The 72,089-nt window shown below is 36.9% G+C and overlaps 1 pseudogene; it reads right to left on the minus strand.

Annotated features, from left to right (window-relative positions):
* Window positions 1-17,652: 17,652 nt before the first annotated feature.
* LOC110713204 lies at window positions 17,653-39,629 on the minus strand (annotated as a pseudogene).
* Between the last annotated feature and the right edge of the window lie 32,460 nt (window positions 39,630-72,089).

The raw sequence follows: 72,089 nt of genomic DNA on the forward strand, positions 1-72,089 counted from the left end.
CCCAAATAATATAACAATTTAAACTCAATTCAATCATAGTATATCTCAAATCTTACAAGACAATAATACTAATACCCAATTATAATTAAGTCACAACCAAAAAATAATACAAGTTACCCTATAACCTCAAAATGATACTCTATATTCGAATACAATGTCTGGACACAATTCTGATAATCCAAAAGTTTACATCAAATAAAGCCATATAAACTAAGCTGCCATGAGAATCATATATTTATCAACATAACTCCAATTCCACGAATTCACATATCATCAAATACACTTGCATAACAAAAAAAAAACCAAAAAAAAAAAAAAAACCAAAAAAAAACATGATAAACTTATTTATTTCAAAGTATTAGATTACAAATTTGCATACATGATTGTGGTATGATGACACAACAACCAAAAGATGCGTATGATTACCTTCGGAATAAAAGCAATTGGTTTGACCACATGATTATCAAAAGATAAATATTCTAAAGATTAATAGCAGGTTGTTGGTATAAACCCACGAACATACATAATGGAGTAAAGAGAAAGAATAAAAAGCTAGGAATTTTGTATCAAAACGATCCGACTGCATAATATTATACATCAAAAACTTATTAGGGTTAAAAGAGTTTATATACGCTTAAAAATAAAGAGTTAAATTTAAATAAAATAGGGTTTTAAACCTTTCCGAACACAAAAATAAAAATATGAGATTAAGAAAGTTTTTTAATAAAAAAATAAACTATTATTTTTATAAAATATATTACATATAATCGTAAAATATCCGGGTATTACAAACAGTTAGTCAAATAAACTCAAAAATCAAAGTATATAAACAGAGACGGCAAATTCCCATATGTGTGGTAAATCTATCCTTTGGGAACATGGTGCTTAGCCCGCAGGCGGAAAGGAATGCCTCATCCTTGAAAAAGTCCGGATGAGGTATCCAGTTCTTAGGGACAATTATTTGAGTCCCATCCCCCAGGGGCTCATTTGTGGTCTCAAAAAAGCCCAGCTCCATTATTTTCTTGTAAGCTTTAGACGAGATATGAGGCAGGGCACACTTCCTTCCCTGCTGGGCCGACTCCTTATTGTACCGGCGTAAGAACTAGTTGTGTCTCAGCGTGGGTGAGGAGATTGAATAAAACTTCTCCTTCCACCCGGTCCATTTGGACATTTTGTCCAAACTCATTAGATACTGTGGGAGGGAGGTCAATGTGTACAACGCCCCATACCCGCCTGGTACCCTGCTCATGTAATGCATATGAGTGAAGGCCGCAAAACTTGGTTCTAAATTCTGAAACTTGCAGGCGGCGATGTACCTCAGAATGTTGACCCAAGAGTTTGAGATGAGCTGCTAGACGCCCAGATCATACCCCTTCAAGATTTTCTTAATTCCCCTATGGAGAGGGAAGCGGAGACCGACTTTAATCACGACCTCATCGCAGATAAAATAGTTTTCAGTATTGTCTTTCCAAGCAAGCATCGCCTCCACAGGCCGACTCCTGGAAAAATTCAAAGTCACTCTACAAAAGAGCAATGTCTTTGGAGAGCATGATCGTGTGCACAAGATTCGGAGAATCTAGCCCTCTAGCCGGATGCTGGTAGTCAGCCGAAAAATTATCTTGACCAGAGCCAAACGCCTCTGATCCTTATCTATTGGCGGCCTCTTCTCCGCCTAACTCTTCCTCTTCTTAGCCTTGGGAGGAAGAGACATCCACACCTCCTAACTCCCTTAGTATAATATCACTTGGGGTGGAAGGAGCGCCACCCGGAGAACCACTTTGCCCATAAGACCTTGACAACCGTTTGACAACTGGTTCTTACGCTAGTACAATAAGGACGCCGCCTTCTCAGCTTGACAACCGTTTGTTTAACTCTAGCCATTGTGTCCTGCACAAACACAGAGACAGAGGAATTCAGGGGTGAGCAAAGTAGGTCCAATTGTCCAGAAAAGGCGGCACCCCGGTTCTAGATTCAGCTGTACTATGAGAACGGCTGAATGTCCTAGGCATTGCCGTGTGTGTTGATGGGAAGTCCATTTTTATTTTTGAAGTCTATGTATACAAACAGAAAATGTATGTATACAAACGGAAAAAGTGAAAAAAGCTGGAAGAGGGTATAGGTTGTTACCTTAGTCTGGACTTTTGATATCTGAAAACAGCCTCAGATGGAGACCGGATGTGTTCTCCTAGAACGCAAACGAAAGCTTCAAAAATATGATGCAAGCGGGAGCAGAGCCTCTGATCTCTCTCTAGAATCTCTTTTTCTCTCCTAAAAAGATCTCAAGTGAAAAATAGTGAGAGAAGGGGGGTAAAACCCTATTTATAGAGGGGTAAAACGGGGGCATCCCCGTCACACCCCAGAAGTTGAACAATCGTTTTTTACTGTTCACCACTTATAGGGGAATATGTGTCACAGGCGCCACGTGGCTTGCCACGTCATCCTTGTGAGGAGAAAATGTTTAGGGTAAAAATACCCTAGATGCGTGGACCAATCAGAGGGGCCCACGTGTCAAGCTTGGATAGGTCCACATGGACCAATCACTAGCTGACATGTGGCAGCCTTAAATATCAGCTAAATTGCGTCCTTCAAGGCCCAATTCCCAAGAACACCGCAAAATGGTGCAGCCCACCAAATCTAGGTCAGAGTGACCTAGGAGAGGGCACTTTTCCCAACGAACCTATAAATAGAGAGATATTCCCCCATTTTGGGGAGACATTCAATCATTTATTATAACCCACATTCTCTAAAATTAGAGAAAACCTGATCTCGAAATCCGAGAAGATCTCACCTCAATTTCCGCACCATTTTCTATTCTCCTTCAAGTACTAACTTAATCGTCGGAGGCGGACCTCCAACCATCCGGAGTCTCCGTTGTTTTGCAGGTACAGGCCGCGATCAACCAGTCTTCGATCCGTAACTCTCCCGAGGGATAAAATCAACCAAAACAAAGAAGAAAATCAAGTGATTAACCAAATAATAAAAAAACATTAAACAAAATCAAACAATCACCCAAGATCAAAGCTAGAATTAAACAAAAAGAGAAGAATTGGAAAAAAGAAATCTCACTAATTATCATTGATTAAGGGAAATCCAAGCTTAAATAGAGTATATTTGAAGTATAAATCAAGTATCCAAGTGTTTCTCTCTCTAATTTCACTGTCTAATTTTGGAAAATGTAAAAAGTGTACTAGAAAAACATAATCCCCAAAAAATGGCAAGGTCAATGATTTAAATAGAAAAGAAAAGGAGCTCGGGATTTGGCCTATGGTGCTCATGCGCCATGAGATCTGCGCGCACACACCACAAGATGTGTGACCCTCATCGCCGCACCAGCCCACGGTACACCATGCATCACTCGGTAGCTCTGCACCAGCACTTAGAGCCTTGCGCTGCTTGCGCACACATGCATGCAATTCCTATCATCGACGCTCTCACATGATGCTCACGAGGGGGCATCATATAAATCCTAATTTTAGCGGGTTCATGACCAAAAGATGCGATGAGAGCGTGGCACGAGAACGCTAAGACTTGAGAGGAGCATGCTTCTAAACTTGATCCTTAGGCATCCAAATGGTGTGAGGTCAAGTCTCGAGCATCCAAAAGACTGAGAGAATCTTATATAATAAATCTTGTGCCCCAAAGAAGAACTACAATAAAGGAAAGCAAAGCGAGTTGAGTAAAAAAGACGAAAATACCCTTTATCGCAAGAAATCATAAAATTAAGGAAACAAAGAAACTAAAAAACGTATGAACGAAAATATATAAACCATCATTTAAAAAGAAAAAAGCTATAAAAAGAGAGGAACAACAACCTAAAATGTTACCATATGAGTGCTATAAATGACACTATCGGGTGTGGGTTTATGGTGGCCAATTTTCCTCCTCTTCTTCGTAGAATGTGGTTCGAAGGTGTTCGTGCCCATCTAAGTAGCATTAGTGACGGTTCAATCCTAGCCCTTGCGCTTGAGGTTCTATATATTCTCTTAGAGTTCATAGTCACGCATGCATCAAAGGTATGAATTATATGATTCTTTATGTATTATGCTCTTAGATCTTGATTAGGTGATCAACAAATATTATTCATAAAATTCCGCAAAATAGTACCTAATTCCCTGTATTAGTATCAGTTAGCCTCTTGTATCTACGCATACTGATCATAATTATTTTATGTTCATAAAATAAAAATTCAAAAAAAGGGAGAATAATATAACAATGGGTTAATTGTTATTTTCAATGGTGATTTAACATGTAAAATCGTTAATTATGATTTAAATTGCTTAAATTAGCCTTAAAATTGGATCGAATTAAGCCCTAGATTTTCGAAAAATTCCTTGACTCTATGGTTTCTAATGTAGGGATCTCAATGTACCCAATGAAATCTCATACTATCTAAGGGTTTATAGATTCTAAATTTTTTTTACAATGGTCCAAAAAGGAGGCTAGCTCCCAACTTCCTCAAGACTACAATGAGAAAATTTAAACCACTTAACCAAACTAATATGAGAACTGCAGAGGGGACTGGGGTTACAAACACTATTTACTACTTGGCAATGCAGATAAGAGGGTTAAGAATATTCATCGCCAAAACTAAGTTGTTCCAAACTTGTTCCCTTGCATTTCTTGATCCTGCAAAAACAATGACTAGAATACAATCTACCTTTCTTGTTCTTCACCCTTGACCTAATTAGCCTTCCAATTTTTCCTTGACGTAGAAGAGAACATGAAGGTATATAGTGATTGGTGGAGAGGACTGCACATGGTCGGGTTAAACAATCATGGGGTCATCGTCGTTATAACCTAAGTATTCCACTTTATCAATATCAGTGGTAGTAAATTCTCTCGTAGGTAACTCGTTCCCCTCATCGATATTTGAACCCTCATTGTTGCTAGAAGTTAGGCTAGTAAGTATATGATCATATAACTTCTCAATGACAGTGATGTTGGGCTTAGGAACTCCAGTAACATGGCTAACCTCGGCGGAGTCCAGGGATCGCTTGGCCTTTTCCTTTTGGCCCATTCTGTTACAACACCTCTTTTTTAGACCCACCATCCTAATGGACGTGGTTAAGGTTTCAGGAACTTTGGGTTCCTTTTCCTTATGGGGTTCAGAATGCCTATCATAGATGGTTTTTACCTTCATTCATACAGTCATCCATGGAATAACATAATGTTTTAAGATACTCAAAGAATTCCCTTGACAAAGATCTGAATAAGACAAATTGAAAATCTTTAGCGATTGGTTACATCTTGATCTGTTGTGGAACATATGGAATTTCCTTGGTCTCTTGTCAGTAACATGTCTAGAACCTTGGTGGTTTGGAGAGCTACTAGTATCATTGTCCCCCTTTTTCAAAGGGGTAAGAACTAGAGGTGGCATGGGTCATGTCGGCCCGTGGGCGGCATGGGTTCAGCATGAGATAAGCCCGACACGGCATGATGACCGACGAGTGGGTCGTGGGCCATGCCGTGAACACGATTTCAAAAATTCGACATGAGCACGACACGAACCCACGAACGGCACAGTAGTTTGGCCCGCCGGCGGCACAACCCAACACGACCATAAAAATAACATAAATAATAATAAAGAACTATAATAAGAATAATAAAAAAACATAAACATAAATTAATAAAATTATTTAAATAGGAGTATATCAATTTTAAAGGTTATTAAAAAAAAGTATATTGATATTTTTTACAAATATAAATTAAAAAATATTATGAGCGGCCCGATGCCAGACACGGCACGGCACGCCAAGCACGTGGGCTGTGTCGTTTCGTGGGCTGGGGTATGCCAAATGATGGTCCAGCACGGCATGACACACTAAAATGTAGGCACGACAAGACACAACACGAGCCACCACCAGGCACAGCGAGGCACGGCCCGTGGCAGCCCGGCACGGCAGGCTGCCCACCTTTAGTAAGAACACTAGATTTAGTGATCTGGCTCTCTAACATCATCTGATTAGCAGCGTCCATGGTGGGTGTGGTCGTAATATCACTCTGAGCATTGCTACTTGGCAACCTGATAGAGGGATTTATGATCTTCCCCTTTTTGTTGAAGATGGTGAGTGTTGCCCTTGATGTTTTGATGATAACACAAGTAAAACAAGTGGACTAATGTATTTTGTCAGTCTTGTAGTCTATTCATAAGTTACAGGAATCACTCAAGGAAAAAAACACAAGGAGCTAAAAAGTCAAAGAGATCAGCTAAAGAGTTCCTGTGAAGGAACTAGAGCTTCGGAGCAAAAGCTAAGGAAAGAAGACTCGAAGCAGAGACGTCTTAGAGAAGCAAAAAGTCTGAAGTATTTTTCTATTTTAGATTTTATGTAAGTGAAAAATAATTTGGATTAATGCTAAGAGGAATGCGTTGGAAAAAGGATAAGTATTGACTTGCTAAAAAACAGGATAGTTTGTTTAAGAAAATCTTTTGTGATTTTATCTTTTAAGCTGATAATTTATTTTCGGAAAAATATATTTTTGCAAAACCAACTTCCTAAGCTTGCACAATTGATTGTTGATTTAGTCTTCTCCAGTCACGAACATGCTGTTTCCTTAAGGCTCAACGTGCCCTGATTTTTAGGACACGATTGAAAGTTTTGGAAGTGGTGTAGAGTAGTGGCGTTGATATGCAGCAGTGGTGGTGTGAGTGGTGGAAAGTGTGGCGTTTTCTCCAAGAAATATTTTCCTAAAAATATTGAAGTTATTTTCTTGATAACTTTATCTTGCTCAAATACTTTTATCTTTCTTTCTTGTTCATAAACGAGTCAAGATTCTTATTCCATTTAAGTGTTTTTCTTAATTACTTTCACTAGAGTTTATTATTGAGTTGTAATTTGGGAATTGGGAGTTTAAGTTAACTCTAAGAGAAGTTAGAAGAGAAAGAGAGAGAAGAGAATAGAGAAGAGAAGAGCAGCAAGTAGTGGGACTTGCTGCTGGGAACTTCAAGTTCATAGAGGAACTTGAAGATTGATTCTTTAGCTTGTAATAGGTTGTTTACCCTGTTATAGTGGAGAATCTTTCCTAAAATCCCAAGTGGTCGTGGTTTTTCCTCTTGTTAGGGCCAAGAGGTTTTCCACGTAAAATCTCTCTGTGTTCACTTTGAGTTCCTGTAGCTTAGTATTTTTCAATTCCGCAAAAAGTTAGCTCAATTCTCTTAAACTACAATTCACCCCCCTTATTGTAGTATTCCTCTAAAGCAACAATTGGTATCAGAGCCTAATCCTCTCGAAATCAGGACACCCTGAAGAGGAGAATCTTGGCACAAGATGAATACTCATGAAAAGCTTGAATAAGGGTACTCTACGCAACGACCTCCTATGTTTAATGGAAAATTCAATACATATTGGAAGAACAGAATGGAGATCTTCATCAAAGAAGAGAATTATTAGGTCTGGAGAGTAATCGAAGTAGGAGACTTCGAGGTAACCAAAACCAATGCTCAAAATGAGGTAATTCCTAAACCAATGTCTGAATATGAGAAAGAAGACTTTGATAAAATGGAAATCAATGCAATGGCTGTTAAACTGCTTCATTGTGGACTTGGACCACATGAACACAAACGTGTTATGGGGTGCAATAACGCAAAGGAAATTTGGGATCTCCTTCAAGTAACTCATGAAGGAACTAATGAAGTGAAACGTTCTAAAATCGATTTACTCATGTCTAAGTATGAACGTTTTGAGATGAAATCCAAAGAGTCTATCCAGGAGATGCTTACTAGATTCACTAACATTATTAATGAACTAGTTTCTCTTGGTAGAAAAATTCCTACTGATGAGCGGGTCAGAAAGGTGCTAAGAAGTCTTCCTCAAGACGAGCGTTGGAGAGCTAAGGTGACAGCCCTTCAGGAAACAAAGGACTTCACAACGTTCAACATTGAACAACTTTCTAGTTCCCTCATGACACATGAGCTTCATCTAGGAACCAGTAACAGTGAAGGAATCAAGAACAAAGGGATGACACTGAAAGCTAACCAGGAGGAATCATAAGTAGATGAAGAAGAAGCAGCAATGCTAGTTAGGAGATTCAAGAGGATGTTCAACCGGAACGGACAGAACTCCAGAAGTTTTCAAAAGAAGTCTTCTAACTCCAAACCAGACTATGGATGTCACAAGTGTGGGTCAACTGACCACTTCATCAGAGACTGTCCTCAATGGGATATTGAGAAGGGAAAAGTGAAGTTCAAAGAACAAGGAAAAGAGAAATACAAGACTCCTTTCTCAAAAACCGATGTCAAGAAAGCAATGATTGCTGCTTGGGGAGACTCTGAAAGTGAGGAAGATGAAGATCAACCTGAAGAGGAAATTGCCAATCTTTGCTTGATGGTGAAGTCAGATGACATGCGTGCATACCTCAAGGAACTGGAAAAGGAGGTAAGTGAAGGTAACTTTGATAATGCTAAACTTAGATCCCTATCCAAGGATGCTTTAATTGATCTTATTGTTGAAATGGAAACTAATCTGAGTGATGAATGCATGCAACAGAACGAATGTCAAAAGGTTATGCAAATCAGGAAAGATCATAGTGCTTGGCTGGAAACAGCAATAAATGACATTCAAACCAGATTTGGAGAGCTACATGACAAATATCTTCTTATGTCTGAAATGTTTAAAATGTTAAAAAGGAAAATGTCATGTTAAATGTCGAGCTTTCATAGTATAAACTTGTTAATGCTGATATTAGTTCTAGTAGTTCCTCTAATGATTCCATGCTAAAATTCAATGCTGATTTTGAAAAACTCAAGCTAGATCTTGAGAATTTAAAAAATGGCAAAGATAAATTGGAAAAGGAACTACAGGGTAGAAAGAATAGAAGAATTGATCCGAATGCTACTCCCAAATGGATCAAGGATGCTCAAGTCAAGAGAACTGAGGGACTTGGGTATGAGTCCAAAAGGAAAGGGAAACAGAAAAAAATATGTAGACCTACCTAGTAGCAAAGTTTGTACTTTATGTAGAAAAACAGGACATTTACAATTTTATTGTAGAAAGAAATTGGAACATGATAGAATAAATGTTAAGCAAGTATGGGTAAAGAAAACTGATATCGCATCAACATCAAAGGAACCCAAGGATTCTGGGGTTCCTAAAACTAACACTTAAGTTTTCTTGCAGGTCCTAGTGAAGGGGAACAACCTATGGTACCTCGATAGTGGTTGTTCAAAGCATATGAATGGAGACAAATCAAAATTTCTTTCACTAGAGACCTATCCAGGAGGAACTGTGACTTTCGGAGACAACAAGAAAGGAGAAATCATTGCAAAAGGCAAAATTGGAAAGTTAACCTCCCATGCAATAGAAAATGTGTTCCTGGTCGAGGGTTTGATGCACAATCTACTCAGCATATCACAATTGTGATAGAGGAAATTCGGTAAGCTTTACTTCTGATGAACGTCATATCTTCAATAACAGATCAGAGAAGGTTATTCTAAAAGGAACGAGAAGAGGAAATACTTATGTGGTTGACCTTGACTCAATATCAAAGAGTAGCCTTACATGCTTGAGTGTTATTGAAGATGACTCTCTACTTTGGCACAAACGCTTTGGACATGCTAGCTATGCTTTAATTGATAAACTCAGGTCAAAGGACTTGGTTGTAGGACTACCCTCTATCAAGTTCCTGAATGATAAAATCTGTGATGACTGTGTAAAAGGAAAGCATGTCCGAAGCTCCTTTAGATCTAAAAGGATGGTCAGTACCACTAAACCATTGGAATTAATTCATATAGATTTGTGTGGTCCCATGAGAGTCCAAAGTAGAAGTGGCAAGAAATATGTGTTAGTTATAGTTGATGATTATTCTAGATTTACTTGGGTGATTTTTCTAACAAGTAAAGATGAGACCTTTGATGAATTTGTAGCATTTGCCAAACATGTGCAGAAAACAAGTGGATTTTCTATAATCCATCTAAGATTTGACCATGGTACAGAGTTTGAAAATTCAAAATTTGATGAGTTTTGTAGGGAACAAGGTATGAACCATAATTTCTCTGCTCCTAGGACTCCTCAACAGAATGGAGTGGTTGAAAGGAAGAATCGAACACTGGAAGATATGGCAAGAACAATGTTGATAGCAAGCTCCTTGCCAAGGAACTTCTGGGCTGAAGCTGTCAACACAGCATGCTACATAATTAACAGAGTAACCATCAGAGCCATAACTAACAAGACTCCCTATGAACTGTTCAAAGGGAAGAAGCCAAATATCTCTCATCTCAGAGCTTTTAGATGCAAGTGTTTTGTTCACAATAATGGAAAAAGGAACTTGGGAAAGTTTGATGTGAGAAGTGAAGAGGCTATATTCCTTGGTTATGCCTCAAACTGAAAAGCTTATAGAGTTTACAATAAGAATTCTTTGTGTGTTGAAGAAAGCATTCATATCATATTTGATGAATCTAACTCTTTTATGAATGTACAGGAACATGATAACAATGATTTTGAAATTGGATTGATCAGAAACAGGGATGAAGAAGAAAATCCTAAGCAAACCAGAGAAGAGAAAAGAGATCCAAATGAAGAGATTGTGGAAAATCCTCAGGAAAACAATTAAGAAGCTCAAACAAATGAAGATCAGACCAATGAAGAGCAAATCCTCGAGGATCATGAAGCTGAAGAAGAAGATAGAAATGTGGAACAGGAAACGCCTCAAATTGGAGTTCCGGCAAGAGAATTCCAGCCTAAGTCCTTCAAATATCAAGGATCTCATCCCACCGATCTAATAATCAGTGATATAGGCAGAGGAACTCAGACCAGATCACAAATGAGGAACTTCTGCGCATTCAATGCATTTCTCTCCATTCTGGAACCTCGAAATCATCAGGAAGCCTTAGAAGATGCTGATTGGATTGTAGCCATGCAAGAGGAACTAAACGAGTTTGAAAGGAACAAGGTCTGACATCTTGAAGTCAAACCCAAAGAGAAGAAGGTAATTGGTCTCAAATGGGTATTCAGGAACAAGCTAGATGAATATGGAACTATCGTGAGGAACAAAGCTCGTTTAGTTGTAAAAGGATACAATCAACAGGAAGGTATTGATTTTGAAGAAACCTTTGCTCCTGTAGCTAGGTTAGAAGCTATTAGAATACTTATTGCTTTTGCTTCTTATTTGGGTTTCAAACATTACCAAATGGAAGTGAAATGTGCTTTTCTAAATGGTTACTTGATGGAGGATGTATATGTAGAACAACCTCCTGGTTTTGAAAATCCAAAATTTCCTAATCATGTGTTTAAGCTTGACAAAGCCTTTTATGGTCTTAAGCAAGCCCCAAGAGCCTGGTATGAAAGGCTCTCAAAGTTCCTTTTGCAAAATGGTTTTAAAAGAGGAAAAGTTGACAAAACCTTGTTTTTAAAATCAAAAGGAATTGATCTTTTAGTTGTACAAATCTATGTGGATGATATTATTTTTGGTGCAACTAACGATGTCTTGTGCAAGTACTTCGCTGATCTTATGAGTGGTGAATTTGAGATGAGCATTATGGGAGAATTGAACTTCTTCCTTGGTCTACAAATCAAGCAGACATAGAAAGGAATCTTAATTCATCAACAAAAGTATATTAAGGAACTACTGAAAAGGTACAACCTTGATCAGGCAAAAACAAATCACACACCCATGGGAACAGGCACAAGACTGGATGATGATCCAACAGGAACTAGTGTGGATTAAAATATGTAAAGAGGTATGATAGGTTCCTTATTGTACTTAACTGCTAGTAGACCTGACATTGCATTCAGTATTGGATTATGTGCCAGGTTTCAGTCGAATCCTAAGGAGTCTCACCTAACTTTTGTAAAGAGGATACTTAGATACTTGAAAGGAACTGATGAGTTTTGTATCTTTTATCCTAGAAGTGATTCTTTTGAACTAAAAGGTTTTGCAGATGCAGATTATGCAGGAGACTTAGTCAATCGAAAAAGTACATCATGTATGGTCCAGTTCCTAGGGCCATGCTTAGTCTCATGGGGTTCTAAGAAACAGAACATTGTAGCTATATCTACTGCTGAAGCAGAATATGTAGCTGATACTGCTTGCTGCTCTCAAGTGTTATGGATAAAACAACAACTCAGAGACTTTGGTATGAAATTTGATTGCATTCCCATTTTATGTGATAACACAAGTGCAATCTATATCTCTAAAGATCCAGTACATCACTCTCGAGTTAAGAATATTCATATTAGACATAACTTTCTAAAGGATAATAATGAGAAAGACTTAATAAAGTTAGAATTTTGTGAAATGACTAACCAAATTGCTGATATTTTGACTAAGCCTTTAAACAGAGAAAGACATGAGATGATGAGGATGGAGCTTGGAATGATTAAGTTGTGTTAAGGGAAAAGCCTTGATGTTCTCTCAGGTAAAATCTCCAAACTGATGTACATTTTATCTCACACAAAAATGATATGTTTAATTACGTAGATATGGCAGGTGATTTAAGCATGTATGTTCAAAGTTATGCATAAAAAAATGATAATTCTTGAAATCCTTGACTAATGGTATGAGCTATGTTGACTTGTTTCGTGCATTAATTTGTATATTCACAAGTTTATCCATTCAACAAATTTAATCGTTTTTGATAACTTTCTTTAAATTTTTTAGTTTTTATTTTATCAAACATGGTTTATCTGATGGATACATTCAATATTCATCTTCTTTTGTTGAATTAATCCCTTTACATGCAAAATAAATTTCATCTTCTAGAATTATCTTTTTTATTTACCCAAGGCTATAAATGCAAGTAACGCATCATCATAATTCACCTCACCTAACCTATACCCTGAAGCGACACCTCACAATTACTCCAGTATAAAAGGTGATGGGAAATTCAGAGAAATTTACACCGCTCAAATTAATTATACCTCTCCCTTACAAAGAGCCTCACTCATACTCACCCATGGACATCTCACCAAAAAAACCAAACCCTAGCCACATAACAAACCTCTGCTGTCAAAATCCAAGAAATTACCACAAATAAAACCTCATAAACTCTCCATCAACTTCTTCTTGAATATCCTCCGCCACCAAAGACTGCAAAAATGGAAGAGGAACCAGTTCAGCATCCCAAAGAAGAAGAGATCGAGGGATTGGGGGTTTCCTACAAGCATAAGACAGCAGCGATCAAGCGGCTTGAGGACAATGCTACACACTTCGTATCTGGTTTGAGCTTGAACCTTCCATGGTGTAAAGCGAGTAAGTTCAATGAATTTCTTGAGTTAATTGAATTTCAAAGTTGGACTTATCTGTTGAGTGAATGCTTTAATAAGCCTTTATATGCTGCTGCCTTGAAAGACTTTCATGCGTCCTTTTCTTGTGAAAAAGGAAAAATTACATGCAAAGTGTTAGGAAAATCGATTGAATTTGATGAAGAGTATTTAGGGGAGTTATTTGAAGTTCTTAATGTTGGCTATGAGTTGTATTTCAAAGGTTTTGTGCAGAAACCTCTTCCTAACATCTCAATCGAGTCAATTGTTGAACATTTCCAAGGAAACCCTAAAGCCACCTATGTCAATCACAACAACTTTACCCCTCTCCAAAAATTGATGTTCGAAATTGTACACAATGACATTGTTCCAAGAACCCAGAAAAGAGGTTCAGCCAACAAGCTTGACTGTATCTTCATGTATTGCCTTGAACACAAAATCCAAATCAACTTCCCTTCCATCATGATTCAGCACCTTGCCCATTGCGTACCCAGAAACTGGAAAATTGGGTATGGTACCCTCCTCACCACCATCTTTGAAAGCTTTAAAATAGACCTCACTGATTGTGAACCCCTGCACCTACAGAACAACAAGTATATTCAGAAAACATTCCTTGAGAATAGAGGTCTGCATGTGATTTATGGGTATTTAGAAGTGTTTCCTGCAGTTTCAGAAGGAGAAGAGAAAGCAAAAGTTGAGGGGGAAGCATCTAGAGCAAAAGTTGTTGAAGGCGAATAGCCAAAGGAGAAAAAAAGAGAGAGGGAGAAAGGGTTAGAGGCTAAAGTTCAGGAGGAGGATGTATTGGAGACAGGAGGAAGGAAGAGGAAAAGTCGGAGGCTGTTAAAGAAGAAAGAAAAAGAGCTTGAGCCTGTTCTCATTGATCTAGGGGAACAGGCCGCTGGGAAAGAAGCTAAAGTTCTTACTCCTCCTGTATCTCCTAAGTCTGCACCAAAGGAAACATGGTTTGAAGAAATCAACTCTCCAGCTATGCTCAATGAAGCAGTTTCAATTGAGCTATAGGAACTGAAGGATATGCTCAAAGATGTCATCTCAGAACTCAAGAGCAACACAGACAGGGTGGATTCTCTAGAAAGAGCAGTGTCTGGTTGTGTTGCTGATGCAAAGTCACTACTTCTTCAGTTTGCTCAGGCAAGGGATGAAGCAATCAAGCAGGTGGTGGAGAAGATTGCAGCCAAGCTTGATGACCTCACTACAGAGGAAATCTGATCCTGTTCTTGTTTCCTTAGCCTATGATGATGTTGATTTTGTGTTTCTTTTGCTATTTCTGAACAATGTTTTTCTTTGGGGTCTGTAACTAAAACAGGTATTATTAGTTTTTTTTTTAACTTGTGGATTTGATGCACCTTTGGCCGATGTTTATCATTGGTTTTGGATGAATGTTTTATCAATATTTTGTGCATATTCTCTGCTTTGAATTGCTTATATGATCTCTTCCTTATCATTAGACCATGTTATGGTGCTGTGTTTAAGATAATTTTCTATATACATTATGTTTTTGAAAATGCCAAAAGGGGGAAAGTATACAGGCATACTACTTACACACTTATCATCCATCTCTGCCTCAAAGTTTTGTGTCTCTCTGCTTCTCAATAAGGTATAAAACTTGTTTCTAAAAATTCTTTTTCATCCTTCATTTTGTTTTACAGTAGTTTATTTAATCTCTTAGCTTATTTTTTGCTCTAATATGTTTGCCTTGTTTGTCATCATCAAAAAGGGGGAATATTGTTTCCCTTGATGTTTTGATGATAACACAAGTCAAACAAGTGGACTAATGTATTTTGTTAGTCTTGTAGTCTGTTCATAAGTTACAGAAATCACTCAAGGCAAAGGAACACAAGGAGCTAAAAAGTCAAAGAGATCAGCTAAAGAGTTCCTGTGAAGGAACTAGAGCTTCGGAGCAGAAGCTAAGGAAAGAAGACTCGAAGCAGAGACTTCTTAGAGAAGCATAAAGTCTGAAGTATTTTTCTATGTTAGATTTTATGTAAGTGAAAAATAATTTGGATTAATGCTAAGAGGAATGCGTTTGAAAAAGGATAAGTATTGACTTGCTAAAAAATAGGATAGTTTGTTTAAGAAAATCTTTTGTGATTTTATCTTTTAAGCTAATAATTTATTTTCGGAAAAATATATTTTTGCAAAACCAACTTCCTAAGCTTGCGCAACTGATTGTTGATTTAGTCTTCTCCACTCACGAACATGTTGTTTCCTTAAGGCTCAACGTGCCCTGGTTTTTCTCCAAGTGTGGCGTTTTCTCCAAGCAATATTTTCCTATAAATATTGAAGTTATTTTCTTGATAACTTTATCTTGCTCAAATACTTTTATCTTTCTTTCTTGTTCATAAAAAAGTCAAGAGTCGCATTCCACTTAAGTGTTTTTCTTAATTACTTTCACTAGAGTTTATTATTGAGTTGTAATTGGGAATTGGGAGTTTGAGTGAACTCTAAGAGAAGTTAGAAGAGAAAGAGAGAGAAGAGAAGAGCAGCAAGTAGTGGGACTTGCTGCTGGGAACTTCAAGTTCATAGAGGAACTTTAAGATTGATTCTTTAGCTTGTAATAGGTTGTTTGCCCTGTTATAGTGGAGAATCTTTCCTAAAATCCCAAGTGGTCGTGGTTTTTCCTCTTGTTAGGGCCAAGAGGTTTTCCACGTAAAATCTCTCTGTGTTCACTTTGAGTTCCTGTAGCTTAGTATTTTTCAATTCCGCAAAAAGTTAGCTCAATTCTCTTAAACTACAATTCACCCCCCCTCTTGTAGTATTCCTCTAAAGCAACAGTGAGGGACAAGTCGGATTCCACAGTGCCCCTATTTCACTTGATCTTGCTGGCTTTTCTTCTCAACCCCTCCAGCTTCTCCATCTCGCGAAGCATATCCTGATTTTTATGCTCAGTCTTAGTTGCTTTGCCAAGATATTCATGGGCCTCTTCGAGTTTATAAAGCTTGATTTTGGCTACAACCCTTTTGTAAAGGCTTTAGTATTGTTAGCATCAACCATAATGACTAATGAGCAGAGCTCCTTTGTTTGTTCGAAATCACGGACCTTTTAGGGCACAAGCTACAAGGTTTAACTAAGGGGATATGGCAAAATTCCATAGAATGACACAATCATCTTCATATCATGGCAGACAAAAGAACGTAAGTTTATTTATGCCCTCTGTCATACTTAGCCCTAGGCCAGCAAGAACTACTTCACCTTTCTAGAAGTAAGAATTGTCCTCCATCTTCAATTCTTTTGCTTGATTAAGTTAAGAATGTTCTTGGGACAATTATTTTTGGCAAAGTTTACAATGTTTTCGTCAAAATTATCATTCAAGTGGGTATTCATAATATGGGCACTAAGTAATTTGCGGCAGTCCATACTAGATTTATTGAAAAGGGAAAATAAATTGACAAATATCTTCACGAATGAAGTTGCACACTAAAGAGCCTATTAATTAAAACAGATCTAACGTCAAAATGCCAGAAAACTAGAAAACTAAGGGAAATGCATCAAATCGAAAGACCCCACTAGAGGTTGGTAGAAACTATCAAAAGAAAAACCTCGATATTGCCTTATTCGACTTTAGGAAGGGAGGTCGACCCACTCAGATCGTCAGCGCCCGTCGGAAACTATGCTGCAAGGGAAACGATAAAATAAAATCACGGGGCTAGTTTTTAGTTTTAAGAGTTTCCGAAGAAACGCGTGAGGCGCGTTATACTTCTATGTTGATTCTAAATTTCATACTAATCTAAACCCCATTATTAGATTATATCCTTCATTAATGGAATGGATGTGAAACTTTAGAGGGGGAGTTAGGTATGGGATTCTAGGTAGATGGAATAAAATTAAAACTCCTTGGTTATGAGATTCCATCATTTTTTCCTAAAATAAACATTCCATCATTAAAACCCCAACCAAACAATAAAATTGATGGAATGAATTCTAACTCTACTCCAAAAGATTTAATTAAACGACTTATTTGTTCCTTTTTTAATTCCATTTTCATTATCTTTACAACATATACTCTTAAGTTCAACTATTTAAGTGAAAAAGATAATCATTTCATTCAGTTTCAAAATTGTAAATATTTCTGATGCACTTCTGAGAATTTTGAAAGTTTAAAGAGCAAAGAAATAATTGTGAAGATGAATTTGCAGTTGGATGAACTAGAATCTAATCAATCTTAATGGAGTGTGAAAGAGCCTGAAATGCAGTATCACGGAGCGATCAGAGGACAGTAATCACTTAATAAGAACAAGCTTGCCCTCAGACTTCAGTTAGAGATCATCACATAAATTACACTCAAATGCAACACCTTGCGAAACAAAGATGACCAAGTAACAGGCTAACAGCTGTGTAATAACAGCTTCAAGCAACCAATTGCAAAACAAGCTATGTTCGTTTACCAAATGTAGCAAAATTACATCACAAGCTTTAACCAACTAGCAGAAACATATATATATTTTTTCATTACAATAGATGTCCTAAGAAGAATGCACATGTAATTTAACGAGATTAATAAAGCTTGTATGTATGTAGTCCCCTTCATTACAAAAACGTGGTCACTGGTAAAGATGGGAAAGGAATGTAGAATCACTAATACACAATCTTCTGCTCCAGTTCAAGAGATAGAAAGATGGTTAGCAGTGAAGTTTGCTCGGGCTTCCAAAAATAAATGAAGGAATTGGTAGAAATGGAGGCAGCGGCAAGAATGAGAAAGAGGAGAAAAATTACAAGTTCTTTTTGTGCTTCCCTGGCTATTCCTTCAACTTTTCAATTTTTCCACTTACAACGCTACTTTGGTTACTGACTGACCTTTCTTCAGCACTGCACATTTGAGACTTCAGCCTGAAACCCAACTTCTTGGACACATTGCCCCAAGCGCTCGAACTCTTACCTCAACCAAGTTTTTCAACTTCATTTCTCATGTTTGTGCACTCCTGCTCGAGCTCAGAAACCCGCATTCTCATGTTGTCCATTCCAACTTTCAATACCGGATTCTCTTTCACTGTTGTAGCCCAACCTCCTTCATAGGATCCAATAACGCCACTTCTCAACTGTCTGGAGCCTTCAAGATTCTCTGAAACCAAAAAGCAGCCAGCAATCGAATTTCTTAGCTGGAGCTGCTCAAAGAAGAGGACTTGTACTACTATTCTTAGGGGCAACCTCTCATTCTGGGCGGCATGGGTACAAGCTTCCAAGGATAATTTCTGACAATCCATTAGCCTACACAACTGTTCTCTCTCTTCTTCTGATAACCAAGGATGAGACTGCATATAACAAAATCATCATTTGACACATATGACCCAAGAAGATGGGGCTCGGCATAAATAAATATAAATAAACTTATCAAATGCCCTGAAAAGGAGACAGATCGCAAGAGGAAAGAAAGAATGGATACAAAATATAGGTAATCAGTCAGAATACATGAAACAATAAATATGGGCTGTACAGAGAGCATTACCTGATCTCCAACTTTCGTCACTCTCTTGGCTTTCTTTTCTTTTTTTTTTTCTTTTTTTTTTTGGGGGGGGGGGGGGGGTGGGTGGGTGGGTGGGGGGAAGGGGTATATGCAAAGGAGGATCAAAGGCCAATAAAGCTAAGCAACTAAAATTTTAACAATTTTAGATAGCAAATAGATGTCTTTGTCTCTTTGAGGCAGTTTCTCTTACAGGGCTTAAGAATGACATGAGTAAATTTGTACAACGATGTAACATCATTGGCCTTTAAAGAAAAAGGCTATTAATACCCAAGGCCAGAGGTGATCTATGAGTTTTGCCAAAGATGAAAGAGGGAAAATGCTTTCTAAAAAGGGTACTTTGATAAATAGTCAACAAGTGAACCAGATTCCATGAGAAGAGATGCAACAGAATAGATACGAAGTATATAACAATTTAAAATTACCTTAAGATATATGTCAATAGCACGATAAAGGCCATCATCCAAGGGCCTTGCAAACTCCGGAACAGCTCCAGCAAGGGCTTGAAATTTAGGAAGTTTTAGATCAATATCAGGTGCCACCTCTGCAAGGTACCCATCAATCAATTTAGCAACCATTGTAATAGGGGTCAAAGAAGGTCACCAGGACTTTGCATTGGGCCACCGCGCTCGACAACAGGCCAGCCAAATAGATTGGGGTCAGTGCTTGCCTTGACAGCCAATGCTTCAATACATCTCTTTGTAATGTCGAGTTGATCAGCAAAGGAAAGTATGTCATCACATGTTTGGAGAGCTCTCAAAGACTCTTGCCAACTTTTGAGGACCACTTGAGTTAAGAATGTTTCTGTTTGAAAAATCAGATTACCTTCTCCATACTCTTCAGTCATTTTAAGATGTTCAGCAGCACAGCGCAAGTATACAACATTCGAGGATGTAAGTTCAAGTTTCACTCCATAACAGAATTTCGCAACAAGTTCAAACATTTTAGCTCCACCAGGCAGATCACTTAAGCTTATAACAGAGCCCTCTTCTCCTTCAACAGCTTCAGCCATTAATCTTTCCGTGACACCACTCCGTGAGAGTAAAGGAAACTGTAGCAGAAAAGTTGTGAAATTATGTCATGGAACTCATGGCACAAAAATAAAATAAATTTTGGAAATTGTTTTTCTTTTATTTTCAACAGCAATTCGTAATAATCCATCCAAAACTACGTAGAATACATTACAAATGTAATCCAAACCCATCAAAATCTCATAAACCAACTAAGAAATTCCAAAAATAAAATTAACAAATAAATAAAAAAGACATGAAGCAAAAACAGCAACATAAGGTGCATAAGTTTAATCTTAAAGTTCTCTACCAAGAATGCAATAAAATAACTTGGAAATCCTTACATCAATGCTCTATAGCCTAGTCCAGGCCACATATGATGCATCTAGCATGATTGCATTATCAGCATAAACTAGATTATGCAAGTGTCAAAAAATCAAAACTAAAATTCATCTTTCCGTTTAATATTCTGAACATTAATGCATAACAGATATTTGGTTCTACAATATGAAAGAAATGTGTCCTCGACTCTCGTGCAATTACTAATATAATATGGATCGTATTATGGAGATAATAAGTTCAGTTGGGTCGTCCTTACGTCTTGCTAGAGACCAATATTGATCATTGGGTTAAACCAATGTCAACTAAATGGATCCTATGAGGTCACATGTTACAGTGTTAGGTCGAACATGAATACCGAGTCCAAAAGTTGGGCTTAGTGAATGACTGGCCATAAGGAGTAAGATAGGAATAAGTCTTGCCCTAATTAGATAATATGATTATATATAATAAAGGGCTTGGGGAAAAATAGAACTGACGTTCATCTCTCAAAAAGAAACAACGTAATATTTTTCCCTTCCTCTCTCTCTCTACAACCGATTAGAAACTCTCCATAGAAGAGGAGATTAATCTCTCCCGTCCAACTAGCATTGGTGGAGGTTCGATCTACACTTGTGGACCAATAGTAGAGGAGCAACAATTGGAGCTCTAATCTCCGCAAGAAGGTAGAAGAAAGCTTGGGAATTCTCGCATCAATGGTTAATTCTAAACTATTATGTGATCCTTTACTTGTATATGCATGAGATCCTGTTTAAGTGCGTATGAATGAGATTCATGAAATTCCGCTGAGAGTACCTAAAAACCCTTCAGTGGTATCAGTTAGCCCCTTGCATATAATTTATTGGTCACAATAATATGATTATTTTGATGTATTTTATGTTAACTTTAATTTGATTAAGGGGAGGAATTGAATTATGGATCGAATAACCCAATTAAAATATGATTTTGATTGATCGGAATTGATTAAATGAAGATTTAATTGCTCAATTTTTTATTATTAACCCTAGCCGAATTTTTTTAGCCCTAAATGCATTAATTAATTTTCTGATTTTTGTTGTGTTATGGACCCTAATTTCAAAATTTAATGTGTTAATTTCATATTATTTGATTTAATTTCTCATACTTAGAAGGTTTTTAGTGTGATTAATTAATTCATGTAAAAGGGTTTTATATGAATTAGAAATCAAATTTTATCAAAAGCCCTATATTGTTTAAATTGGAGATTTTAGATTAAATTTCTGAAATTATGCATAAAGGAGTTTATTTTTAATTAAATTAGATCACCAAATTAATTTTGCAAGAGTTGTGGAATTAATTTAACTCAAAAAAAAAGGAAATTAAGAAGTCAGTGGGAGCAGCCACGGCGAGCCACCCGTCGGTAGTCCACCGTGTCTGCTCCGGTGGTCGTTAGGGGCGCAGAGGATGTAGGGCGGCGTTTTCAGTGGCGGCAGTGGCTGAAACGCGCAACTGTTGCAGAGTTGCATCCACTACAATAGTTGCAAGATGTGTGAAGGAGTTATGTTTTCGATAATTGCAATTACTAGATATATCAAGGATCACTATTATGGAGATAATAAGTTCATCCTATAGGGTCGTCAATGTTTGGTGCTAGATATGACAATTGATCTTTGGGCTAGCTTAATAGTCCAAAGCCTTATAGATTGGATCCTACAAGGTCACACAAAAGAGTACTGGGTTAAACAAGTTAGAGGTCCATTATTGGGCCTCATGAGTTCATGACATACTATGTTGATGATTGGGCTTGGATAGTTAGAAGAGTCTAATGAGTTTTGGACTTGACATGGTTTTATTTCTAGATATGATCTATAAATATAAATCATGCCTAGGGTTGCATGACACAACAATTGACATACAGTGAATTGTCACACAAGCAACCAAGTATCCCAAAACCCTAACTCTTTCTATCACTACTCGACCCTCTCTCTCTCCTTCCTGTCCGTACGGCCCTCCTTCCTGGGTGGCGCGTGTGGTGGCGCGTGGGTGGTGTTGTGTTGTGTTCGTGGCTCAAATCTCTGTTGAAGGTTGATTGAAGTGTTCAGTCACAACTAACTAGCATTAGTAGAGGTTTAATCCATGCTCGTGGACTAAGTAGAGGAATCACGCTTGGGGTTCTTTATCTCCCATTGTTCTTGCTCGATCGCACGTGGAATCACGCTTCAAAGGTACGATTATATGTTCTTTATGTGTTATGCATTAGATCTTGGGATTAGGTACTGTATGAATATGACTCATGTTTTTCCGCTGCGTAGTACCTATATAACCCTACAGTGGTATCGATTAGCCTATTGCATTTACGCATATTGACTATAATTCTTTGATAGTCCACAATTTTAATTCAATTAGGAGGGAGAATAATTTAATTATGGGTCAATTATTATATTAAATGTGATTTAACTCTTGGAATTGATTAAATGTGATTTAATAATGCTCAAAATAGCCATGAAGAGATCCGAATTTTGCCCCTAATCACTCGAAAATTTCGAACCCCCACCCTATTTTTTCCGAAAATTTCAAAACCCTAACCCTAAATTATGAATTTTGTGTTTTGGTTTTGATTTAATTGGTTTACTATGTAATTAATGATTTTAATCTATTTGATTTCATGATAAATTATGAATTTTTCATGATCAAATTATTTAATTTAAGTGTTAAATTAAATTGGGGTTTAATTTCATGAAGAACCCTAATTTCAAGATTGAATGTGATTTAATTTTGAAATTAATTGGACCACATTAACATAAATTTAATTTTAAAAAATATGTTTTGTTTTATTTAAATTAAAAATAAAAAAAAAAACAAAAAGGTTTTTAGCAGCGGCAACCACGGCTGGGTGGCGCAGCCACGGCGGCTGCCGCTGCAGGTGGTCCGGAGGGAGGGGTGAGTGGGGCAAAAGGACGGGTCAGCAAAGGCAGCAACAGCAGCACCGTGCAAGGGTTGCGCGGCACTGCTACTGCTGTGCACCGCTGCAGAGCAGCGTACACCTCACGGTGTACGGCCACCGTGGTCGACTTTGGCTGGCCACACCACGGTGGCTGGTGCACGGTTTTCAAAAAAAAAATGAAAAATTATTTCTAGATAATTATGAATTATTTTGGGATAAAATCAGTTTTATTTTGGATAAGATAAAATATTTTGAAAATATGATCTTTTATTTTTAAAAGATAAAATTGGTTTAATTTGGATAAAATCTTTTATTTTAGGATAAAATCAAATATTCAAAAGTTATTATATTTGATATTATCCATATTTAAAGTTGTTAAATTGGTAATTATCCATAATTAAAGTGGTTAATTTTGGATAAGATTTGTTAGGATATTCTGAGCATATTTCAAAAGGATAATAATTGATTTAAATAATGTGATTATCCCATAATTAATTTTGGATATAATTGATTTAAAATTTTGTGATTGGCTAGTAATTAGGATAGAATTTCCTAACTTTGTTAGGATAATCTTTGAGGATAAATATGATTTATCTTTTAAGATTAAAATAAAATTTGATTCTATCTCATGACCAATTTAGAATATATGATATTTTATTTATGGTCATGAATAATATATGATATTATCTAATTGCATTAATTAAAATATGAGATATTTTGGTGCCATGTTTCCTTAATTGTGAACATTCGATGTTGTAGTTTAGGAAACCATGATGAGTGATTTATTATGTGGCAATTTTATAATGTATGATGTTATTTATTGCTATATAATGACTAGTATGGCCCAGTAGATTGCTGAATACGATCTGCGCATCGTGATGTATTTTTGTAATCTTAGTACGGTCTACGTACCAATAAAGTATTTTTGTAATTTTATTTCATTTTATTTAAGTAGTAGATAGAATAGAGTAAAATTACAGGTTGCAGTTAATCCAAGAAGCCCATGAAGTGAAGGCCCAAAGGAGCAAGGTGGATGAGATCCATGAAGGTTCAAGTGGGAGCTTTTTGCTTTATTAGTTTCTTAGGATTAGAGGCCATGCTATGTCTTGTTTATGCATTCAGTTTATTATGCATGTTAGATTTTATTGATGTTTTGTGATGATGCGCTAGAGTTCACTATTTAATCACAACATAATAAATCTAGGTCCCAGTAATATTGAGGTTGCTTTTCCAATCAAAAACCCGATGAAACCTTCGATATTTATGATGGGTCATGCCAAAGCAGGGTGTCATATTATATCTTAGGGGAGTGGGGGTAAAACAAATTTTACACTTTTGATTGGTTATAATCAACAAGGTTACCTAAAGAGTTTAGAACCTTGAAGCTAAGGGTAATAATTAAACATGTGATGGATAATTATTCAACCAAGAATTACAAAGAGTTGTAATCAGTAAAGAGTTTACTCACCTTGAAAATGTAATAGTTGATGGTAGGGCCAAAGTCCGGTCAATTATTGCACAAATAAAGGATCTTGGAATCATTCTATTCAATAGGGATCAATTAAATTGAATGAATGTTTTAAAGTTGCCAATTTAATTCGCTTATGGCACTTTAAATTTTATTAAACATAATTGAATTTTGCGTTTACTTACAAGTACCATGTCGTTCTAATTTTATTATTATATATAATCTTCTCGATTGAAAATAATGTTGAGAAACATTCTCAAAAGTTTAAAAGATAATCAATAAACCTATATTCCAATTTTGCTAAGATGGTTCTAAAAGGCAAGTTTTAGAAATCCATGTCACATGTCTAGAGTTGGTTTTATTCAAAATGTTTAAGTAAAATGCCAACACATCTTCATTTTGAAAAGTGTTTCAAGGGATATAATGAGTTGGGAGGTACAAACCCTCTAAAAGACAAGTATAAAGTCCAATAAAATCTCTTATCTTCAATATGATTGAATATAAGAAAGTGATTGGAAATCTCTATGATCAAAAGTTGATCAAATGACGCTATTCTTCATCCACTTTATATAAGAGTTAAATAGTTGATTAAACTCTATTATAAACAATGATTGAATAGACTTAGAAAAATCATGAAAAGCGCTTAAAGTAGTTAAGCAAAGCATCATTTTGAACCAAAGAGAAGTGTTTTAAGTGGCTCAAATGGAAAGGTTTAGGAATATATGAGGATTGCATTAAGAAGTTATGGGCCAAGAAATGCTAACAAGTTGCTACTTCTCAAACCTAGAACTACTTACATGCTAAAAGTTGTTATGAACAACAAATGTTTCAAATTAAATGGACCAATTCCTATTGATTAGAAACTACCTCATATAGTTGGAAGGTAAAAGAATGAAAATATTCCAATTTAAGAAGTATATTATAGAAATTGATTTAGCACATTGCTACTTCTTGGACATATGATGTCTTGTTTAGTTCTCACTCATTGAGAATGAGGTTGAACTAAATGAAGAAGTATGGCTAAAGGAGAAATAAATCTACAAATTTAGAAGCAAATGTTGCTACTTCACAAGTAGAATCTACGAGTCTGGAAGCAAAAGTTGCAACTTTACAAGTAGAGCCTATATTTCACCTTACCATGTTATTGGCTAGAATTAAATAAATGTTATTCATTCTTGCCATTATCAAAACACCATTCAATGTTAGTAATGACTACGCATCGAAGATTCAAAAACGTGGAATAAATGTTATTATATGCTTTATTGAGTCATAATGTGTTTTGAGATTGCTAAATAGGTTCAAAGTTCTATATGATAGAAATTATTAAACCATTTCTATATATAAATTGTCTTTAATATGTCAATTAATTCGAATGAAAAGTGAACATTGCATGCGAAAGATCCAAAGGGATGGACTTTCAATATCATTGGATTATGAATCCATTGATATATGTAAATATCATTCTAATTTGAAAGTATTGACAAAGTCACCATTTAGAGAAATGATGATGAGAATTCAAGGTCGAATACATATCGAAGTAAGAAAACCAAAGGTTCAAAGGCTAGAGACGGACAATGAAACTTCATTTGTGATATGATCACATGTTCTTAGTTGAAGCATAAGAGTGAATTTTTTTTTAAAAGTTCAAAATGTTCAGTATAAAGTTCAGTATCAACTTGACAAGATAATAATTGCATTACAATATGATTGTATTGTGAAAATTTGAGTCAAGACATTTACTTGGCAACACATTCAAAGTATTGTGATATGATCGTAATAATGAGAATTTAAGCTAAGACCTTGATGAACATCCAAGAGTTGTGAAATCGTTTTACAACATACCCCGAAAGAAAACCTTGTGAAGTGTTTATGAAGGGAGCTATCAATCTAAATAAGATATATTTTGATAATGGATGAAAATTACCTATCTTCCAACCATTGTTCAAGGGATATACTTTTAAGATAAGCTACAAAACTAAATAAACTATATATGTCAAATCAAGTGTAGCAAAGACTCCATATATGATATGGATAAGAAGAGTTCTCATAAAGTCTTTCTACAAAGCAAGGAATAAATATGTATTAAAGCGTTTAATGCACGATCAATTCCTACACAGAGCACGGGGTACTACTACACAAATCATACTTAGCACAAAAGGTTTGTTGCTCAAGTAGATGCCCTTATGGAAATTGTTCCAAAAGGTCAAGTGGGAGTAGTATAAATCTCAAAATAGTTTGAGAAAAGCAACAAACAAACATGGTTCAAACCATGATTGGTTCACCCTATGCTAAAAGTGTCTCCTGAAAAAGGCAAGTGGGAGTACAAGAATCTCGAAAAGTTCGAGAGCCTTGAAAGAGTTCAAGAAAAATGATTTCGAAAATCTTGAAGAAATTCAAGAAGTAATCGAATAAAAGCAACAATTGAGCATGATTCACCTCATGTTACAAATGATAACGCGTGGTCTTATTAAGTGTAATGGGAATAATAACCATGTGTCGAAGGTAGTACATTCCAAGTGCACATCCCCAATTGTCATTTCTCATTGAAACTAAACAAAGTTGTTGTATAAGTTTCAATTGTTGCATCAAAACCCACAACAATGACTAGCATATGTAAAACTTAGTCAAAGAAATATGATTTCATATTGATTAAGAGTTCTAAAATATTCATTTTGGAACATCATGATTATGCAAGTAATAAATATGATTTGACAAGTTATGACTCCAAGTGGTTTAAAAACAAGGAAATCTGAAATAGATTCTAAGTCTGTAAGCAAGTGTATGACACTTGAATAATTTGCCTAAATGGGTGAGACCCATTATAAGCAAAACAGACAAGAAAGAAAAATGTTTTCTAAGTAAGCAAAGACTTGTTAAAGGATTCAACTAATTCATAGTATGACTATGATTACGATGAAACCTTTACATTAGTCACGTTGCAAAGATCTATTAAAGGTGTTTCAGTGATTTCTACCTTATAAGATTTGGTAGATGGATTTCAAAACACTTTCTTGAAATTGTTCATGAAAGAAGATTTGTATATGATACAATCAAAAGTTTGAAGATCCAATAATCCTAGGGATGCATAGCATCATGGAGTTAGTGTTCTTAATTTTGTGAGTAAATCAAATCGTTTGATGTTCTCGTAAAATGAAGAAAAGGTCTTGTGTGTACAAGATGTTTAGTGGGAGCTATGAAGTCTTCTTGGTCTAGTATAAAGAGCAAATTATTCATTGCTTGAAGAGTCAAGTGGTGGGTAGTGCATTTTGTATGAAAAAACCTTGAGAGAATGATGAGTACATTTGGGATTCAAAATCTATAGAGATAAGTTTTGATTGATGTTTGAGTTTGGTTAAGAAGCTTATATTGATAAGATTCTTATAAGGTTCAACATTATATTGAAAGGAGTTTCAATCCCATGTAACATGGCATATTGCTAAATGATTCAATACTTTGAGAAAGGTTGATGAAACTAAGGTTTTGAGTGCTGATCCTTATGCAATTCGCGAAGGATGCATCATGCATGCCATGGACTATACTCATCTATTTGATTCACGTGTTTTAGAACAAGTGATGATAGATTTCAATCAAAATCCAATATAACGTTGGAATACAAATTAGAAATTCCAAAGTTCCTTGCAAAAGGACGAAGGAAAATTCTTAGTGTATGGAGATGAAAACGATAATCAGATTTAGAAATTGAAAAATTCATGTTTATGAGAATGTCTCATGAACTCTACTTAGTAAACCCCTTCCATTTCCAAAGCATGAGAAACATGCTAATGAAATTGGATTGTGGCAAATGATGTAATTAGAAGTTGTATTTGTTTTTTGGGGAAAAACAAGTTACATGTGTAATATATTCATTTGCAGAATTATGTTTATCAATTGACACAAAGTTTCAATTTTATTTAATCGTGGTTTCAAGATAAAATAAAATGTCCAAAATAATTATGAATTGGTGGGCTCATCAGGTTGATGACCTGGTGAATGAAACCCCACAGGTGAACTAAATTCATACATTATTTAAGTTCCTAGTTCGAAATCATTAAAGTGGACACAAATGATTTCAATTAATGGACTAGCATGTAAGATTGATTAGATAGTGCAGTTTCATGGGCTATAGGAGCATAGTGATGATGCTCGGTCAATCACATGGATATGCATGAATGATGCATGATCGAACTATTGACCTACTTTGAATTTCAAGTATAGAACTTCCGGATATATTAGTGGATTCCTTTGACATGAGTGGAACATTGATTTCATTGAATGGATGTTATGGCTGTGGTACACTCAAACGTCTGCCCATAACTGGAGATTATAAAGGGTGTTTCCCAGTTATGTCAGAAGTTGAGTGGGAGCTTTGGTTGCCACAAGATTGGATTGAGTCTACCTATTTAATTAGGAATGTGTCTTGGCCCCTTGAAGAGGGAGAATTCAGAAAATGCATGGCCGTGCTCAAATGCATTACATAGTAATCATTTGTTCTGTAAATCTCACTCAGTATTTCAAGAAAAGATTTGTAGACTAATATGATCACGACATGAGATGCAATCATATTAACAAATCGACATACATTGACTTAAGGAATTTGAATATTGCGCACTTGTCTCAGACAAGTGGGAGATTGAAAGAGTTATGTCTTCGATAAGTGCAATTACTAGATATATCAAGGATCACTATTATGGAGATAATAAGTTCATTCTATAGGGTCGTCAATGTTTGGTGCTAGATATGACAATTGATCTTTGGGCTAGCTTAATTGCCCAAAGCCTTATAGAATGGATCCTACAAGGTCACACATAAGAGTACTGGGTTAAACAAGTTAGAAGCCCATTATTGGGCCTCATGAGTTCATAACATACTATGTTGATGATTGGGCTTGGATAGTTAGAAGAGTCTAATGGGTTTTGGACTTGACATGGTTTTATTTCTAAATATGATCTATAAATATAAATCATGCCTAGGGTTGCATGACACAACAATTGACATATACAGTGAATTGTCACACAAGCAACCAAGTATCCCAAAACCCTAACTCTCTCTATCTCTACTACTCGGCCCTCTCTCTCTCCTTCCTGTCCGTACGGCCCTCCTCCCCGGGTGGCGCGTATGGTGGCTCGTGGGTGGTGTTGTGTTGTGTTCGTGGCTCAAATCTCCGTTGAAGGTTGATTGAAGTGTTCAGTCACAACTAACTAGAATTAGTAGAGGTTTAATCCATGCTCGTGGACTAAGTAGAGAAATCACGCTTGGGGTTCTTTATCTCCTATTGTTCTTGCTCGATCGCACGTGGAATCACGCTTCAAAGGTACGATTATATGTTCTTTATGTGTTATGCATTAGATCTTGGTATTAGGTACTGTATGAATATGATTCATGTTTTTTCGCTGCGTAGTACCTATATAACCCTACACTGGGCTGGTGCGCCAGCCAGTGTGCTGTGGCTGGGCAACTGCCTGGCTGCAGCGGCAGGCTGTTGCGGCGGCTGGGCTCCGGCCTGGCTGGGCAGCCTGCACAGTCACCGCAGTCCCCTGTTTTCAGTTTTTAAAAAAAATGATAAAAATAAAGTATTTTTAATTAATTTTGAATTATGAATTTAAATTTAATTAAGGATAATTGTTTCAAAATCTGTTTTTAAGGACATAAATGAGCAATTCCAATTATGGTTATTTGACTTGGTTTATGTGATTATCCATAATTTGATTTTTTAATCAAATTAAAATTAGATGGTTAACTAATGATTAGGATGGAACTTTAAATTGGTTAAGATAATCCTAGAATATAAATGTGATTTATTTTCTTAGATTAAATATTTATTTGATTTCATCTCATTCCTAATTTAAATATATGATATTTTAATTATGGTAATGAATAATATGGAGATATTATCTAATCGTGTCCTAAAATATGTGATATTTTGAAATATACGTTGTCTTAATTAAGAATATCTGATATTTTAATTAAGGCAAAGTATGCTATGTGATTTATTATGTGGCAATTATATGTTATATATGATATATTATTATTGCTATAAATGACTAGTATGGCCCAAAGTTTAAATTATAAAATACGATCTGCGTATCGTTGTGTATTTTTGTAATTTAAATAAGATCTGCTTATCGTTAAGTATTTTTATTTATTTTAATTATGAATTTGTTTAATTATTTAAATACTTAATTAATCCAAAGAAGAGCCCAAGATGAGAAGGCCCATGATGAAAATGGATGGAGATCCATGAAGAGTTCAAGGAGGTGCCTAATCAAGCTTAGTTAATAGGATTAGGGGTCATACTAGCTCATATTTAATTTTATTCATTTTATTATTATTCTTAAAATGTTTATAAGGTTATTGAATGTTGATATCAAATGCGCTAGAGTTCACTAATTTATAACAACATAATAAACTTATGTCCCACAAATATTGAGGATCGCTTTTCCAAATATAAAGTACTTATTAAACCCTTGATTAATAGTAATGGGTCATGCTTAGTTATTAGGATTAGGGGCCATACTAGCTCATATTTAATTTTATTCATTTTATTATTATTCTTAAAATGTTTATAAGGTTATTGAATGTTGATATCAAATGCGCTAGAGTTCACTAATTTATAACAACATAATAAACTTATGTCCCACAAATATTGAGGCCCGCTTTTCCAAATATAAAGTACTTATTAAACCCTTGATTAATAGTAATGGGTCATGCCTCCGCAGGGTATTATTATTAATCTTGGGAGGTAAGGTGAAATTGCGAATTTTACACACTTAATTTGGTCACCCTAAACAAAATCATCAAAAGCGTTTTGGATTTTGAAGCAAGGGGATAGTTGAACATGTGATGTCATCTATCCAACCAAGAATTACAAGAAGTTGTAATTAGTAAAGGAGTTTACTTACCTTGAAAATGTAACCTTAAGGAAGGACCTCCGTCCGCTTAATGCTACATAGGGATAGGATCTTGGAATCACATTATTCATAAAGGGACACAAAATGAATATAGTGTAAAGTAGCTAAAATGATTTCAAAGGATGTTTGAATCATAAACTACTTTGATAAACATAGTTGAACTTTGTATTTATTTGCAAATATTATATCTTTATTGATTAATTTTCGTGTTATGTATATCTCCTCGATTGAAAGAAATATTGAGAAACATTCTCAAAACTAAAAGAGTATCCGTGAAACATTATTCATGCTTTGCTAAAAGGGTTTTAAAGGCTAAAGGGGTGTTAAAATCCTATTTAATAATGTCACATGTCTAATGATAGCTTCCAAGAACTCAAAAAGTTTGAATAATTGAATGGCTCCACCATTGACTCATTTTGAAAACGTTTCAAGTGATTGGACTCGATGGAGAGGTACAAGACCTCTAAAGCCAACATGAGTGTGACTCACATGAAGAACCCAGTATTTTTCTTTAATCAATATGATTGAACATGGAGAATGACTTGGATTTTCATACTGTCAAATGTTGACCAATTTAAGTGACATCATTCATCACTTATTGCATGCGGTGTTAAATACAAGATTAAACTCCAACATGAATTGTGTTGAATGGTTTTGGCAAAATTATGTAAGATGCTTAAAGTAGTTGAGCATAGTATCATTTTGAGCTTGAAAGAAATGTTCTAAATGGTTCAAATGAGAAAGGGTTAAGAAGGATGGGGACTACAATAAAAGGCAAAGGATAAAGAAAAGATAAATAAGTTGTCAATTCTTAATCACAAGGCTACTAAATTGTCAAGTGCTATTATGAATAGCAAATGTTTAAATTCAGGATTGGCTCCAAGAGATTGAAAACTACCCCATAAAGTACAGTTGGAAGGTAAAGAATGGAAATGTTCCACATCAAGTAGTTATAGAAATTGATTTAGCAAAAATCTACTTATTTGACATGTGATGTCAAGATTAACTCTCTTGTTGAAGAATGAGGTTGAGTTAAAGAGTTGAAACTTGGATAAGGGAAAAGTAAATCTACAATGTGAGAAACAAACGTTGTTTTACATGTATGACTTTACATTTCAATTAACTATATAATCAAAACATCATTCCATTGCAGTTACCACTGAATGTCAAAGATTCAAAGCATCGAACAAATGTTATTTTGTGCTTAGTTGAATCAAGGGATGTTTTGAAATGCTAAATAAGTTAAAGAGTTCTATATGTTAGATATAGATGAACCATTTCTATGTATGAATCACTTCTAGAAATGTCAATTTGATCAAAATACGAATAGAATTGCATACGAAAGCTCCGAAGGGATGGACTTCTAACATCATAAGATTATGAATCCATTGATGCATGCAAATCTTATTGCAGTTTGATGATTGAAAAGTTAATCTTTTGGAGAAAAGGTGACGTGAACCCATGGTTGAATACATAACGATGTAATTAAGAAACCTAAGGATCACAGGCTAGAGATGAACATAGATACTTCATTTGAATATAATCACACATGCTTACATGAAGCATGAATCTGAATATTGAAGAAGTTCAATAAGGAGTTCAAAAGAAGAATAAAAGAGACTTGGCAAACATTGCGATATGATCGTAACAGTTTACTTATTAGTCAAATTGTTAACTTGGCAAGAATTCAAAAGCATTTACGATGTGATCGTAGTAATGAGCATTTGAGCCAAAACTTGATGATCATCCCAAGGATTGTAAAATTAGTTTACAACCTACTCCACTAAGAGAAAATGTTTTTCAAATGGACGAATTAAACTATATAAGATATAGCATAATTCATGATGAGCTATACCTATCTTCCAAACAATAGTTCTAAGGATACACTTTTAAAATGAGATTTTTACACTAATTAAAACTGCGTCAAATCACGATGTAGATAAGACATCATATAAGATATGGATAAGAGAAGTTCTTATTTTGTTTTTCTACAAATTTAAGAATAAGAAACTTGTATTAAACTGTTTAATGCAATGTTGAATTCTAAAGCTTAGTATAAGGGTACTACAACCAGAAAATATTTTGAGGACAAATTGTTTGTTGCTCTAAATTGGTGCCTTTTTGAAAAGAGGTGTCATTTCTAAAAGGCAAGTGGGAGTAATTATCAAAAAGGTCGAGAAGAGCAAGATGATAAGAGACCCTTTTTCATAAGGCAAGATGCTAAGAGACCCTTTTTCATAAGGCAAGTGGGAGTATAAGTCTCGAAGGTGTTCGAGATAAGGCAAGTGGGAGTATAAGTCTCGAAGGTGTTCGAGAGAACAAACAAATGAGCATGATTCAGACCATGTTAAAAACAACAACACGTGGTCTCATTAATGTAATGGGGGTACATAACCATGTGTCAAGGGCCACATTCCATGTATACCCTTCTTATGTTGTTCTTCATTGAAAATAAGTTTTCACTTGTTGTGCATAAACTCACAAAGTCTAGTAAATCTAAGCCAGAGAAATAAGTTCAATGGTTAAGAAATTCTAAAATATTGATTTTTGAATGTAAGATTTGACGAGTCACAAAATAGCTTAGTACAATGAAAATCTGAAATGGTTTCCATGTCTGAAAAATTGAGTGTGAGACACTTGGTTGATTTGCATGAATTGGGAGAGAACCATTGAATGCAAAGGGTAGACATGGAAGGAAAAATGTTTTTCAAGCATTGAATAGTCACTAAAGGATTTAACGAATTCATAGTATTGACTATGGTGAAATCTTTCGTTGCTAATATTGCTTACATCTATTTAGACTCTTCTAGTGATTTCAACTCTATGTGATATAGTTGATGGAGTTCAAAACACTATCCTGAAATTGTTCATGAAAGGGAATGTGTATGTGATACACACATTAACGTTTTGAAGAACCAGGAAGTCCTAGAAATGCATGTAAGTTTCATATGTCCATTAGTGGATTGAAATAAGCATCATGGAGCAAAATCTTCGATTTACTAAGTTAATCAAATTGGTTGATAGTCTTATAAATGAAGAAGCTTGTACATACAAGAAGTTTAGTGGGAGCTATGTAGTCTTCTTGGTTTTGTATTTAGATGACATACTTCTTACAAGATACGATGTTTCCATACTTGAATAGGTCAAGTAATGGCTAATGAATTGTTATTGTATGAAAGACCTTGAAGGTTTAAATGAGTACATCTTGGGAATCAAGATTTATTGAGATTGGTCTTGAAAGAGGATTGAACTTGATTGAGAAACTTATATAGATGAGGTTTTCTCTACGTTCAAGCATGAAAACTCCAAAGGAGGTTTCACTCCCATGTGGCATAGTACATTGCTTATCAAGACTCAGTGCAAAGCAGCAAAGACTGATGAGATTTAGTGAATAAGTGACATTCCTTGTGCATTAGCAAAGGATTCGTCATAAAGGCTACACATTATACTCATTAGATGCATGTATGCAATTTTCAATCGAATTCTGATATGTGATATTGGAAATTATAGAATTAAGAGTTTCCTGAAGTACTTGGAGAAGAACAAAAGGCAACGTCTAAGTATATGGAGATAAACTATCATAAAAGAAAAGGTCGCAAAGTTCATATGGATGAGAATGTCTCAAAATTTGTTAACTAAACTATTTCAGAAGCCTAAATATGAAAGTCATATTAGGTTCAATAGAAATTGACCACATTAGATGGTTTTGATTGTGTATTAGACACAGTTGCAAAACTATCAATTGTGTTCTCCCTATGTTTATCAATGTGAAACAAAGTTTCATACTTATTTAATCATGGTTTAGTATTAAATAAAATGTCCAATATATTTTATGAATTTCAATGGGTTTGTCAAATGCGTGATTTGATGAATGAAACCCCATAAGTGAACTGAATTCATGGAATATTTAAGTTCCTAATCCAAGTCGTTAAACTGGACATAAATGACTTATTGAAAAAGATTAGCATATAAGATTGATTGATAGCGCAGTTTCATGGGCTATGGGAACATAGAGATGTTCAGTCAATTATATGGATTTGTATGATGTTCAGATGGAACTGACCTACTTAGAAGTTTTGAAAAACTTCGCAATTATGTTAGTGGATTCCTAAGACATGAGTGGAGCACTACTTAGCTCAATGATTAGTGTAACTTTGATGTTATCAAACGCCATGCCGTAAAAGGGGGCTATAAAGGCAACATTCGGGTTATACTAAAAGTTGATTGGGAGTTTTGGTTGCCACAAGATTGAATAGGTCCTCCTATGTTAGATAGGATGGGTGTCTTGGCCTCTTGAAGAGTATGGATTGGAAATGTATGGCCGTGCTCAAATGGATTACTAGATAATCATTTGTTTAGCAATTCGAACTCGGATTTCAAGAAATAATTTAAACGCTAGTATGGATGACATAGAGATGTAATCATACTATCAAATTGGACACTAAGAGACTTAAGGAATTTGAAGATTGCACGCTTGTCTCAGACAAGTGGGAGATTGAAGGAAATGTGTCCTTGACTCTCGTGCAATTACTAATATAATATGGATCGTATTATGGAGATAATAAGTTCGTTTAGTTGGGTCGTCTTTACGTCTTGCTAGAGACCAATATTGATCATTGGGTTAAACCAATGCCAACTAAATGGATCCTATGAGGTCACACGTTACAGTGTTAGGTCAAACATGAATATCGAGTCCAAAAGTTGGGCTTAGTGAATGACTGGCCATAAGGAGTAAGATAGGAATAAGTCTTGCCCTAATTAGATAATATGATTATATATAATAAAGGGCTTGGGGAAAAATAGAACTGATGTTCATCTCTCAAAAAGAAACAACGTAATATTTTTCCCTTCCTCTCTCTCTCTCTCTACAACCGGTTAGAAACTCTCCATAGAAGAGGAGATTAATCTCTCCCGTCCAACTAGCATTGATGGAGGTTCGATCTACACTTGTGGACCAATAGTAGTGGAGCAACAATTGGAGCTCTAATCTCCGCAAGAAGGTAGAAGAAAACTTGGGAATTCTCGCATCAATGGTTAATTCTAAACTATTATGTGATCCTTTACTTGTATATGCATGAGATCCTGTTTAGGTGCGTATGAATGAGATTCATGAAATTCCGCTGAGAGTACCTAAAACCCTTCACAATAATCATGTGATTTCTTGGTACGCTATTCAAAATTCATAGCTCATCTAAATATATTGGTATATAGTTAAACAAGAAAAAAGGAAGAATGTATTAACAACTTACAACTGTGGACATAACAATGTAAGAACATTAACAATATTTCAAGCGTAGAAGCAAATTTTTCCTCAAATAGATAAATGAAAATCTTGAACTTAGATGGTTTCCAACAAAATCACAATGGACAATTTAATATTTTTAAGCAATTAACTCATAACAATGTATGCCACCTTCCTCTTATATATATGCTAACTATATAGCAAGAGAAATGACATTTGATCCGAAAGCTTGAATTTATCCAGAACTTTATGTTAACCTACTCATATCTGATCCTTATTCAATAAAGATATATCCCAGACTACCACAACTTAAGCTTGGTGCATATTGCAAAATTAAATTAGTTGTTTGCAGACAGTTCATGAGGAGTTTCTTAGTATGAGAAGAGATTAATGTGTATATATTTTAAAATGAATGTGCAAATTTTTTTCTACTAACTGTGCAAATTTTAATTAATTTTGAGCTAATAAAAAATTTCAATTTCTCGAGAAACGAAATAGTGCACATTATGTTTACAATTTATGCACATCGAATTTTAGTCTAATTTTTTTTGCACAATATAAATAAACCTAAAAGTTTCATGTTGCAAAAAAAAAAAAAAAAAAAAGCTTTAATGAACGAGAAGAAATAAGCACAATAATTTCCCAAATCAACTAGTTTAATTTCTCAGCCAAGCTAGTGATAAGACCGTATACACTCTTGTCCTGTTGTTGACTTCTTGTAACCAATTTTGTTACCTATATTATTGTTTTAGCCTGGCTTTATTAGTGGTAGATCTAAATTAACACGGTTAAAAGTTGAATAAATACAGAGTATTTTTCAAGGTTGTACATAATATGTCTTTGACATGGTAGAGCATATTGCATAGCTTGTCTTATTTTGAAAAGAAATTAGAGTACACTTTGTATGGAAAAATAAGCAAATTTAAATGCTTTAAGCAAGCTACAACGTTTGGTTGACACTTCCTCCACCCTTATTTATTGAAACTTCCTCCACCCTAAGATTCCAATGTATTGGTTGACACTTCCTCCACCCTTATATTCCAATGGAGGTAGTACTAACAACAAAAAAGGTTCATTGAATTTATCTCGATACTATAAAACTACCTCTGCAATAAATCATCTTTTCTAACAAACTATCTTATTTCTGTGATCAAAACTTCTCAGAATAATATGGAGAGAAAAACAGCTTAAAGTTATCATACAGTCAACAAAAACAAATAACAGTGAAACATCAGTGCAAATGTTTTTTTACAGGAAAACAGATATTTTCATCAATGGAAAGTTGATTTAAATTAAATGGAAAATTGCCAAAAGAAAAGGAAGAAAAGTGGTGCAAATTACCTTGTGGAGATGGAAAGACATTTCTCCAATTTCAACGACAATATCACTTGGAAGACCAGTTGTGCAGAACCTGTAAATGGTAAAGAGCAATTTTTCAAAGTGTAAAATCAGATAACAAACTTGATATATAAAAGGAGACATATGTGAGAATCAATGACAGACGCTGCAAACAATAATACGTTTCTTGAGTACTGTTCATAAGTTAGCTAAGGCTCTGTGAGGCATAGAGAAGAGTTTCATATGTCCACCACAATGGAGTAATTATGAGAGCAATGGAGCACATGATTAACAACAATTCCAAAACATTGCTAAGAATGAAATTTCTCAAGGCAAATATGACAGTTTGGATTGAAGTTGAAACAGTCACTTTTAGTCTTTAAATCATTGACCTCTCTTTCAGTTCATAAACAACTAATCCATTATCATTTCTGCTACATTTTATTTTGGAAATCTCATACATTTACCCTTATTTATTCCCATTTACCATTAATAATATGTATTCCACCACCACAACTAATGAGCCATCTAAGACCAACACTCTGTGTTACTCGGGACATGGATATCAGAGCCAAATGGAGAGCTATCTACAAATTTGGACACAGGACACAGCATTTGTCAAACTTAAGTCCTACTTAACAAGAAGCTTACATACAATTTCACAAAGACTGGATTGTTAGCTAGTTTCTTATCTCAACCCCACAAGCCTGAGAGTCCGAAACAGATACATAAAACAAAATATATGTTGAGATGACATAGCTTATAATTCACCACTATGATGAAGTCTTAAACAAAGTATGCCCTACTACAAGGCCACTAACAAGCAATAAGCCCAAGTTCTAACAAAAATGCTAGAAATATATATATATACACGAAACATCACCAAAATAAAACAAACAAAATGGCAATATTCATCACAAACCCTGACAAAATTACTTTAGCTTGATTAAAAGTGTCATATAAAAACATTTTATGGTAATGCATTATTCACTCTATCTTGCCCATATACTTGAGGTAAAATGACGAGTCTGAGTAACACTAATCCTAATATTCCTAACCCGAAGAGGCCGCTAATTCGGGATTATAACATCAAAGCATTGAATAAAATAGAATGAAACAGAAATCAAAGACGAGAGAAACCATTACCATGCCTGCCCTTTTCTCTGAAATGCATCACTCTTAGATCCCAACTTCACACAAGCCATTTTTTCCACAATGCAGTCCAAAAATCAAAGTGACAGTAACGTGCTCCCTTCTTCATAGAATACAAACCTCAACAAAATCACCCATTTTTAATGTAAAATCAGCCAAAATTAGAGCAAAACAAATAGTAAAGAAACAAAACCCAGTTCATTCCAATCACAAAACAAACTGCTTAGACAAGCAAACCCCAAATCTGTAACCAAAACTAACCTACCTTACCATAACAACCCAGAATAAATAAATAAACACAGAAATTTGGTCAACCCCTCAAAGATTTTTCCTTCAAAATTTATTGAAGATATATATATAAAAAAAAAATAACAAAAAAACCCAAGTACCCAACTCAGAAAAGAAGAGCAAGAGGCAGAAGATTCCAAAATTGGACCTTAATAAGGGGAGATATTAATCATTACACTATACTGTACTAAAGTATAAAGGGAACAAAGAGACAGCGTTTTTGCTGTAACTTTTTATGGCTTCTAGTGACAAATTAAATATGATTTACAAAAGGTAATAATTGTAGCACCAAGGAAAGGGACCCTTAAAACTGAGAAATAAAAAAAACTTGACCATGCGTATACATGGCAGCTTGGAAAAACTTTCCAAATAACTTCCAAAAAATATAGTGAGTGTAACCTCCCTTTTTGGGTGAGCATGTGGTGGGGGGTTTTTGCCTTCATGAGTACTCATGTTTTTCTTGAAATTTGGTGCTTAGATTCTTTTTACTAGGCGTTTCAAATTCTATTTTACTGCGGCAGTAGTAGTTTTTACTAGTAGGATGATTTGTTTTTAGATAAGTTGGATGCCAGAAAGGCTGGAAAATTCATCCGATGGCGTAGTTACACTTAATGAAGAGAAGATTACCTCCTTAGCAAGTGGTGGTTGGCAGTTGAAAATATCAATAGGTGAAAAGATTACCAATGCAGGGAAAAGATCACCAAGTTGGCTGCATTGGTAATCTTTTGATCTCAATCAGATGGCTGATACTGATGATGATCGACTCGATGGATCCCACAACTCGAGCGATCTCACAGTTGATCACGAGGAGGAGCATGGCCACGAGAACAGGGGATCTCCCACAACCTCTTCAGAAGCACCCAACGAGCTGCTAACTTCAGTAGACGAGGCTATCATCTTCAAAGCAGTCGACTTTAAACCCATCGGACAAAATATCGAAAGGTCCATCTTATCAAAATTCACATCTACAATAGGTGAATCACTGACAGATAAGATTGAGGGGGAAGCCCTTGAAAAGATCCGATGTGGGATTTGGTTAGGACAAACCACATTAGAATCTTGGATAGAGAAGACCTTGGCACCAAGCATTAATCAGCTCAAAACAAAATTGCCCTCATTGGCTATCGGGGAGGGTAAAGTGGTTGCTCGGCTTGAGCTAGATCAAGAGTCTGATAGCCGGAGTCCTGGCGATTGGCTAACGGGAAGAATCATGGTGGTATCTAATGCACAGTAATATTTTGGTGTATGTAGGAGATTTGTATATATACTTGAAAGTTAGTCTTTTGGCGGGATATTATGGAATTGTTCTAGGAGAAATACAATTGAGGGAAGACCAAATACAGGTGATACTTTAGAGCACTCTCACCAATGGGGAGAAAAATGCCCATGGGGAGTTTTTGGGTTTTAATCCCCATCAATGGGCTAAATAAAAAATGCCCATGGGCAAAACATTTTTTGATCAAAGTTTGGGCAAAATTAAAATCAGACCAAGAATGAGTGGGCCCCACGTGCGACGCTGGCAATAGCGTTTTTTTTGCTGACCACGCTTCAAAACGCAGCGTTTTGAGGAAGCGTGTGCTGCGCTTCAACTCAAAACGCAGCGTTTTGAGGAAAGGAAAAGCAAAAAAAAATACTAAATGCACCCCTGTCAGGCGCTTCAGCACGCCCAATCAGGCGCTGACACGTGTCCTGTCCGGTCCGAGTACAAGTGCCACAGTGAATAACAACGAGCCTTTCGAATTTGACGTTGGCCGACCACCAAACGTTGATTTTGACGCGTATATTCAAAGAAGAATTACCCTGCGTGATAGCCAAACCCATTTTTCTTTGAAAGATGATTTAGTTGAGCATATTTGGCAAAAATACGGTCGTACAAATGAATAAATAGTTTTGTAATCGTTAATTTATTTGGTTTGTATGATAGGTGTACGATCATTATGTTCCAATATTGTAATCGTTAATGTTGTACTAATGAAAAATGAAATTTCGTATAAAATAATTATAAAAATAAATAATATTGTACTCATAAATAATTTAATCAATAAAGAAATTTAGTTAAGAATAAATATTATTATTTTATAAAAAAATACATTTCGCATAAATTAATAATAAAAATAATTAATATTGTACTCATAAATAATTTAATCAATACAAAATTTTGTTAACAATAAAATTAAGAAATACTAAATTATAAATTTAATGATGTGTAGGAGAGATAAATATTGGTGGGGTATAGGGTTAAAAATAGGAGAGAGAATGGTGGGGATTATAATTTTTGACCATTGGTGTAGAAAAAAAATGACCAAGAAAATGCCCATGGGGAGGAGGAGTGAGAAAGTGGTTAGAGAGAGATTGGGCAACCAAAAAAATGTCCATTAGTGGCAATGCTTTTAAGATGGTTTTAAAAAACAAAATCGTTTTGTAAAAATAAATAAATAAATAAATTTCTTTAGTACAAAAGTATATGGTCCCTCTCCTTATTATTTAATTTCTTTTTGATGTTTTATCCCCTTAGTTTTTCACCAACATCATATCATATTATATCATATAACTAATATATAAAGCTAAACTTTTAGCCAGACGACGAGATATTGACATTTGGCGTTCCAATTTTTCGCCAAGTGTCGCGCCACATAGGATAGAGTTATATAGAATTCAATTTGTAGGATAAAAAAAATATTTTAGAATTCTATTTTCAATCGAATTTGAATAGAATTTTAGGATAAAATTGTTAATTTAGAGTTTTATTTTCGATAAAGTAACAATATTTCATATGTACAAATTAAATTATAATTTTATTAAAAAAAATTATAACACTCGTAAATTATTTTTTGTATCATAGTATTTTTTTTTTGGAGCGAAGAAATTAGCTCAAAGTGCACCACATCCATATTTATAATATATTCTAATCTATTAAAACAACATACTTTACAATCTAATATAATTTTATTACTGTGTATAGACCTGTCAATCGGGTCGGGTCACGAGTCATTTCGGACAGGGTCATTATTTCAGGTTACGGGTCAAGAAATGTTTTTCACCAATGTTATTATTATTAGTCATTACCTGCCTACTATATGTTTAAATCATCACAAAAACAAATCAATTCCTAACTAATTTTGTATCAATGATATGTTTTAAAATTTGACATATAGATTAAAAATCTATCTTAAAATTCAATAAACAACCCGGGTATCGCACGGGCACAAAACTAGTAACTAATATATAAACTAAACTTTTAACCAGGCGGCGAGGCAGCGACACTTGGCGTTCCAACTTTTCGCCAAAAGTCGTGCCACGTAGGATAGAGTTTATATAGAATTCAATTTGTAGGATAAAAAAGTTAGTTTATAATTATATTTTCAATCAAATTTGAATAGAATTTTAGGATAAAATTGTTAATTTAGAGTTTTATTTTTGATAAAATACCAATATTTCATATACACAAATTGAATTATAATTTTATTCAAAAAATAATTAGATTATAACTCTCATAAAGTATCATATAAATTTATTTTTGTATCATTATATTTTTCTGGATGAAGGAATTACTTTAAAATGTACCACATCCATTGTTTATATTATATTCTAATCAATTAAAATAATATACTTCACAATCTTATATAATTTTATTACTATGTGTAGACCAGTCAATCAGGTCGGGTCACCAGTCGTTTCAAAAAGGGTCATTATTTCAGGTTATGGGTCAAGAAATATTTTTCACCAATATTATTATTATTAGTCATTACATGTCTACAAGTTTAAATCGTCACAAAAACATATCAATTCCTAACTAATTTTGTATTAATGATGTGTTTTAAAATTTGACACACAGATTAAAAATATATCTTAAAATTCAATAAACAAGCCGAGCATCGCACGGGCACAAAACTAGTAACTATTATATAAAGGTAAGCTTTTAGCCAGTCCACGAGACAGCGACACTTGACGTTCGAATTTTTCGTCAAGTGTCGCGCCACATAGAATAAACTTAAATAGAACTCATAAGATAAAAAAATTAGTTTAGAATTCGATTTGGATAAAATTTTAGGATAAAATTGTTAGTTTAGAGTTTTATTTTCGATAAAATACCAATATTTTAGATGTACAAATTGAATTATAATTTTATTCAAAAAAGTTATTAGATTATAATTTTATCATAGTTCAAAGTGTAAAACATTCCTTTATAATATATATACTAATCGGTTAAAATAATATGAGTATTTCACAATCAAATAGAACTTTATTACTATGTAGACCCGTCAATTAGGGTCGGGTCTTGAGTCATCTCGGATTGGGTCACTTCAGGTTACGAGTCAATAAATGTTCAACTCTTGCCCAAAGTTTTGGGTTCGAATCAACCCAACAGGCTTTGAACATTTGTTTCATTTAATTTATTTTTTGCTAAATTTTTATTTTTAAATGTATTATATCGAACATTTCCACCACATTATTAATAATCATTACATGCTAACTAGATAGCAAATCATCACAAAATCACATCAATTCCTAACTAATTTTGTATTAATGATATATTTTAAAATTTGATTAAAATTCAATAAACAACCCGACCATCATACAGGGTACAAAACTAGTATATATATAAAATATGTTGGTCACATATAGTATAAGATTAGATTATATTCTGTTACATGAACAGATGATTAAAACAATAAGATGAGGGTTCCTCACTTTGACTATCACTTACATTTCTTTTTGCTCTTTTTGAAGTAGCAATATGAAGGCATTGCCTTCGCTTCTACAGATGGCAACACTTTTTAAGGTTTCACGTTTCGTTCTGTAGGATTTATTTATTTATTTGGTGAAGGAGAGGGGTGAAGCCCCAAGAAACAAACACACACACAAAACCAAACAGAACCGAAGAAATAAAAAACAAGAAACAAAAAAGAAAGAAAAAACGAAACAGAAAGCAAAAGGTACAGCAACATCTAACATAATGCCATAGGGGCACAACTAAGCAGGCTTATTCTTCAGCACCATACGAGACAAGGCAACACCCCCCAAATCTTCCAATAAAACGGTCTGAAGGTCCTTCGGGACCGCCTCAAAAAGAGTAAAAGTTGGCGTTGCATCCACACCATAATTCGCGAGCCAATCCCGCAGTTTAGTTAGCTTCTCGAAAACAATGTGAAATATCAACTTCCCAATCTCTACAAGAAATCAGGGCTTTGCACTTGCGTATGATATGAATATTGAAAGGAATAGTGTCCTTCGAACAAGTGTATTATTCTGATAGCGGGTTCAGAATTATTAGAAAGATAATATATTCAGTAAGGTCAAGTGATCGGAATGCCTGGGTGGAGGCCGCTTCCGATCAGTAATATTAATATAATTAATATTACAGCTTAATCTTTACTGGACCCTTCGGGTCACACCCAAGCAAATATATGTGAACCAACTCGACGAATTAATTCGGAAGAAATTAATTCGTCGCCCGAGTGTTTAATAATTAGACGTCGGTAATTCGAGCTTAGAGCGTCGAAACCGATCGTCGGAAGTCGAGTATAAATGATAAAAGACGAGACGCGCAAAATAATAATAAATCAACAATATTTCCGAAAATACCCCTAGCATCGGAGTGCCCCGAGCATCCGAATGCTAGGGGCAAGACGAGCTGGCGCACCGTGGTGGCAGCCATGGCCATCCGCAAACGCACCACGCCACAGCAGCAGCAGGGGCGGGCTGGGCTCGGGCCAGGTGCGGGCTGGTACGGGCTGGGCTCGGACCGGGCTCGGGCTTGGCTCGTGGCTGGGCTCGGGCCATAGGGCCGTGAATAAGGGGAAGGTTGGAATATGGGAGTAAGTGGGGTTGCCATGTGGCACAAGGTAAGGGAGAGAGTGGGGAGCAAGTTTGGTCCCCATCTCCAAGTGGTCCTCACCTACTCTCTCATGTATGCTTGACACTTGTTGATTTATTACTAGTTTGCTTAATAATTTTATTTTAGCTTTAAAATAAAATGTGAAAATCTCATTGTCCCACATTGATGGGAGAGATTTTCATACTCCATCATTCCCTATAAATACCCAACTTTGGGCATTGGAAATGATGCTTGAGTGGGAGTTAAAAAGAGCATTCCATAATATTGGGAAAACTCTTAAACTCATATAACACTCGGGTTTTGGTCGGACCTCGCCAACCCCCAGGTAGTAGGCCTTAAAGTTGTGTTCGACTTTTTGTGGGTGGATACCGTCGGAGGCGCGACGCTTGACATGCTCGTAGCTTTCAAGTAAGAGCCCCGGTTTTTGGGCGAAGCTCGCTTCGAGGGTAAGATTCGTTATCTTTTCTTTGTGATTATTTATTTATGCTTTATGATTTTAATTATTGCGAGTGGTTCCTCGGGTAGGGGTTTGTTTCCGCGGTGATTCGGACTCACCTAACCCCAACAGCGGTATCGGAGCCCCGCTCATTTATTTTTATAATCATGTTTTTCAAGGTTTATTTTAGCTTAATTTTCTGGTTTAAGTTGCTAATTAGATTAGTAGCTCGGTTTTATTTATTTTAATCCCGTTTTAATGTCGATTTTGGCCAAGAACCCAGATTTTCGCCCAAGACTAGTGAATTTTGGGTGGAAAACGTATTCTGGCCAGAAATGTCTTTTTCGAGGGGTTTTTCGTTTTTGACGAAAAATTTTAAGTCTTTTCTAAGCTTGAAATTAATGGCATAAATTGTTGATTATATGGTTGATTAGTTGCATTATTTTCTGCATTTTTATGTCCCCTTAAAGCACACTTACTTGGTAGTATTTGATGCTTAAAGGTTGATTTATTTTCACATAATTGCAAACTAATTGCTTTTTAGTGTGAAAGTTTTATTTTGAGGCTTCCTAAGTGTTAAAGATTCAATCTTTATTTGTGATAAGTGATTTAAACTTTAAAAATCACTAAATTCCATGTTATTTTGTGTTAAACTTTGATGTTTTAATCATTTTGAGTTGATTGGAAACATAAAGTTTTGATTTTTGTGATAGAAATTTGGTTATCTTCATGTTGGAAGATATAATTTTCAAGGATTCACAAAATTTAGATGTTGGAATTTTCATTTGAACATTAAAGTTCATATTTTTCCAACTTCCCTTTACTTTGTCAAATTCTCAAGTTTAATTTAAATTGATTAAATTGAAACTGAGAAATTACCTTAATTTTATGTTGCACCAAACTAAACCAATTTAATTAAGAATGGTTCTTGGAATTATTTTGGTTATTTGCACTTTGAAAATTTTATTAAGTTAGACTTGTTTAAAATTTTATTTTGCTCTCTAAATTAGTTCTAAAATTAATTTAGAATTAATTATTGTTGTCTCGCGAAAAGGGATCAAATCCGAGGTCGTGGCACGCAAAACGAGGCATTGCATCACCTTGGCGAGCCGGGCTGCATAGCAGCCCATATGTGGCTGCCAAGGTGGCAGCGCCGCCTTACTTGCGGCCACACGCGCGGCAGTAGCCACGCACGGCAACAGCACACGCGCAGCAGCAGGTGCGGGCTGCAGCAGCCACGCGCGGCTATGCCGTGGCAGCAGCTCGCGGCCGTTTACCGTGGGTCGTGTGTTCGTGGTCTTGTCGTGTGTGTATTCTTGGTGCGGTGAGGTGGCTAGCCGTAGTAGGCTTGATGTTGCTTATTTTTCCGTTTTATTTATTTTAATTAATTTTGGTTATTTTAATTAAAATTTTGGGAGGCTAGGCCTCAGTTTTGAGCGGCATTGGCAAAATTTCATTTTGACAAGTTTGGGTGCTACCGACTTAATTAAATAGATTAATTAAGGAAATGCGGAATTTAGTGGGAGCTTCAATTATTAATGACGTAAATTATATAATCGGTTAAACAACTTTGACTAGTTTTAATTAGGCGTGTTAATCGGATTAACCACCTAGATTAGTTACTAGTGCACGCGTTGTTTAAATGCATTTTATTTTGTTTTAGTTTGTAAATTGCATGGGCCATTCACAAATAGTGAATGGATGATGGAACATATATATATTCTCTCTCTCACAGGTTTTATGAAATGGCAACTAGTGGGACCCGACTAGGATAGAGAATACGGACTACGTGCCGTTATGTATTTTTTGTAAATCTAAAGACAGTCTATGCACCGTTAAGTATTTTTGTACTTTAATATTTAGATTATTCCTAGTTGTAGACACTAGTTTTTGCATAGTTTGGTGAAGTCTTGAAGACGGCGTATCTTGGAAGACAAAGCCTTGAATTGCAAATGAAGACCTTTTGAAGATATGAAGATCTCAAGGGGTCATGCTAGTTGCCAATATGCATCTATAATTTCGCTTTATATTTTATGCTTATATATATGTGAATCATTTGTTAGATGCATGCTTAGGTTTTCTTGATGTTGCGATGATTAGTTAAGTTCACTTAAATCAACCAACATAGAAATCCTAGGTCCCTAATAATATTGAGTCAAACTTGCCTTCCCAAAACAACACTTACTAACCGAATGAGAGTGATGGTAGGCTACGCCAAAGCGAGGTGCCATCACTTCTCCAAGGGGCATAAGGCACACCGGGTGTGCACGTTGGTTTTGGTTTAACTCATCGGTATGAGTGAGGAGTCCTCACATACCGTGGCAAAAGAGATACATCGTCAAAGATGCATTAGATGCGACGATTATCTAACCAAGAGTGGCTTAGAGCCATTATCAAGGCAATTCTTACCCAAGAAGATTGAGTGTTTAAGACAAGCCAAAGCATGCTTAACCACTCTTTGTTTCTTCGGATCTTGGAATCGCCTTATTTTCACAAAATAGGGACAAATTTTACGTGTGAATAAGACGTTAAATAAGTATTGAAAATTTGCATGAATAAAATTCAATCTTATTTAAGTATTTTGAATGGTTTTTCATTAAAATTCTTTCAATTGTAGAATCATGTCTTCAACTAATGACAACGACCTTATGTACCCGGAACTTCCCGAAAAGTTACCATTTTTGCTCAATTTGGTGAACTTCAAGGAATGAGAAGATGAACTCCGAAAGACACTCAGTAATTGCTACCTAGAGCATATCTTGGACACTCCGATCCCGAGTTTCTACTCGAAAGGGATCATGAGTGATGAAGCTCATGAAGAATGGAGTATAGATTGCAAGAGAGTTTCCAAACTCATGGCAAACTCCATCCCGGATCAATGGATAGGGATTTTCTCCGGCTATTTTTCGGACATGATGCTCAAAGCTCTTGAGGATGTAGTCAATATGAGGGTCACCAAGAGTGCTAGGGGCAATTATGAGGGTCATGTGGAGGATGTGACTAGGTCACTCTCCAAAATGAAGATCAAGCCACCGCAAGAAGGTTGTCTCTCGAAAGAAAGACAAGAGGTATGGGGAAAAGTCTATAGTGCGAGACTTAAGCCCGGAATGCCACTTCAAGCTCATGTAATTAACATGACAAGGTTATTCAACCATCTGGAGCTAATTGGCAAACCAGTGGAAGACGAGCAAGCGGCTCACATGCTTCTTAGCTCTCTTCACTCGGGGTATGTGGGGCTTAAGATGCGTCTCACCGCCAATAGGGATACACTGTCCTTAAGGGAAGTCATCCAAGATCTCCAAAAGACCTATTCTTGCAAGAAGGCTAACTTTACCCTTAGACCAAGGAAGAAGGAGTTCAAAGACAAGAGGAAGATGCGCTGCTTCTATTGTGGTAATCCCGGACACTACATAAGAGAATGCGGCATGTACCTGGATGATGAGGCGAAAGGAAAAGTAACCTCAACCTCAGGTATCATCTTATACACTTGAATATAAGCAATTTTAAAAGGTATTAGATACCGGAAAATTGACTCACAACACACTCATTTTTCAGGAACTAAGTGAGCGGTGCTTTTTTCAAGAGGAATCGAGTTCACAAGTAGGATGGAAGTGATCTATCCAAGAGAAACTTGTCATCTCATGTTTTGTCTAAAGAATTAGAACTTATTTAGTTTTATCTACCATACTTTTGATGTATTTCCAACGTTGGACGTCATTTTCATCAAATCAAGACCTTTTGTTTTGATGTCTTGAACATATTTATGGAATGACACTTTCACGTGTTTTTAGACAAATGTTTGATACCAATACAAATAAAGCTAAGACTACACAGTCTAGTCAAACTTACTTGTGGCATTGTCGCCTTGGCCACATTAACATCAATTGCATCAAGAAACTTCTACAAGAAGGCATTCTTGACTCATTTAATTTAGAATCCTTTGAGAATTGCGAAGGATGTTTATTAGGCAAGATGATAAAGCAACCATTCTCCAAGTTAGGAGAAAGGGCCGGTGACTTGTTGGGACTAATACACACCGATGTATGTGGACCAATGAGTACACCCGCAAGGAGTGGTTATCGATATTTCATAACCTTCACGGACGACTTTAGTAGATATGGTTATGTCTATCTAATGTCGCACAAATCTGAATCGTTTGATAAATTTAAAGAATTTCAGAAAGAAGTTGAAAACCAACTCGGCAAGAAAATCAAAACGCTTCGATCGGATCGAGGTGGCGAATATTTGAGCCAAGAGTTCGATGACCATCTGAAAGAACATGGAATACTTTCAGAGTTGACACCTCCGGGAACTCCTCAATGGAATGGAGTATCTGAAAGGAGGAATCGAACCCTGTTAGACATGGTGCGATCTACTATGGGTCTTAGTGAACTTCCAATCTCTTTCTGGGGACATGCACTTTTAACTGCGACACTCACTCTAAATTGTGCTCCGTCAAAAGCAGTGGAAAAAACTCCATATGAATTATGGACAAGCAAACCGCCAAGGTTGTCTTTTCTCAAGATTTGGGGATGTGAAGCATATGTCAAGAAACACATTTCTGACAAACTTCATCTGAAATCTGACAAGGTTTACTTTGTGGGTTATCCAAAAGAAACCAAAGGGTATTACTTCTACAACAAATCCGAGAACAAAGTGTTTGTTGCTCGTGATAGTGTCTTCTTGGAGAAGGAGCATCTCTCCAAAATGACAAGTGGGAGGAAAATCGAACTCGACGAAGTTCGAGAGGAAGAGCAACAAGGACAAGTTGACAATCAAAGTGCTTAACAAGCAGTTGTTGACATTGGTCAAAGTCAAAATATGCAAAGTCAACCCGACAATGCAAATGCTCAGTCCATTACCCTACGTAGGTCGACTCGGCCAAGATCTCAACCCGACAGATATCTCGGTGTTGAATTAACCGCAGATCAGGACATCCTAGTAGTGGATGGAGATGAGCCGGCAACCTACAAGCAAGCTATGACGAGCCCCAACTCTGCAAAATGGCAAGAGGCCATGAAATACGAAATGGACTCCATGTTTGAAAATCAAGTATGGGACTTGGTTGATTTACCCGCATGTTATACACCTATCGGATGTAAATGGATTTTCAAGATGAAAACCGACAAAGATGGAAATGTATTTATTTACAAAGCAAGGTTGGTAGAAAAAGGTTACAGGCAAATTCACGGCGTTGATTATGATGAAACCTTTTCTCCAGTTCCTATGCTTAAGTCCGTTCGAATTCTTCTAGCGATTGCTGCATATTACAATTATGAAGTATGGCAGATGGACGTCAAAACCGCCTTTTCTCAATGGGATTTTGGAAGAAACTGTGTATATGACACAGCCTGAAGGTTTTGTCGACCAGAATAATCCTAAAAAGGTATGCAAGCTTAAGAAGTCTATTTATGAATTAAAGCAAGCAAGCAGAAGTTGGAATCTGCGATTTGATGAAGCCATCAGTGAGTTTGGTTTTATCAAGAATCCAGATGAGTCTTGTGTCTACAAGAAGGTCAGTGGGAGTGACATCGCCTTCCTAGTCTTATATGTCGATGACATTTTGCTCATTGGAAATAGCATTCCATTGCTAGAGTCTGTAAAGACTTGGCTCGGGAAATGTTTTTCAATGAAAGACTTGGGAGAGGCTCAGTACATATTAGGCATCAAGATCTATAGAGATAGATCAAAAAGGATGATTGGAATGAGTCAGAGTACTTACATCGATAAGGTACTGGCTCGATTCCAAATGGAAGGAGCCAAGAGAGGGCACCTACCCATCTCACATGGCATAACCTTAAGCAAGAAGCAGTGTCCAAAGACACCTGATGAGCGAGAAAGGATGAGTCGAATTCCATATGCTTCGCTTATTGGATCGATCAGTATGCCATGATATGTACTAGGCCTGATGTATCGTATGCCTTAAGTGCTACAAGCCGATACCAATCAGATCCAGGAAAGGCGCATTGGACTGCGGCCAAGAATATTCTAAAGTACCTGAAAAGGAACAAGGATAAATTCCTGGTTTATGGTGGTAAAGATGAATTGGTTGTTCAGGGATATACCGACGCAAGCTTCCAGACAGACATAGACGACTTTAAGTCACAATCAGGATACATATTCTGTCTCAATGGAGGAGCGTTTAGTTGGAAGAGTGCAAAGCAAAGCACAACCGCTGATTCTTCAACTGAAGACGAGTACTTGGCAGCATCTGAGGCAGCCAAGGATGCATTTTGGATTCGCAAGTTCATTGATGAACTTGGTGTTGTACCCTCCATCAAGGGTCCAATAGACCTCTATTGTGACAACAATGGAGCTATTGCTCAGGCTAGAGAGCCACGAGAACATCATAAGGTCAAACATGTCCAGGGGCGATTTCACATGATCCGAGAATGGAAGTCAGAAGGTGAAATCAGAATTTGCAAAGTTGGAACGGATGACAATGTAGCCGATCCACTTACTAAACCTTTGCCTCAAGTGAAGCACAACAAACACATTGAGGCAATGGGATTCAAGCATGTCATGAACTGGCTTTAAATTCCATTTTATAGTGTTTGAATCAAATTTTGAACAATGTTGATGTAAAGCACCATGATGAACCATTCAGTTTTGGAGTAATTAAAACTTTCATGCAATTTAAATCACTCCGTCTCTATTTAATTGTGGTTTAGAATTAAATAATGAGTCCATTCGATTTTAATAAATATTCAAAATAGGGTATCAAGTCAATGGCTTGGATAAAGAAACACCTATTAAGTGTACATTGAATATTTTAATAAAAAATTATCCCTAATCAAGGTCATATTTTGTGGACGATTGATGACCATTAGAGATTAGTGTGTAGTATGATTTATAGCACCGTTTCTTGTGCTATGAGGATATAAATCATTTGCACAGGTATTGGTTTAGAACCATACTGGATCGACCTATGAGGATACTTTAAGAGATTTAAAAATCGTCATAAGTATTTTCTAATTATTACTATCGGAGCTCTTTTCCTTTGACCATGAGTAGTGGGAGATCTCTTGTTTGAGTACTTGTCCGCTTTGGTATCCGCCAAACGTCTGCCGTAACTGGGGATTATAAAGACAGATATTGGGCGGGTGAGTCCTCTTAGTAAGAGAAGCTACATTACAAGACTGGAAATGTCCCCCTACTAACAATAGGGAACATGTCTTGTTGTTTACAAGGCCTCTCGAAGAGCGAGACTATGAAAAATGCATGGACGTGCTCAGATGGATTTTAGAAATCATCTGCTTATTGACAGTCAAACTCGGATTTCGAGAAACACGTCTGGACGTAACAGAGATGACTAATAATCTTACTCTGTAGTTCATGAAGAGACATGAAGAGACATAGGATAAGGGCTATACACTAAATGCACACTTGTCCGGAAGGACAAGTGGGAGATTGAAAGGAATAGTGTCCTTCGAACAAGTGTATTATTCTGATAGCAGGTTCAGAATTATTAGAAAGCTAATATATTCAGTAAGGTAGAGTGATCGGAATGCCTGGGTGGAGGCCGCTTCCGATCAGTAATATTAATATAATTAATATTACAACTTAATCTTGACTGAACCCTTCGGGTCACACCCAAGCAAATATATGCGAACCAACTCGACGAATTAATTCGGAAGAAATTAATTCGTCGCCCGAGTGCTAAATAATTAGACGTCGGTAATTCGAGCTTAGAGCGTTGAAACCGATCGTCGGAAGTCGAGTCTAAATGGTAAAAGACAAGACGCGCAAAATAATAATAAATCAACAATATTCCCGAAAATACCCCTAGCATCGGAGTTCCCCGAGCATCTGAATGCTATGGGCAAGACGAGCTGATGCACCGTGGTGGTAGCCATGGCCGGCCGCGGCTAGGCACAGCACCAGCCGCGCCGCGCCACGGCAGCAGTCGCAGCCGCACCACGCCACAGTAGCAGCAGGTGCGGGCTGGGCTTAGGCCGAGCTCGGGCTTGGCTCGTGGCTTGGCTCGGGCCATAGGGCCGTGAATAAGGGGAAGGTCGGAATATGGGAGTAAGTGGGGTTGCCATGTGGCACAAGGTGAGGGAGAGAGTGGGGAGCAAGTTTGGTCCCCATCTCCAAGTGGTCCTCACCTACTCTCTCATGTATGCTTGACACTTGTTGATTTATTACTAGTTTGCTTAATAATTTTATTTTAGCTTTAAAATAAAATGTGAAAATCTCATTGTCCCACATTGATGGGAGAGATTTTCATACTCCATCATTCCCTATAAATACCCAACTTTGGGCATTGGAAATGATGCTTGAGTGGGAGTTAAAAAGAGCATTCCATAATATTGGGAAAACTCTTAAACTCATAAAACACTCGGGTTTTGGTCGGACCTCGCTAACCCCTAGGTAGTAGACCTTAAAGTTGTATTCGCCTTTTTGTGGGTGGATACCGTCGGAGGCGCGGCGCTTGACGTGCTCGTAGCTTTCAAGTAAGAGCCCCAATTTTTGGGCGAAGCTCGCTTCGAGGGTAAGATTCGTTATCTTTTCTTTGTGATTATTTATTTATGCTTTATGATTTTAATTATTGCGAGTGGTTCCTCGGGTAGGGGTTTGTTTCCGCGGTGAGTCGGACTCACCTAACCCCAACAAATATAAGGGGAGTTGGTCGGAGTATCATCCACCAACAACTTAGTAAACACTGCCGAATCAATAGAAAGCTGAATCTTCCTATGGCCACCATCCCAAGCAACCATCAAACCTCGCATAACAGCCATTAGCTCAGCTTTGGTGCATGAGCATATTCCACAATTGAGAGCAAAAAATTCATAAAGTTCACCATTGCAACCTCAAATGATACCCCCTGCTCCAGCCTTTCAAGGATTACCTTTAGAAGCTCCATCCGTGTTCAATTTTACCCACCTAATACTTGGTGTAATCCAACGAATGAAAATCATCTCCCTCTTGCGCTTAACTTGCTACTGAATCAACATAGTACTCCGCTCCATAGCGCTTAATCAGACCAACTCTCGCAAAAATGAATATCACTTGATCCACTGGTATGCTAGGTTCTAGATTGAAGGCTCTCTCGTTTCTCCATCTCCTCAACCACCAGCAGGTGACAGCGAAGACCCTAGGCCACTCCTCACCTCGAGCTGCATCCCCTTCGACAATATTATGTACAATCCAATCTAAAAAGGGTTGTTCATCATCTCTTGTATTCACCGGAACACCTAGCCTTTGCCAAATAATTTTTACATCAGGATAATTCCTAACAATGTGCTTTGTATCTTCCTCCCCTGCTCCATACATCTGGCAACGTGGATCTTTAGTGAGCTTCCTGATAAACCTATTTTTATTAGTCATGAGTTTGTCCTAAGTTGCCAACCAAACAAAAAACCGTATTCTTTGTGGCACTAGGAGTCTTCAAATAGCCTTCCAATCCGAAAAAGCCCTTGTATCAACATCAGCACCTTCTAGAATAATAGCTAATAGCAATTACTGACTTAATTGAGAAACCACCAGAGGGTATTCCCTTCCAATACAATTCATCAACTACTTTTTCGTCTTCAATAACACAATGAGCAGCAATTTCACCCAAAGTTTGCTCTGGTAAATAATCCGCAAAGTGTTCCATTTACCAGCCAACATTGCAATCCCACATCTCATTAACAGTTTTATCTTGTACATGCAACGGAGGTTCAAGATTCACCAACTCAATGAGAGGTTGGGAAGTAGCCCATCGATGATGCCAAAAGAAGGTTCGATTGCCATTCCATACAGCCATATTAACTCCCTTCCTAACAATATCAATGCTGCTCAAAATGCCCTTCCAAGTGCTCGAAGCATTAGCTTTACCTTGAAACATATCAAGATCGCACTTGTGATTACAATATTTAGCTCGAAGAATACGTGACCACAAGGTTGTTGGCTCTGCAACCAATCGCCATCCCAGCTTAGCTAAAAATGCTTTATTAGCATCTCTCATGGAATTAAAGCCTAGACCACCATCCTCTTTTGGCTTAGTAATGTTCTCCCACAAAACTAAGTGAACTTTGCGTTTTCCTTCACTTTTTCCCCATGAGAAATTGCGATTTTTTCTATCAATTTCATCAAAAGTTGAGCGAGGCAACTTAGTTAAGGTAGATTGAATTAAGGTAGCACCATCCTCTCTTGGCATAGCATGGAACGGAATGGTACGCAAGATAGATTGAATTAAGGTAGCATGGCCAGCAATAGATAAGGTCTTAGCTTTCCACCCCGCAAGCTTGCCATTGACCTTATCAACTAAATATTGATACTCGCATTTGGAGCACCTCCCATTGACCGTAGATACACGTAAGTACTTCCCAAAATCGTCAGTCTGCTCCATACCCAAGCATTCACAAATTTTGCCCCTTTTATCAAAATTAGTCTTGTTAGAGAAATAGATTTTCGACTTATCAACACTAACTTTACTACCTGATGCTGCACAAAACTGATCCAAACAGTGCTTCATAACAAGCGCCTGCTCCTCAGAAGCTTCACAAAATAATATTAAGTCACGACAAACGCAAGATTAGACACCGGAGGGCCATTGCAACTAGCTCTAATTGGCTTCCAACTTCCCAACTTGACTTCTCTCTCAATCAAATGAACCAACCTCTCCATACAAATGACGTAAATATACAGTGAAAGGGGGTCTCCCTGTCGTATGCCCCTAGTAGGAGAGAAAGCCTCTAACAGTTCACCATTCCATAGAATCCGCAGACTCGCTGAAGTGATACAATGCATAACCAAATCAACCATTAATTGAGGCAGCCGTAACTCCATAAGTGACTCACGAATAAATTTCCATCTAAGCCTATCATATGCCTTTTCGAAATCGATCTTCACAGCCATGTATCCAACTTTCCCTTGCTTTCTTCTCATACTATGCAACATTTCTTGCACAATAATGACATTGTCCGTTATTTGCCTTTTTGGGTCAAAACTACACTGAGTGGGGGAAATAAGTGTTGGAAGAACCGGTTTAAGCCGTTTTACAATAACCTTAGTCACAATCTTGTAGGTTATGTTGCATAAACCTATAGGACGGAATTGATTAGCCTTTTCCGGAGTATCAATTTTCGGAATTAAGACTAAAAAGGCATCATTCAAACCTTCTGGGAATTCTTTCCCCTCAAGCACATTCTTGACCAAAGTAATCAAACTCGGGTTAATTAAGTCCAAAAAATTCTGATAAAATAAAGGTTGGAAGCCATCGGGTCCAGGGGCTTTGTAAGGTTGCATACTCTTCAAAGCACATTGCACCTCACAAGAACTAAAAGGCCGAGAAAGAGTCTCCAAATCTGATTTTTCAATTATTGGAAAATAGTCCCATAATAATTGAGTATCAACATATCCATAAAACTCTTCTTGAAAAAGCCCTTTCCAATACTCTACAACCAGTTTTTCCACACGAAACTGATCAGTTTCCACTCCCCTTCACTGTTTTTTAAAGTCACTATTCTATTCCTCTTTCTACGAATCACTGTGGACAGATGAAAATAGCGAGTATTTCTGTCCCCGCCCGTCACATATAGCCTCGGCCCTTGATTTCTGAAACCAGAGTAACTCTTCAGCATTTAACACCTCCTCCATCAGTTGCCGTAACTGAGCTTCGAGGGTAACTAAATGCTTTTGTCGCCCTTTTGATAACTCACTTTGAATTCCTTCAAGCCTTGCCCATAGCTCAGATTTTTTTACGGAAAATATTATAGAACTTCTCATTGTTCCACTTATCCAGTTTACCTGCAAATTTACGAAGGAAAGGAACCAATGGGATATCACACCTCTAGTTCGAGTGCACAAACTCCTCAAAATTCTGATGAGTTAACCAGGCAGCTTGGAACCGGAATGGCTTCAATATTTGAGGGATCGGGGCAAAACCTAAGGTGCTAATCAGGATAGGACAATGGTCGGAGATAGATTTTGGAAGATTACGCACTAATCCCTCCTCAAACCGTAGCCTCCAAGCTTCATTATCAAGCCTAGCCGACTTAAAGGTCTCAGGGGTCAAACCTCGAAACCAAGTATGAGCAGGTTCCAAGCAACCAAGGTCAATCAGTTCATTATTTTCAACCCAATTTGCAAAATCTCTACACCTTCGCTGTATCTCAGACCCACCAAGACCGTTTCTTTCATCCATACTCATTGTTTTATTAAAGTTACCAGCAAGTAGCCAGGGAACAGAATATGCATCTTTGATTTTCTCCAACTCGGACCACAATTCACTTCTCAAACTACTCCCCGGGCTAGCATAAATTGCGGAAAAAAGCCAAGGGTCCTCTCTTGCTTTTTTTAATTCAACAGTTAAATGTTGGGTATGTTCTCCAAAGACAGATACACAGATTTTATTCATCCTCCAAAATAAAACCTTGAGCTTCAACACGGCTTTGCCCTGAAAAGCCAATCTTGTTACAAATTTGCTGAGCATTCTCACCACTCATATGAGTTTCAATCAAAACTAAAATTGTCAGATCATTAATTCGAACAAGTTCCTTAATGATAGACAACTTATTACTGACACCCTGCACATTCCAACTTAAAATTTTTATTGACATATTAAACCCTGGAAAATTCGGGAACCTATCACGCACTTCCAAAGGAACGTCAGACATCAAGCTCAGGAATGCTTGGCGAAGAGCCTTCATTGGCCCCTCGGTTTCTATCGGCAGAGTATAATTTGCCATCATGCTTGGAGGGTCGTGTTCCGGTTGGTTGTAAGTATCCACCTGGATCGCCGCCTTGTTCGCCACGGGGTACACCATAATCAGGTATGGTCCCTCCGTCTGGTAATCCACAAACATCTCGAAGCTGGAGGGGATCCTCATCTCCATTTTCATAGGCACTTGGATTGGATTCATGATGAGAATTTTTCAAACTTGAGTGAATACGATTTTCCTTGCCTTTGCTTCCAATTAACTTCAAATAAGGGGAAGACGAATCTGACCTCTTGAAGTTATTTTTAGAAACAGAATAAATCTTATTCTTATTAGTCAAAGGGAGTCTATTATCTTTTCCTATTTTTTTAACAGAATCCGGAATAATAATATTTCTCTGCATCTCTTTACCAATATCCCCTAGGATATTTTTGTTATTAAGAATCTTATCTTTAACAAAATCAACATGATTTACTCCGACGGAATTATTCACTTCCAAATCTTCAATATTCTTGTCCACATTCATGATATCTTCCGTGTTGCTAATTTCCATATTCACTTCAGAATTATCCCCTTCCATAATTGCTTCTTCAGTTTGAAATTTATCCTTGTTTAACTCAACATCCTCTTCAAAATTTGCTAAAGATCCTATCTTCTCGCCTCTGCCAGTTGGCACTTTTTTCCAAACCTTATTCTTTCCTCCTTTAGCAACTTCTGGCTGTTCATGCTCCTTTGTCTCTTCTAGCGCATCCTCCCCTGTTCCCAAAACAGAAAATCTTGAGCCACCATTGGTGGTTTGTTAAGTTTAACACTGGTCTTCTCCTTGTCCTTGCTAACATTAACATCCTGCTTAGCTCTGGCTGCCTCTTGTTTCTTGTTATAACTATCACCTTTGCTCCTCGGATTGCTCTTCCTAGCTATTAGGTTTTTGAACAAGCATCCACACTCCATACTTGTCTTTTACCTCAGGACGATCAATCTTGACTTGACTCTTATCATACACACCCTTGTCAACACTAACAACAGGTACTCCCTGAGATGCTACTTCATTAACAGACTGAAAAACTTGACATCCATCTACCTTGTGGCCTAACCGACCACATTTGAAACATATCATACGAAGCCCTTCGTATTGAATCTTCCAAAATCTGCCATTCATTCAGTTTTTAGATAAGAGGCGTTTAGTTAAATCAACCTCAATAAAGAAACGAACATATTGTCCTCTATCCTTTGATTCCATATTCCTATCAATCTTGTAGGATTTATTACATATTCTATTGGTTAAATAATTTTGAAAGAGCATGACACGTGGTGTCGTGTAAGGCCCTGTTCTTTTGAGATTCTGGGCAGGGCAGAACAGAGCAGGACAAAGTAGAGCAGGGCTAGGCTTCAACACACTGCGGAGCAGAGCATAATAGAGCAGATTTCAGCAGAGCAATGCAGAACAGAGCAGCTCTAAAGAACAAGGCCTAAGTCGACTATGGCAAACCAATATCTTTTTCAATCTCGAGAACAGATTGCCTTAACTTTTGTGTACTTTTAAAAAACAAAAATTATCTTGTTGGACACCTTTTGCAAGGTCGACCTCAAATGTGTTCGGCCCTTATTACTATAGGCAACATAGAAATTATTGTCATTATCAACACATGATTTTGACATTAGCTAATTGCGACTAGATAACTGACTCGGCTGTTACTAAATTAATCTCTAACCCATTTTTTTTTATTGAAACAAGCTAATGCGTTATGCGTGTACCATATAAGAAATTAGAAAGGGAAAAAAATTTACCAACACTCGCCATCAACCTAAAATCACATCAAAAAATTACTCTAAACATGAGAACGAAAGAAAATTTAGAAGGATTTTATGTGGAAAAAATTGAACAGTTATTAATTTCATTTTTTTAAAAACAATGAAGCAATTACTATAGGGTAGTTATGATAGGTAATTTTTTTAACAAAATATTTTTTTAAAAAATAGTTATGATAGGTAGTTTTCACTTTTTAACACTGTTTGAATGAGCGCGGAGTTGTCATCAACGCGTGTAGGCTCATTCTTCTCGTAGCCAAAGAGCAGGCCCATGACATTGAAATCAAAGCATGAAGTTGATTGTTTCTTATGAATAGGAGTTGGGATCTCATATAAAAAGTTGCAATCCAAGAAGATTTCGAACCCTAGATGTCTTATGACTTGTTCTCTTTGTCTAATCTGGTTTGATCTGATATGAATTTTATAAGATCTGGTTTGATCTGATCTGAATCTTTCTAGTCTGATCTGAATATTTCTGGTCTATTCTAATATGAATATTTCTAATCTGGTCTGATCTGAATTTTATTATCATTGTTTTACAACTTTTTTTTTTATTTTTATAATTATTACTTAATTAAATATACATATATATTTAGTTTATACTATTATGTAATTTTATTATAATTATTACAAACTCTTTAATAATAATAATAATAATAATAATAATAATAATAATAATAATAATAATAATAATAATAATAATAATAATAATAATAATAATAATAATAATATTGATAACCAATGTAAAAAAAAAAAACTTGTACTCTAATTCAAATTATTTTTTTTTGTTTAAAATATAATAGGAAATCAAAGGTCACTAATTTCAGTGTACAAAGTGACATGCAAGAATATTAATTTATATTTCCATGTTTTCACCTTTAGAATCAGAATCAGAAGATTCCACGATCCCTCTACTGATTGCCTAATTTTTTTTTGCTATCTTCCATCGTACTCGATCCATCTTTTTTTTTTCCTTGATTGTCATCAAATATGCTTGTATCAGATCTTGGCTCAATGTATGCTCACACCATTAGATATTGGAATACCCAACTCGTGAAGGCGTATGAAATTGTGAAGTGCAAATGTTGACACTATGATTGCTAGTTGATATTCAATTTCCATCTTAGGCATATTGTTTAGTATCCTCCATCGATTTTTAATTGTTGAGAAACATCTCTCAATTACGTTTCTCAAAGACGAGTGTCGGTAGTTATAATTTTCAAGTATTCCGTCTGGTGGAGGGCCATCACGAAAGTCTGGTATACGACATCTGACATTGTCTTATCTTATTGGACTAAGATATCCAAGGTTATTTGTATATCCTGAATCCACCAAGTAATATTTTCCTATAATATAATTAAATTTAGTATATGACATTATTGCTTTACTTCTATATTTAAGCAAATAAAATACGGTGTACATCTAATGTTACCTAGAGGTGGATGTGGAAATCAAAATTTCGACTCCAATAAACAATGGCTCCATACTGTGATATTGTGAGAACTCCCTTCAAATCCCACATTAACAAAAGTGAAAAGTCTATCAAAGGAACAACTAGCCATAACATTCCATGTTTTGTGTCCTTTACGTCCTCAAAATGGCTTGCCATCGTTCTCTTATGTAACAACTTTTATATGAGTTCCATCGATGGCTCCAACACAATTTTATAAATATAATAATTAAATATAATAAAATATATTTTTTGTTTTACCAAAATTTAAAGATGAAACACAAATGACATATTACCTTAAAAAATGGCCAATATTTTGAACTGCTTGCAATATTTTTGGGAACCTCATCCAATTCTTGAAATGGTTTAATAACTTCAGTTGAGAGAGCTATAAATGCATGTAGTGCATTTCTAAAGTATTTGCTAATTGTTGCCAAACCATGTTGAAACTTATCAGCTGCCTGCCTATATGTAACTCCTTGTCCCATTATAAATAAAGCTATCCCAATTTTCTCAGCGATATCTATAAATCTACCATCTGATAGTAGCCCTCTGACCTCTACATATTTGACTAAATCAATGAATATATCTCGATCTATTCTTAATTGTTCCTTGTATAAGTCAGGATGACCTGATAATAATCTATGTATATAATCACACCTAGGCTCACCCCCTACATGTAAAGGCCTCCTTTCAAGGGGCGTGAGTAGTCTATTTAATTCTTCTAATGCAATGATCATCGCACAAGAACGAACCAAACTCAGATCCATTCTACAACACATACATTACACAGTAGCATTATAACAAAAATATATGGACCTTTAAATAAAGTTGCAAAGTTATATATCATATATTAAAATAAAAACAATGACATTAATTATCATGATATATATGCTTTATAAGTTGATTGAAACAACAATGTTAATTACCAATAATAATAATAATACTAAAAATTAAAATATAACTGTATAGGATAGCTTCCGCTGAACTATCGCCTAGCCCCCAGGGTGCGCACTCACTGCCTAGAAGGCAATTAAGAAAGGCTCATTAGCCCGGTAGAGTCAGCCCGCAGGGCTGACTAGGCTGAACTCTCCATGAAGGAGATGGTACACTTATAAATAGAGGGTAAAGTACAACGAAAAAGAGGTTAAACACTCAAATTATTACACTTTCTATACCTCTCTAAGTACACTTTCTCTCCTTAAACACTCTCTAACTTAAGCTTCAGAGGGGGGTTCCTCGAGCCACCCCCGAGGGCAGTTTACGTGTGCTGCTGTGTGTAGGTTGTTGACGGGACCCAGCTCACCTAGCAGAACCCTTGGATCCATACCTGGAACAATTGACGCTAGAAGGAGGGGAAGTGTCATTTAACCTGAGTTTCACCAACTGAGCTAGGGACTAGTTAATAAACCACCATGGCCGGAGAAGAGGCTGTACAAACACCCATACCCAAAACCAACGATGTCAATCAAACACCGCAAAAAACACCAATAGCAACTGTTGATCTCAAAGGATCCACCGAAAAACCCAAATCGACCATCTCACAGAAATCCAACCCCATCGGATCGGCATCGGCTGCAGTTAAAGCGGTGTCGAAACCAGCCGATCCAACAGGATCCAGTTCCATTTTCAAATACGGAATACCGTTAGCAGACGCGAACAACGAGCCCGTTGTTTCAGCACCTGTAACCCAGAAACCGCAGCCCGTAAACATGCCAGCCATCCTGCAGAACCTCTCTAAGTGCAGTAAAGAGCAGCTGGCAGCAATGACGTCAGTCCTTGCCAATATGGGTAGGGGAGCAAGCCCATCACCGACAGTGGTAGCTGCAGAGCCCGTAGTAAAGAAGCCAGCGCCCACAACCATCACCCCCGAGCAGAAGGAGCTCCTCCAGCTGAGGAAAAGGGTATTGGAGTTGGAAACTCGCAATCTTAATTGAGAATGGAGTGTGGAAGAGGTAACCCAGGCTCAAATCAACCCGGAGAAGCGAGTTCCCCATAGTAGATCGCCAGCCTTAGAGTGGGGACCCAGCCCGGAAAGAGACAAGCGAGCGCGAATCCAAGTTGTTCCAGATGATTCGCCATTTTGTCGGGAGATTCTGGAGGAACCGATGGAGAAAGTAAAGATGCCGAGCTGTAGATACAATGGAACCACAACACCTAAGAGCCACATATCAACTTTTGAGAATCACATGGTACTCTACACCATGACAGACTCAGTTTGGTGTAAAGCGTTCTGCCAACCCTAGAGGGGCTGGCAGCGGAGTGGTACGGAGCCATTCCCAAATGTTCCGTGTACTCGTATAACCAGCTGAAGAGTTGATGGAGTATTTCATAACCCTGGTAGACCGAACTAAGATGACAATTGAATTGATGTCATTAGTTCAAGGGAAGGACGAACCCCTGAGGGAGTTCATCACCACATTCAACAAAGAGGCAACAACCATCCCAAACATGATTCAGGAGGTAGCACTGCTAGCAATGCAGAGTGGCTTGCTACCGAGCTCACCATTCAGAGCGTACATGGGGCGTAAAAGCCTCAAAACGCTAGCTGAAGCGCTGGGTAAAGCGCACGAGTTCATCAAAGCAGACGAAACTGACAGAGCAATGCTGAGTAGGAAGACACCGGGCGACTTAGTTAAGCGGGCAGAGGTCACCCGGGCAAAGAACACACCCAGGGTTGACCAGCCGAGCAGGGCCGAGCAAAGTCGTAGAAAAGCGGACAGAGCAGTGGGGGTGAGAAGGTGAGATCCAAAGAAAGGGCCAAGACCTGGAAGGTTCGACCAGGAAACTCCGCTAACCCACTCAAGATCTTATTTCTTCAGCGTGAACAAAGCTGGTGATAAGTGGCAGAGACCTCCAAGGATGGTCAATAGGAACCGTGATACCAACAAGTGGTGTGACTTTCATAGAGACCATGGCCACACCACTGATGAATGCACACACCTAAAGGATAACATAGCGGATATAGTTAGGAGAGGGTACCTAAATCAGTTTAAGTAGCGCGACGACCCTCCCAGAAGAAGGGAAGAGGATAGAGCAGGCCGCACTGACCGCAGAGGGGGCCATAGGGTTCCCGCTGGGGATAAAGATAAAGATGGTAAGCTAGAGGGCAGAGTATATGTGATCAGTGGAGGTCCAGTGCATGGAGGTACAGTGAACAAATCACGGGCCGACCTGCGGGAGATGATACATCAGATAAACTACAATGAGAAGCGTAGATGGCCACCTCTTCCCCCGCAGCCACGAGCCACGTTTGACGAGTATGACTAGGAAGGCATAATTTACCCTCATGATGATCCACTGGTAGTGACAATGAGAATTGTGAACTGGGAGGTGGACAGGATATTGATAGATGGAGGCAGCTCAGCCAACATTATATACATCAGCGCTTTCAACGAGCTGAAGTTGGACAAGAAGGATCTGAAAAGGGTGAGTTACGAAGTCACCGGGTTTAATGGATCAGGGCTAACCCTGGAAGGTATAATCGAGCTCTCAGTTCGAGTGGGGGAGAGGTCAAAAAGGTGTGATGTTCGGGCAGAATTCCTTGTGATAAATTCGTCTTCGCCCTATAATGTGATCATGGGCAGACCGCTCATTCACAAGATAGGTAGAGTGGTATCCACCTACCACCTCGCCATGGCTTACACAACTAATGAAGGGTAGTCAGCAAATCTCAGGGGAAGCCAAAAGACAGCTCAACAATGTTACATAACTACTCTAAAGCATCCGGCAAGGACCAGGCAGCAGCCAACCTCAGAACGGAGGTCTGCTGAGCAGCCTAAGAGAAAGTCAAGAAAAAGGAAGCGCGAAGAATATCACAGGGAGAAGGATAAGCAGAAGCTAGCAATGGAAAACTTTGAGCCCACAAAGGAAGAAATGGCTAGGCCACTCCCCAGTGGGGAGCATGTCACAGTTGAGCTCATAGAGGGTGACCCATCGAGAACGGTGAAGATCGGGAAAAACATCGATCTTGGAGTAGGGGTACACCTCATAAAGCTACTGAGAAGGAACAAGGATATTTTCGCATTCTCTGCAGATGAGATTCCCAGAATTGACCCTACAGTCATGGTCCACAAGCTGAATGTGAAGGAGGATATAAAGCCAGTCAGGCAGAAAAAACGAAGCTTCTCCACAAAGAAAAATCAAGCAATCCAGGAGGAAGTGGAGAAACTCTTGGAGGCAGGATTCATCGAGCCTTGCGATTACCCATAGTGGTTAGCCAACATGGTCATGGTGAAAAAAGCAAATGGCCAGCGGAGAATGTGTGTTGATTTCACAGATCTCAACAAGGCATGCCCAAAAGACTGTTATCCGCTGCCGAGGATTGACAAGTTGGTGGACTCAACCAGCGGGCACGCCTTGCTAAGCTTCATGGATGCCTTCTCAGGGTACCATCATATCAGCCCGCATGAACCCGACCGGCAGAAAACCGCATTAATCACCGAAGGGGGAGTGTACAATTACATAGCTATGCCCTTCGGGCTAAAGAATGCGGGGGCAACCTTTCACAAGACAATGGATAGAGTGTTCATGCACCAGAAGGGTAGAAATGTTGAGGTATATGTTGACGACTCAATTGTTAAGAGTGTCTCTGGAAGAAACATTTGCTACCTTGAACAAGTACAAAATCAAACTCAACCCGAAGAGATGTTTCTTCGGAGTGAGCTCGGGAAAGTTCTTAGGTTTCCTGATCAGCGAGAGAGGAATAAACGCAAATCCGGAAAAGGTCGAAGCAGTCCAAAGCTTGTTGGAGCCTAAGTGCATTAAAGATATCATGCGGTTGACAGGCAGAATGGCCGCGCTGACCAGGTTCATCAGCAAGTCAGCGGACAAGGCTTTGCCGTTCTATCATCTAGTGAAAGGAAACAAAGAATTTAAGTGGGGGGCTATAGAAAAAGAAGCCTTTGAGGGTATTAAGGAGCATCTGACCAAGTTCTCAACAATGATCAGCCCGGAGCTGAGAGAAAAGTTACAGCTGTACATCTCTACATTAATTCAGACAATCGCAGCCGTCCTACTGGTAGAGAGACAAAAGCAGCAAAGGCCAATATACTTCGTGAGCCATGTACTGACTGAGGCAAAACAAAAGTACCCATTGGTAGAAAAATTAGCCTTCGTAGTGGTAACAACAGCAAGGAAACTGAAGCCATATTTTGACGCGCACGTAATACAAATCCTCACAAATCACCCGCTGGAAAAAGCGTTACAGAAAATGGATGCATCAGATAGACTCTTAAAGTGGGCCATCAAACTTTTTGAGTACGAGTTCGAAGTCAAACCTAAGGCAGCCATTAAAGCACAAGCCTTAGCAAATTTCATCGTGGAAGCCTCCTATGAGGAGAAAGAGGATGACATTGGGGTCTGGAAGGTAGAAGTAGACGGATCCTTAGCACAAACAGAGAGCGGAACAACAGTCATAATGACATCCCTAGAGGGAAATGTATTTGAGTACGCCATAAAGTTCAAAATCAAAGCATCACACAATGAAGTAGAGTACGAGGCAACGCTGGCAGGCTTGCGTATAATTATTGCGGCCGGAGTCCGCAAAGTCCACTTGAAGAGTGATTCTCAGCTCGTCGCTAGCCAACTACAGGGAGCGTATGAGATTAGAGAAGCCGCTATGCTGAAATATGTAACAAAAGTAAAGGAGCTAGTATCCCAACTGGTTCACTTTCAGAAACTCCCAGGCCGACGCTTTGTCAAAGTTAGGCAGCTCCACATTTCAGAGCTGTAGACATAAAAATGTCTCCCCAAAACCAAACCCGAGGATGAACAACCTTTCACCGCCATTATTGGTCGGGTTGAGTATTTAATTTTTGGAATGCTTAAATCCATATTTCCATTTCATAAACCAACCTAATGCCCATTTCTCCAAACCATAACTTGTTTTCCTCTTTTCGTGCATTTAAACCCAAAATAATTCATTTCCTGTCCTTTAAACTAATTCATTTCGTGTCCTTTAAAATCCAGTTTATTTTGGTCCATAGTCAGGGTTAAATAATTTAATAGTTTGATGGGAATTGAAGATATCTTTCCAACGATATAATATAAGCCCAAATCCGAGTTATAACAAATAAGTTATGACCAAATTATTAAATTGAGCCCAAACCGAACCTAAGCCCACCGTACCTACGACCCAATGATCATGTGGAGGGTCCAAATGATTTAATCCAATTCCTAAACCAATTAGGATTAATTATAAAATTATATAAGTTTCTAAAAGATCTTAATTGTCCTTTTTGAAAAGATAAGATTAAATAGTTTGAAATTGAATAAAACTCCTTTTTGAAAATCCTATTTATATCCGAATTGAAAGACGTTCAAAGAAAGACAAATATTATTTTCGTTCATCATATTTTTTATCTAAATTTTATATGGTTGGATAGCTCTTGAAATTATGTTTCCAATGATATATTATAATATCAATTCCGAGCTATAACGAAAAAGATATGAATAAAATGTCACTCTATCCAAAACTGACACCGTATCACTATTTCGGACATATCTTTACTTCTACAAAATATTTTAATCTGATTCTAATTTAGTTAGAAAGTAGACTTCAAGAGCTTTCCAACGATATCTTATTCATCTTATTCCAATTTCTGGATCAAAAGATATAATAAAAACAAAAACCGCAAAAACTGCAGTCTAGCGAGTTTTATTCCGATTTAATTTGGATCTTATCTTGTTTTTTCGACCCTTCTTTTTTCTCTATAAAAAGAGGTCATATCACACCTTTTTCAATCATCAACAAGCTTGATCATCAAATCCTTCCGTCTTTCTCTCTTTTACACCAAAAAATCATTATATTCTCTCTCTCCCATATTCTAAGCTTTAATACTATATTCCTAATTACATCATTCTTCTCTTAAGCACTCCAAGCAGTCTATACTAAACCCGAGATTCCATCCTTAAACCAAGGCGTGAAAGGTATAAATAACTGAGAGTTTGGACCAAATCAAATCTATATTTATTAAATTTAATTTTCAATTTGATTTATATTTTTATTGAAGTTACTAACAATTTATTCATGATGTAGCAATTTAAAGGAATGCGTGGAATGTGAGTAATTAATTAATTGAATTACTCTTATTTTATTTTCTTATTGCTAGTATCATGATTAGGTTATTTTATATTTGATTTGACTAACGCTATTATTGTTAAATTGCTTCCAATATTTATGTTTATTCTATTATATTTATTGATCACCATATTGCATGTTTAAAGGGAATATGTAATTAAAAATCACGCCTAATAAGATAATTTGGACAACCGGTTTAGGTTCCTTTTTAATCTTGTTGTTTAATCAAGTGATCACTAATTTTTTAGAATTATGTGTTGCATTAATATTCAATCAATTTAGCTTAATAATAGTTTGGAGCAAATTGAATATTTTGTTTGTATGCCTTTGAGATCGCAGGAATCACTTTTCACTATAAGAATCGAGTAGAGGCCAATACGGGCGAATGTGACTCCATGACTCACTTCGTACCATCATCCCCGATACTCCTTTCGTGGTTCTGAACCATATGGAGTTAGTAATCTCATGGATTATGAATGGGGTGTAACCTTCAGGGGTCAATCGTTGTTGCCTTCGTTATCCCTTACTCGTGGTTGCGTTAAATGATCCGTGAACGGTTTACAAGTTCCTTAAAAACTTGTTGTTGGCTCCCTACTTTATTTGTCCCTAATCGTATACGTCAATATCCACTTCCTAAGAGTTCCAAGCATATTCACCACATGCTTTAATGTAGACGCACTTCGAGCGACGCCTGCAATTTGGCGACTCCACTGGGGAGGATTTTTGGTTATTTATCGATTTGAGTGATCGGTATTTAATTGAGATGAGTGGATGAGACCTGAAAGATTCTTCAATTGTATTCTTGCGATTTAATTGGCATTGTCACATATGCATATGCATTTTAGCTTACCTATTTTGCCACAATAATACATGTTATACGTATGTGACTAGCCCGGGGGATTTAAGCTCTATCAACCTGAAAACGTTCATGACAATAAGGGTTCATTCGAGTTTTTTAAATCCACCCAAACCATGGTGTCGATTCGATTTTATCACGAACTCGCCGAGCCGCCCGTTGGCATACACCCTCCAGGGAGGCTGCCTTGGTAACGCGTCTAAACTCTTACCCATGGTACCCTTTGACACCCAAAAGCTTGACCATAGTGGAACATAGATCTTGACTCTAGGTTGCGAATTTCATTGCATCATTCGTGACATGTGCTTATATGTGAATTTTTTTATTGATTTTTTTTAATTATTTTTTTTATTAAACCCTTTTTGTTTTTTTTTTAATTTTTTTAGAGTCGAGTCATAGATTTTTTTTTAAATTTTTGAGTCACCCGGATTTATTCCCGTATACTGCACAAGAGTCAACTTGTTTTGGTCATAGCCGGAGTTCTAGAAAACGTGTCAAGCGACCTTTGGATCTATAGCCCCGAGTTTTTTTTTTTTAGAGTTAGTTTCGTCCAAATCAGAGTCACAGATCAAAAGTTATAACCAATATACTAAAGCCTCTCCAGTTTAGGTGTCTTTTTACCGTCAATTTTCTTTTTTTTTTAAAAAAAAAAACTTTTTAAGTTTTCTTTATATATTTTCTCGTCAAGCTAGTCTTAGCCAAGTCCTTTAATCTATGTCAACTAGAATAATATAGGATTATAGATTTTTATTTATTTTTATATCCATGAGTCATAACTCTTCTAGAATTCTAGTCCTCTTCCTAATTTCTTGTGATCGATTTTTGTACTAACCTTAGCATGTGTTCTTTGTCTTTGATTGTTGTTGATATTATTTATGACTAATGATTTCCAATGGAACCTTTTCACCTAGTAAATAGCATAAACATTAAAATTGGACAAAAATAATCAAGTTAGTTTGTCTTTTAGTCTTCCGTGCTATTTGGTCATTGGGTCCTTTGTTTTTCACAACGTCCTCATGTCTAGTCATGCGATCATACCACAAGTATTAATAAAATCACCTAATCACACATGTTGAGTCGTTTCACACACTTTGTCTTCGAGTTATGTACTATATTGTTTATGATCGTATATTAGGACCATGTATGCGTCGTTTTCCGTCGTAATAGGAATGAGTGGAGTTTTTCCCATCAGTTTTCAAAATTCTTTCATACACTCTTCCTTTCCAATCCGAATACCAGGCGGCAAGAAGTAATTCATAAGAAACCATGAAGACGAAGCACAAGACAAGTTCCCATATAAGATTTCATGCTTTTTTTTTCTTCTTTTGTTTCAACCCTTTTCCCCTAATAAGTGTAGCATAGGTTCTCCATATCCTTATGTCTATATGCCAAGTTCCAACTATGAGTATTTCTTTTCCTTTTCATTCGATCATGTCATTTGCCAAAAAAAAAAAGAAAAAAAAAATCAATTACCGAACTAAACCCAAGGTACACCAATGACTTGAGGCACCTTTGCAACCCTGTCATTCCCTGTTAACCGTTCAATCACATTTCGTTTCTTCATCAACCATTTTGAGCCTCTTCTAACGTTTGACCTTCATTTCTTCAACCTACATTTACTCCCTGGGATTGGAAGATGTGTAATTGTATAACATTCAAAAAGCAAGTAAAAAAAAAATGAAAAAAAATTGCGTCTCAAATTGTTCAAATGTCTTTGATATGAATACGTCTCAAATTGCGTCTCTCATCGAGTGCTCGGTACCGTGCCTGAGAAACATGAATTCTAAGTGAGTGATGGACCGCATGATCTGAGATTGCCTACATTGATTCAACGGAATGAAAAAAAAAATCAAAGCAAAAAAAAATGTTGAAACTAAACTTGCAAAATTCAAAGTTTTCAAATTCACAATTACACATCTTAGGGGCTTCTCTCAGGTCTTGAGCCTTTTACCCCTTTCTTCCTTAAACCATCAGCTTAACCACATTACAACCCTTGAAAGACCTCTTTCAGGTGTACATACACTTGTGCAAAGTTCGGTTAGAGCTACGTTCGGCCTGATTCCTAACGGATACGTAGGCAACCTCACATCGAGGTGCGGCCACATTCATATTCATATCCATGCATGATCGAGTCAAAGAATATCCAATGCTTACTCCTACCCATTTAGAGCTAGACTTGGGGGCTTGAACCCACATCATTTAGCCTACCTAGCCTAAAGAGTCAACATCTTTGACTCTTCTCACATCTCTTTCCATCGCCATAACCCTTGCAGCCAGCCTTAGTATCACATTCACACACTTCACTCACACATCTATATCCATATCCAACATCCTTCACTTTAAGAGCCCGTTATCATGAAATTTTGTTTCAACACTGTGCATGTTTCAAGACAACATTCATTAGAAGAAACATTGTATACTTGCTTAGTTTCCTGACCCGAGCAATATTCATTGTTTCATGCATTGCATAATGTGCTGAGAAACATTTATATATCAATAATTTTTAATCATACAAAGCATATCGTGCTTAGCTCCTTGACCTAAGCAACGTTCATTATGCAATAATCACTTCATCTGTATACGTGCTTAGCTTCCAGACCTAAGTGACGTTCAAGATCGTTTCTTTACACCATATATGATGCTTAGCTCCATGAA

Source organism: Chenopodium quinoa, unplaced genomic scaffold (assembly GCF_001683475.1).
Source record: "Chenopodium quinoa cultivar QQ74 unplaced genomic scaffold, ASM168347v1, whole genome shotgun sequence".
NCBI lineage: Eukaryota > Viridiplantae > Streptophyta > Magnoliopsida > Caryophyllales > Amaranthaceae > Chenopodium > Chenopodium quinoa.